The sequence below is a fragment of the Pseudochaenichthys georgianus genome, chromosome 3 (genome assembly GCF_902827115.2).
Source record: "Pseudochaenichthys georgianus chromosome 3, fPseGeo1.2, whole genome shotgun sequence".
Classification (NCBI taxonomy): Eukaryota; Metazoa; Chordata; class Actinopteri; order Perciformes; family Channichthyidae; genus Pseudochaenichthys; species Pseudochaenichthys georgianus.
Window position 1 is genome coordinate 52,217,460 of NC_047505.1, and position 72,089 is coordinate 52,289,548.

General features: G+C 42.2%; 1 protein-coding gene across 1 annotated transcript; it reads left to right on the forward strand.

Annotated features, from left to right (window-relative positions):
* Window positions 1-15,347: 15,347 nt before the first annotated feature.
* Window positions 15,348-57,131, forward strand: LOC117442864 (mucin-2-like). Its single transcript, XM_071202748.1, has 49 exons — window positions 15,348-15,525; window positions 15,679-15,738; window positions 15,867-16,128; window positions 16,845-16,959; window positions 17,243-17,327; window positions 17,407-17,513; window positions 18,659-18,887; window positions 21,949-22,074; window positions 23,384-23,501; window positions 23,915-24,053; window positions 24,287-24,397; window positions 24,672-24,741; window positions 27,747-27,884; window positions 28,290-28,454; window positions 28,537-28,631; window positions 28,731-28,857; window positions 29,750-30,005; window positions 30,956-31,008; window positions 31,867-31,967; window positions 32,083-32,234; window positions 32,341-32,479; window positions 33,455-33,565; window positions 33,652-33,831; window positions 33,931-34,170; window positions 34,471-34,627; window positions 35,275-35,403; window positions 35,624-35,774; window positions 35,889-35,932; window positions 36,022-36,142; window positions 37,165-40,365; window positions 40,744-43,115; window positions 43,153-44,771; window positions 46,708-46,879; window positions 47,050-47,297; window positions 47,833-48,016; window positions 48,200-48,383; window positions 49,618-49,796; window positions 49,897-49,966; window positions 50,057-50,187; window positions 50,828-50,862; window positions 50,956-51,124; window positions 52,141-52,239; window positions 52,348-52,391; window positions 53,438-53,560; window positions 54,359-54,454; window positions 54,666-54,794; window positions 54,973-55,012; window positions 55,338-55,461; window positions 56,912-57,131. The coding sequence occupies exons 1-49, from the start codon at window positions 15,348-15,350 to the stop codon at window positions 57,129-57,131; spliced, it is 13,398 nt and encodes a 4,465-aa protein (XP_071058849.1).
* Window positions 57,132-72,089: the final 14,958 nt, after the last annotated feature.

The window sequence follows — 72,089 nt, forward strand, 5'->3', positions numbered from 1 at the left end:
TGGCGCCGAAACTGAATACTTGACGTGGATCATAAATATATCAACAATTAAACAACATCTTCAATTTATCTTCACACAATACGTCTCCTTGCAGTATCAACACTAATTCGGCTGACTTTTACATTTGATCTAATTCACAGATAGGTTATATTTACACCATAACGGTGCACAGCTGATAAAAAAGGACTGTAGTTTTCAAAGATATTACTGATTTTCTTTGAATGTAAGAATGTAAATACTGAGTCTGAAATAGTATAGCAATATGCTGTAAAATGATGTGAAAGCATGCATAAAACTATACATCTTCAGATGTTGTACATACACACTAATAATACAAAGTTATTATGGCTGTGTGCACCTTGTGTGCACCTCCTAGTGGTTAAAGCACGTTATTGAATTATTGTTTGTATGTGTTATATTTGATTAAAAAAATATTAAGAGTACATACTTTCATAGGGGGAAAGTATAAATATAGAAATATAGAATATACAAAATCAAGAAGATACTATAAGTGATCTCTACAATAAAACAGTTTAGTGCAGGATGTACACAGATATTAATAGGAGGAGGTGCAAAACAGAAAAACGGATTAACCTTTATTTAAACATTAAATATTAAATATTAAGCCTGACAAAGTAATTAACGTCTAATATATTGCTTTCCTGCAATGTTAACTATGTTGAAGCACTTATTTTAACTGATATTATACACATTAATTATACTCTTATGTATGTAGATAGAATAAGAAATGTGCAGAATATGACAGTTTAATGGTGGAGGTACACACATATTGATAGATGTCTTGTAATGCACTGCTGAGGAACCTGTGACCCAAGTTTTTCATTCATTGCATAACTACACCGTAGTTGTGTATGATATGTCAATAAACCTAAGAAAATCTTGAAAGGGATGTGCAAAATAGCCATAATATACAGTCTTTAATTAACTATTAGTAGAGAATAACGAGTAATGAATATACTTTATTACTTGTTTCCATTCATGTCAATTGCAGATACATGTTTAGTCTTCTCAAGCACCAACTATCAAATATCTCTCCTGATTGTTGGTACTTGACACTCACCTTACCTGAATTTTACTCAGGTGTAACTAAAGTCTGATTTAAGGGTTGTTTATATATTTCACATAATTAATCAGAATCTGCAAAGTAACTCAAATAAATGCAGTGGAGTAAAAATACCAGGTTAACCTCTGAATTGTAGTGGAGTAGAATTACAAAGTAGCAATGAGCTGTCATGTGGGTATATATTAATGCTGCACATTATGGACACAAGTGATTTTCACCCATTTATTAATTATATGTTTTACATGTGATAACACCAATGTGTTTAATACTGGCAACTTCTAATTGTGGGAAAAACGAAAACGTTCAGTAGAGACGTCCCATAGAACATTTTGCAAAACACAATAGCCAGCATGTGTAGTTATGGGGGGGTGTTCGATTCTAGTTTTGGATAATCTGGCGTGGTTTCGTTCCATTTCACACAGCTGTTTGACGCTCTGCGTAACCTTACGGGAACTGTAGTCCTAAACGATAGCTGGGGATTATGGGTAGTGTAGTGTCTTCGGCCATCCTAAACTCAGAAATGTTGACAATCGCAATGATGCTCGAAATGTCCCTTATAGGCCTACGTCTGTTTCCGGTTATTTTTATTTTGAAATTCAGTTCCTGACGGACACCAAAAAAGCCAGAGGTTATGGAATTAAACCAATAAATAAAAGCAAGGATAATTGTGTGTTATTGGTGAGTAAATAAGAGTGTGTTATTTTGAAAAGAATAACAAATTAGAAGGAAAAAAATATTTAAAAATACAGATTTCAGTATCCTGAGGCTCTGAGCCCCGTTTATTTTCCTGACAGACGGCAACAAAAGTCCGAAATTATACGATTTAAAATAAAAGCAATAATTGTGGCTTGATATTGAGTAAGAACATGTTTTTATGAACCACACAGCTTCCGGTCTTCCACGACCCGACCGGAGAAAAAGACGTGCTGCAGCCTGCAGGCACGAAACACGTTACCAGTAGAAATACATTGCTTTTAAAATCGTGCTGTGCAACACGAAAAAAAGGGGCAAATCGTGATGGTGAACACGAATCAATAGATTAAAAATCGTGTTGGTGAACACGAAATGCCGTGAGACTGGGTTGGCATAGTATAGCATAGCATAGCATAGCATAACATAGCATGTCCCAGCATGTCCCGCAGCGACAGGAGAGCAGAGAACGGCAGATCGATCAGCGAAACAGCAGGATTTGTCTTCATTGTAACCTGGCAGCCAGAAAGAAGACTTCTTTTGTCCGTCGAGGAGGCACTGGACATCGTATTTCAGGACTCTCCGTCGGAAGATAGTGATCTCGTCACGCATACAGGGGACAGTAATGACTCTGATTATGAACCTCTTTCACCGGAAAGGTATGTAATCGCTCTGTTTGTATCTATTACTTATTTATTTGGTGTAAGAGTATTCATCTGTTTTTATCTTTTTGTTATTTTTTTGGAGTAAGAGTGTATTCATCTATAGTAATTTCGCACACGTGACAATAACACAACGGCATCCATCTTGTGATATAATGTTCTTTCACACACTCAACAACAAACACAGAAGATGGATGCCGTTTCTTGTTCTTGTTGTTGAAATAAACAAGACATATACATGTTGAATTTAACACAGTATTACATTTCATTTAGCTGACGCTTTTATCCAAAGCGACTTACAATTATTACGTATTATATATATATATATATATATATACACAAATGCATACATAATATGTATATAAATATATGACAGACGGAATATTATTAAATATTGAAAAGATTATATGAACCCCGTCTCACATAATTTACACGGTATACATTTTGAGTGATATAATGTTATTTCACACACTCAAAATGTATGTTCTGCTGTTGTTGTAGAGAAATTATTTCTGATTTGAGTTACATTTTTGAAAGTACAAGCCAGAGAATTAATCTATTTGTTGTTTACACATTTGTTTTCACAGTAAGGAAGGCGATGAGGATATGGCTTCTGGATTCCCGAGTATTATGGGGAAGATGCCACCAAGGTCAGGAGGTACTGCAGGAGGTGCTCTGATGCTGGCAACAGAAGGGTGAAGACACCTGTGTGCTGCAGCAAGTGTCAGGTCCCTCTGTGCTTCACTTCCAAAAAGAACTGTTATGACTTACTGGAGTAATACTGTAACATTCAGGGTTTGTATAAAGTTTTTTTTTTTACCCAAAAATAAATAAATAAATCTGCTCCAGTTGGAGTCAAATATTTCCTAAGTTTCCTAATTTGTATTGTGCAAGTAACATGCATCTCATGCAAAGAGGGAACTTCCCACACACACACACCGCACAGACACACCCACAGACACCACACACAGACACACACACATATACACACACTTACGGTAATTATTTATTTATTTTTACAATAATTATTATTATTTATTTTTTTATGGAATGAATACCTATAGTGATAATGAAATGTTATACAATAATTTTTACAGTCTGGTACCTGAAAAAGGTTAAATGGCACTGATGGAACCAAATGTACCCAAATGTGCCCAAAGCTTAGTCTGCTTGGACCTTTTTTTGCTAAACCTCTCTAAAAAGGTCAATTCTCACTTTTTTTTGCCTCAATCTTGATACAGGGTACTTATTATATGTTATACTTTGGATTCCTAAAGCTTTTAGGCTACTAACTAATCATTCAAGGGTGGTTTTCACTATAAGTAATGGGTTTTATTTGGGCGGAGACAAGAATTTACACTTTTTGACTATGTTCCATCTAGATTTAATAATAATAATAATAATAGATTTAATTTGTTAGCGCTTTTACAGGTGCTCAAAGACGCTTTACAGATATAGTGAAGGGAAAAGAAAAGGAAGGAACAACAAATAAATATATAGTTAAAGTCAAATAATACAAAAACAATCACACATTAAAAGCCAGATTGAAGAGGTGAGTTTTTGTGAGTGTTTTGAAGGTGGTGAGGTCAGTGCAGTCTCTGATGGGTTGGGGGAGTGAGTTCCAGAGGGAGGGGGCAGCGACGGAGAAGGCTCTGTCCCCCCAGGTCTGGTGATTGGTGCGGGTGGGGATGGATAGGAGGTTGGCTTCTGATGAGCGGAGGCAGCGGGAAGGGGTGTGGTGGTGCAGCAGGTCTGTGAGGTAGGGGGGGCCTGATTGTTGAGGGCTTTGTGAGTATTGAGGAGGACTTTGAAGTTGATTATTTGACGGACGGGGAGCCAGTGGAGGTTCTGGAGGACGGGAGTGATGTGGTCTCGGGAGCGGGTGTGTGTGAGGAGGTGGGCAGCAGAGTTCTGGATATGTTGGAGTTTATCGATTAGGTTGGATGGTATGCCGTAGAGCAGTGTTTCTCAAACTTTTTCATACCAAGGACCACTTAACCAATAAAAAAACACTCGTGGACCACCTAACTCCACAAATATCCAAAAACACATCGTTTTTTTCTGCAAATCGCCTGAAAATGGTACAAACAAGTGGCCACATGTGTGATGAAGGTGTTTATCTGGGCTATATCATGCAATCGAAAGTGAAACTTAAGCTCGCTCTATTGCGGAGATATTCCCGCGAGAGTGCGGAAAACTTAAATTAATTACTTAATTTCAAATGTGAAATGTTACCAATATACTCACGGACCACTAGGGGGCGCTCACGGACCACCAGTGGTCCGCGGACCACACTTTGAGAAGCACTGCCGTAGAGGATGCTATTGCAGTAGTCGAGTCGTGAAGTGATGAATGCATGAATCAGGGTTTCAGCAGCAGAGGAGGAGAGTGATGGGCGGAGACGGGCAATGTTTTTGAGGTGGAAATAGGCGGTCCTGGTGATGTGATTTATGTGCTGGTTGAATTTGAGCTGCCTGTCGAAGATGACTCCGAGGTTGCGGATGTGAGGGGGGGAGATAGAGTGTGGCTGTCAATGGTGAAGTTGAAATTCTGGATGTCTTTGATACGGGATGGGGGGCCGATGATGATGATGTCTGATTTGGCACTGTTCAGTTGGAGATAGTTTGTTTGCATCCATGCTTTTATTTCTGAGAGACAGTTGGTGAGAGTGGAGTGTGTTGTGGGGGTGATGGTTTTTGTTGAGATATAAAGTTGGATGTGATCGGCGTAGCAGTGAAATTGAAGGTTGTGGCGACGAATTATTTTGCCAAGGGGGAGCATGTAGAGGATGAAGAGGAGGGGGCCAAGCACTGAACCCTGGGGGACACCTTGGGACAGAGGAGCAGTGGAGGAGGTGCAGTTGTTGATGTTGATAAACTGATGTCTGTCGGTGAGGTAGGATTTCAGCCAGGAGAGTGCAGTGTCGGTGATGTTGAGTGATGATTCGAGGAGGGACAGCAGGATGGCGTGGTTGATGGTGTCGAATGCTGCGGTGAGGTCGAGGAGGATGAGGATGTTGATGTTGATTTACTCTGACACTGAAACATCTTTATTGATTCTGACACTTCTACATCCAACTCACAGATGTGACCTTGCTTTGATAAAATAAATTATTCATATAACCCTTTTAGAAGTTAAGTTATAGTCCTTTGTTTTGGGCATGTCATTTTCGAGCCTGAAACCTGAAAAACAGGCTTGGGGCATGTTATTGAATTAGTTGTGTATATGATATGTAAATAAACCTTAGAAAATCTTGAAATCTTGAAAGGGATGTGCAAAATAGCTGTAGGAGCCATTGTATGGGTGTTGTTGGTGTGTCAGTTTATTTAAGTTATATGTATAGTGCAATATTATTTTGAACACTTGGTGGCGGGGTTTAGCTGCATCGGGTGTATATAAGAGGTCATAGGTGACAGGAAGATGAGGACACAGAAGGAAGAGAGCATACCGATTCCACCAGCCCGGCAGATGCTCACCACAACAACTAAACTGTACAATTAAACCCTGGTATGTAAACCCTGAATAACCCTCATTATAAACTGCACCAAAGGACCGGAAAGTCATCTGTTTGTGTCTGCGTCTGGATCAGTCTTCAGCCCTTCTGTGAAGTAATGGCAAATATATATAGGACATAGAAACAGGAAATTGCCATTACAATAGCCATTATATACAGTCTTTAATTAACTATTAGTAGAGAATAACGAGTAATGAATATACTTTATAGGGATCTACAGATAAATGTTTAGTCAAATATCTCGCCTGATTGTTTGCATTTGACAAATCATTAATCCGAATCTGCAATGTAACTAACATAAATGTAGTGGAGTAAAAATACCAGGTTAACCTCTGAATTGTAGTGGAGTAGAATTACAAAGTAACAATGAGCTGTCATGTGGGTATATATTAATGCTGCCCATTATGGACACACGTGATTTTCACCCATTTATTAATTACATGTTTTAAATTGGTAAACACCAATTTGTTTCCTATCGCCTAGACCTCCAGGGGTGTACACAGTTTAATACTGTCAACTTCTAATTTTGGGAAAAACGAAAACGTCATTGTACCATGAACCTGTATAGACCTGTAACAGTCAACTGGTGAGGAGTTGGAAAGGTTCTGAAGATGTTACAAATAACACAAAGCATACAATGCCATAATCACTTTGTGTTATTAGTGTAGGACACTTACAGATGTAGCACTCCAGATAGGACTTCACCCAGCGGATTCCAACCAAAAACCCAGCGGATCCCAATGACTAGGGGTGTTGCCAAATTGCTAGAGGGCGTTGCCAAATTTCCCGATTTGTTCAATTACAGGATTTAACCATGAGATGGTGATTCATTCACAAACACACAAAGACAACTGGGTGTTGTAGGCCTTAGTTTGTTTGCAATGTTTGCAGCTCTGCAGTTGTGTTTGCTGAATACTGTAGCATTTAATCACTAATTTGTTATGGTTTTTAGAGGCTACTATAACGAAAACATTTCAATATTTTAGATCAAATAAAGTATATCTAATTTATTATATTAATTGTAATTCAATAATATATAGTCTTTATATATTAAATAATCATAATAATAATGTACATATTTACACTTTTTTATTTGTTAAGCTCATAATTTTACCTTTACAATAGTTTGCTTTAATATGCAGTACATTTTTTATTTTATTGTTGTGGTGTACACAGTACAGTAGATCAAAGTAAATCAACCCATATATTATCACATATTATACAGTAATGTGTTGTATTAGTAATATCATACATTAACCCCATTATAGCAGATGCCACATTGAATGGATGAACACATTTATGCATCAATAATTACAACGGAGTATTTCTAAATATAAGTTGTACAAATTATATGTATTTAATACTAATACCATAATGATTCATTTTACTGGACATTTGCTTCTAACACGTATTTTTACCTAGGTAAATAATCGGAATACTTCTTCCACCTCTGATTTTAACCTGTCAATGTTTTTAAAATTGTAATTAAATGTTGAATATTTCCAGAGACCCTTTCAGACCGGCAAGGCTGTGACAACAGTCAGAAGATTCCCATCCCCCTTGGGAGACTTTCTCCACACATTCCGATGGGCAATTAGTTTTAAACAAAGAGTCCGCAACATAGGCTATTATATCTTGTTAACAGAGGGAGGATGGTAGAGCTTTGTCACACCGTTTCAGGGTTAATGAATAGTGGATAGGAGAATTCAAAAGGATTTAGGAGAAGAGACTGCAGTGCCCTTACTATCGACGTATTTATGATGCGCCAGCGGACGTCATGAATGTGCCTCTGCTGCTGTGGGGAAACAGTTTTCTATACAACGGACTACATGATGTAGGCTATAATAAGAACAACCCAGCGCCTAGATATTTTGAACCGCGCTCCCACTTGTTGTACCTGGCAGAGCAAGAAACAATACAGCCTTTTATTTAGACTTGTTTAAAACATATCTAAATAAATATGTGTGTCCCGGGCCGGGCCGGGCCATAAATGTAAGTATGCTGTGCTGTTCCCGTATTCCGTATTCCCGTATTGCTTTCTTAATACACAAAGACAGCTAACATAAGCTTGTCACTCAGAAAGGGTGTGGGCCATGGCAGATGGGCCATTAGATGTGTAAACACACAGCTGATCACCTGAGAGCTGCCGTTTCATTCAGACTATTTAAAAAAAAGAACGGTCTGATTTTAACATTGCACAACAATGAAATCAATGTGTGATTGTTATAGCAGTAATATCAAACACTAATAATACAGTAAACTATTAACAATAGTATAATATTATAGCCCATTTGCTCATGGTGAGATAACGAGGCTTCATTCAAAATAAACCTCTTTTTAGTGAATTACTGAGTTTGGGCAAGTTAATAACATTTTAATGAAGTTGACTACAGTATTTTAACATTTGTCAGTGCTTTCATGTCAATTCAGCGACATAAACATAACTGATCGTGAAGATGACGATTACATTAGGATTACAAATCGGTAGTGAGAGCCGTGAGCACTGCATTTCCTCCCGTCGGATGTGATATAAAAACAAACCGATTATTTTTGTAGTTGTAAACTCACGTGGATTAAAACTTATTTATTCGTGCTTTCATGTCAATTCGGCGAAAATATGATGATTACAAATAGTTTGTTTGAGCCGGTCTGCATTTCCTGATGAAAAAACAAACCATAACACAGCTGGTAAAAACACCACAAACCTGACCAAATAATCTCTGCAAAGCTTCTTAATCATTCAACCTGTGTTATTCATCAAATAAAGACTAAAATGACAAATTATTGGTTTATTGGTTTTGGCTTGACTAGTTTGACTGAGATGTTCTATATAATCTGATGACTAAAATATACTCAACAGTTTTCATTGACAAAAAGTAGACTAAAATAATTAGTTTTCTTTGACTAAAATAAGACTAAAATGATCAGACTTTTAGTCGACTAAAACTTGACGAAATAAAAACAGGATGAAGGTGACTAAATATGACTAAAACTAAAAATGAAATTTAACACAGGAATAAGAAAAAAATAGCTGATGAAATTAACACTACTGCCCATGAATCGAAGACAAATCATATAGTGGCAGTATTTGTGATATGGGCGAATATTTGGACGATTGTTTCCAAATACATTTTATTAAGTAGATTAATTGTAAAAGTGATCAGGGTGTTTTGTTAAATGTGTTGCAGTTGCACCAGCCAGTTACATGCAGACAAAGACGTGTGTGTGTGTGTGTGTGTGTGTGTGTGTGTGTGTGTGTGTGTGTGTGTGTGTGTGTGTGTGTGTGTGTGTGTGTGTGTGTGTGTGTGTGTGTGTGTGTGTGTGTGTGTGTGTGTGTGTGTGTGTGTGTGTGTGTGTGTGTGTGTGTGTGTGTGTGTGTGTGTGTGTGTGTGTGTGTGTGTGTGTGTGTGTGTGTGTGTGTGTGTGTGTGTGTGTGTGTGTGTGTGTGTGTGTGTGTGTGTGTGTGTGTGTGTGTGTGTGTGTGTACCAAGGATTGACTCACTCTGCCTGCCTGGCTCAGCTCAACCCGTCTGCCCCCACCTTAACTATTTGTTAATAAACTCACATGCAACAGCTCTCAGTCTTACTTTGTTCTGCATTTGAGTTCAACCGGTTATCAAGCTTAACAGTAACATATACTTGTTGCTGGAAGCTGATCTAATCTTATCTCATGGGCTAATGTTGATTAGATGTTCAAATAGCATGACTAAAAACAATTGCTGATTGGTGTCTGGGCCACACCCAGGTTTCTGGGTTGAGTAACTGTTAGGGTTTGCTATTGTTTAGGATTAGTGCTGGTGATAGGAAACAAAATGCAAAAGCAATAATCACTCAAGATCTGAACACTCCTTGAAAAGGGCTTGAGCTGTTATCGCCTTCACAATATGATAACATCACATTACATTGCATTTAGCTGACGCTTTTATCAAAACTTAAAGAAAACAGAATCATATAAGTACGTCAGGCTTCATAGAGCAAAACCATTTCAAGTGCTACTCAACTGGCTTTAGATAAGCCAGTCCTTTATTGGTATACAAGTGCTCTGTTAGTAATTATATCGCTCGAGGTGGAGTCGAAAGAGATGAGTTTTCAGTCTGGAAGGTGTGTAAGCTTTCTGCCGTCCTGATTTCAATGGGGAGCTCATTCCACCATTTTGGAGCCAGGATAACAAACCCACGTGTTTCTGCTGATGGGAACTTGGGTCCCCCTCGCAGCGAGGGTGCAGCGAGTCGTTTGGCTGATGCAGAGCGGAGTGCACGTGCTGGGGTGTACGGTTTAACCATGTCCGTATGTAGGAAGGGCCAGATCCATTCGCAGCATGGTACGCAAGTACCATCGTCTTGAAGTGGATTCTAGCAGTTACCGGAAGCCAGTGGAGGGAGCAGAGGAGTGGCGTGGTGTGGGAGAATTTAGGAAGGTTGAAGACCAGACGAGCCGCTGCATTCTGGATGAGCTGCAGAGGTCGGAGGGCACATGCAGGTAGACCAGCCAGGAGGGAGTTGCAGTAGTCTAGGCGTGAGATGACGAGAGCCTGGACCAGAACCTGCGTGGCTTTCTGGGTCAGCTGGGGACGCATCCTCCTGATGCTGTAGAGCGTGTATCTGCAGCAGCGGGTTGTAGCAGCGATGTTTGCAGTGAAGGACAGGTTGTTATCTAGGATCACGCCCAGAATCCTTGCAGTCTGAGTCGGGGAAACAACAGAGGTGCCGATGTTGATTGTTAGGTCAAGAGTGGGACAATCTTTTCCCGGAAGCAAAAGCAGTTCAGTTTTGTCAAGGTTGAGCTTGAGGTGATGAGCAGACATCCACTGAGAGATGTCAGCTAGACAAGCAGAGATGCGTGCGACGACCTGGGATAAAACAAAGCAACGTCTTTAAATATCTACAGCATTATGTTGTCTCAATCCAAAATTGGAATTTTGACTGAGTTTAGTTCTAATGTTAATTTTAAGTTTACTTCAGCCCATAAGTAATTCTTTAAAGTAACTCTACATTTGTCATGATGATGGATTAGTGCTCCACATTTGTTCCACTAATTTGTTTTACAATTAGGCCAAAGGTAAAGAGAGACATTGATGACCTTGTGTCCCTTTTTGTTAGTACATGGTTCCATTTTGTCTATGGCCTTGGACGGCTTCACTAAAAGTCACCCAGTTCAGCCCTGCTTAAGTCCGGCTGAGTGCAGTCACAGAGATGCTATGGCTGCTCTACATGCAATGACATTAATGGTCTGGTCCGAAAATGGACACCATGTCCTGCTCCCAGAGAGAACGACACTCCTCAAACTGCCGCTCCTCCTCCTCCAAAGACTCTGGAGGCACATGAAAATTACAGCCGTTGATACTGTCTCACATGGGTCTGCTCCCCCCCACTGAGCGATGAACTGAAAGCATGACATCTGCTTTAAACACTTGGAAGCATCCCTGTCACACCAGCACCAACCCTGGGTCAGTCAGATGAGACACACGGTTTCACTCAGGGCATTTGGTTCAGATACATGACTCTCGTTACCGCAGAGTGGGTTGGGTTTTGTAAGGCTATTCATACTGCTATGCAGAGGTTGCCTGTCTGTTGGCAAGCTGTTAAAAACCCCTACTATTGTTAAAATAGGCCTTTGTCTCTTAATGTCTAGTTCTAGATCCACATTATATAGACAATGTTTCCACCTAGTAAAACTAAAGGCTGCACGAAACTCAGGCTACAATACAACCATCCTGTTCTGCTCTAACGATTCAATTTATAGATTATCATTCTATCAAAACAATTAGCTTTTATTGTTTCCAATGATAACATCATCTTGACTGGAGGAATGCAAACCTGTTTTGATTCACTTTGACATTTCAGAAGAGAAAAGATATTGCTGATAAACTACTATTTTATCAAATGGTAAATGGTGAATTCATATACATAGAATCATTGAGAAGGGGTTATATCCACAGGGACAAGCTCACCTTTAACTTACAATGTATCTGCTATGGACTGATGAGTATATGATGCTTGCATGTTAAATGACTAACACAAACCTTCAAAATGATAATGTGCATGTGTCAGGAAGGCTCCCAACGTAATCTGAGGGGCCTATCCTATTGTTGTAATTAAATGATAATGTGCTAATCCATTACATTGAGTTGTCATCTCTCAGAAAACCTCCCTATCAGGTGTTAACCCAATAACCAGGTCAGCTCTCAAGGCCAAGGGTCAGAGAGAAAGGGTGCGGGGTGCAGAGAGCACCCCCATCCACCTGCAAGGAAGCACGAGGTCGTTCGAGATGAGAGGATGCTTCTCTTCACCTTTCTGACGAGAGGGGGTTCTTCTCTTCACCTTTCTGACGAGAGGGGGTTCTTCTCTTCACCTTTCTGACGAGAGGGGGTTCTTCTCTTCACCTTTCTGATGAGAGGGGTTCTTCTCTTCACCTTTCTGACGAGAGGGGGTTCTTCTCTTCACCTTTCTGACGAGAGGGGGTTCTTCTCTTCACCTTTCTGATGAGAGGGGATGCTTCTCCTCACCAACCCTGCAGGATGAGCGAGGGCTTCAGAGGCTTCTATAATACAAGGTTCCATGTTTCTTGGAGCAGTTTGATGTCTTCCTCTCCTTTCACAGGGGGGGGGGCACTTGGATGCATCAATAGGAATACTCAGTTGAACTGCTCTGTGGGGGGGGTCAACTACGATGCTCAATGAAGCTCAGCGCAAGTTCTTTCAGGAAGACTGGGTATACATTCAGTCCGCAGCTGCTTATAATGAGCTCATCATGGGCGTCCTCTTTAACATATTACAGTCACCTCATTTCCCAGCAGCCAATCACTGAGCTGCAGCCAAACTTTAAAATGGTTCTCCTCTCTCCTGCAGTCAGCTGTGATTTCAGGTTGTCATGCTGCCCCCCACCTCCTCCCCATCCACCTCCTCCCCATCCACCTCCTCTCGAGCCGCCTCCTCCCCGTCCACCTCCTCCCCATCCACCTCCTTTCATCATATCCAGTGCCAGGAGAGTTAATCCAAATACCTCATCCCACCTCCTCTTCATCCCATCTCCTCATCAAACCCAGATCTTCAGCATCATCTCCAGTGTCTAGACCCCGGGGGGGTTCCCTATATGCTCACGGCTGCATTTCCCCCTTTAGATATACCATTTCAGGATCGGGGTCTAATCGCCAAAGACTTAACATTTATCATATGACATGTGTCAATAAATGTTCTTTAAACTAAATGTAGTCTCTCCTGATTGAACTGAATGGACCACACAAAAGCAGAGCAATATGAAGGGGTTAAAATATGGCGCTCTGATGAAGAAGAGTTTGAGTCAATCAGCACCTCAGTGCTAATCTACAGTATCAGGAGGCCTTACACCGAGTCAGGAAGACTGACGGACATGTTCTTCCAGCTCTCGTACAAAGATGAACTTGTAATTGAATGACCAGAGCTTTACAGATGTTTTTATATTTCCAATTAGTTAAATAGTGGTGATTAATATATTTTGTCAGATCAGATTACACTTGTGCACTACACAAACTAAATTAATTAATATTTTCAGATTATAAGGTATTTAATAATAAGGTATTTCTACTATTATCACAGATAATGTTAATATCCTTAATCATCCAGAAATACGACACTCCTCTGGCATTATACATGCACGGAAAGACCTAACATGTTGTTTCAAGAACTGGATTAATTTCTGTTTTGGCCCAAAACAAATATGTATAATAATTCATATAATAATTATATAGCATATTGGATCCTCTAATTAGAAAAGTATAATTTAAAGAAATTGATATTCTATATTCCACATTAGATAAACACTGAAGAACCCTTTCAAAGTACCATCAGTAGATGTTCAGGTAAGTATGTTTTATACCGTTTGCCAAGACTTGATAAGTCGCTCGTAAAACACAGGAGGTATGGAAACTAAGAACACCATATGTGGTAAATTGTACAGCTAATATAACACAACACATTAGCTGTATTTCCTTTAACTGGTGGATTATGGATATATAGTTGCTGATCGACAGCTGGAACACAAACCACCAACTACAAAAACATATCCAGTCGTCATGACTCCGCACTCCGGGGGGATTCCCGGGATTCTAACAGTTTCTCATCAAGGCGGTGTCTCCTGTCCCCGGTACACACACACTGCCTGAGGAAGGCTATGTGTATTTTTTTTGTCATGAACCTTTTTCGGGCCATTTATTTATTTATTTTGGTGACGATCCGACCTCCATGCTGCTGCTCTGGTTCAAACAGCATCCACCAAACAATGTGATTTATCTCGACCTCCCCAAAATAACCAAAATCTGACACGGTGTGAGACGTCTTTTTTAGCTGTTCTGTCGTCATGTCCTGCTCTTCTTCATGCAGTCAGTCAGAATGAATGAATGGGCGTTTCTTTGACTATTTATGGGCAAATATGGGCGTTACGTGAAGCCCGCAAAATCTGCACCGCATTTCGAGTTGATTGGGATTTGTAAAGGAAGTGCCGTACGCACTTTCCTCGCCGGTACGCAATGTTTGGTGAATCGGAAAATGTCGGAACATTTCTGTACCTATTTTTTTTATTTCTACTACGTAAGCAACCTTCCCACGTGAATCCTATGCACGGCGTTATACATGAGGCCCAAGGTGTTTAGCTTCTGAATCAGAATCCCTTTATCTGTACATAGTATTTTAAATGTAATAGGTTAATGAGTAAGATTTGAATTTACTACATTGATAATTGATAAATACTGTACGTGATAAAGTTTGTTAGGATACAATTATTTGTGTTATTATGTATCTGTGATTTTCATGTATGTTCATTATTATGCTTTTGATAAAAGATGCTCCAAACAAAGAGAGATAATTGTTGTGATTGACTGTTTCAATCTGAAATGTCTCGCTGATGAAGAATTTTGATTATTATACTCCAAACTAGTTAAAACCTGGAGCTGCAGAACTGTTCTTCAGAATTGATTTGGCATCTCTTCCGTGTGGTCAACTCGAGGCCCGTGATATGTCTTGTGAATTCTCCGGCCGAAGCTCCAAATAAACCATCAGTGTTCGCCATCAAAGCTCCAGCTCTCCACTGTGTCTCTTCGAGTCCTGAGTCTCAATTTCTTCAGAAGTTTCCCCCACACAATCATTAGCCTTTTTAATTAAGTTGTGAAGTGAAAAGTGTGAGAGGGTGACTTTTACTTCTCTGGATTCAGTTCAAGATCCCATCAGAAGCACCGAAAGCACCCACACTATGTGAGTCCGGCCGTCAGAGTGGCCATTATTCCATATAAGAACATGCTGTGGACATTGGTGCTGTGAGGTGAATAGCTGTTTGCATGCTCTGTAACCTCACCCTTCATATTAGTTGTTTGAAAGGGTGTGTACCAGGGACAATGGAAATCAATGGGACAGGTAAGATTAGCAATCATGAATCACCATGTCAAACTATGGGATTGCCACTCCCTCCCCTGCATCAGTGAAACCTTGCCCCCTGCTATAAAGCGCTGGAACGCTCTCTCATCTTCCTCAGAGTTCCCAAATAAGCAAATGGCTATGGCTAAAGAGTGGCTGCTATGGCTGTCGGTTGTAGCTGCCTGGTACAGCGGTAAATATATTATATTCCATTAGGAAGCATGACAATATAACAAAGGACTATTAACAGTTCAAATGTTTACCTGTGGGATGCAATCTTGTTTTAAATGTAGATTGAGATTTGTGATGGATTACTTGACAAAATAAAACGTACTTCTTTCAACAGATGCAACGTCTGCTGTGGACCCGTTCTCCTCCAGGTCCCAGATTCCTGAGAGAATAACAGGTGAGCTTTTTGGTTGTTGTAACTGTAAACAGCTTCCTTATGGAGGCAACATGTGAGAATCATGCATGGACCTAATGACACGTTTACACATCGGCCATGTGTGGCTTAATGTCCTGATCTCTCTGAAGGTGTAAGTCCCATCCACAATGGCCATGTTTGCAGTACGTGGGGCAAATTCCACTACAAGACCTTTGATGGAGATGTGTTCCAGTTGCACTCCACCTGCAACTACGTCCTGACCTCTTCGTGCAGCAGCTATTACAAGGACTTCAACATCCAGATAAGAAGGGGGGAAGATGGCGACCACCACACCATCAAACACATCATCATGAAGCTGGAGGGCTCAGTGGTGGAGCTCTCCGTGGGCTCAGTGGTCATCAATGGCGAATCGTAAGTTAACCTTCAAAGACCTTTCTGCTCTGCCTGCAGAACACAGTGCTGCCGACACGATGGTGCATTCAAATAGAAATCTCATAACTTTATTAGAAATACACTTGGACTGTAGTTGTGACTTCATAAACAGTAACATGGTTTCCATGGCAAATGTAGTATGTTACTATTTAAGTCTATGAGTGGGGAGGCTGTGGCTCAGTGGATAGTGTGCTGGACACCAAATCAGGGGATAGCAAGTTCGAGTCCCACTGCAGTCAGCATGTCGTTGTGTCGCTGGGCACGGTATTGAATATGTAAGTAATGTAATGTATTCCTATTAAAACTGTTGAATGAAGTGGTTAATGAGGTGAATTGAGTTGGGAAAAATGTGGTTCAATGTTTTATGATTTTGATCTGCAAAAAATCCCTGACAGAATGTCGGCAACTGTGAATCGATTTGGCTTGCTTACCAGAGGGTCGCTGGTCAAGAGTCCAAATGGACTGAGTAAGGGGACTGCCAAAGTGCCCTTGAGCAAAGCACCAGAACCCCACACTGCTCCCTGTATAGTAGCTGCCCACTGCTCCCAGGACTAGGACTGGTGTTGTGTACTTATGTAGGACGAGTAAATAAGAATATGATTAAAATCCTCTATTTCCATTTTCCTTTGTTGGATACGATTGGAAATCTCCCTTTGGCTCTAACCAGCATGACATTATGACTTTTCTTTTTGCAGAGTCATCTTACCATATAGTCAAGCAGGTGTACTCGTCGAGAGAAGTCCCACCTACATCAAAATCAAAGCAAAACTGGGATTATTTGCCATCTGGAATGAGGAAGACTCTTTTCTGGTAGGATTGTGTTGGCAGAGAAACATCTTTTATCGCCATTATTGTTTAATCACTTTTAAAGCTTTTAATCAAAGTGCGGCACGATGAGACTGCGCACTAAACAAATGATGTTTATAAGTTGTAATGGAATGCAACATTTCCATTTGTCAAGTAGAACCGCCATATTAATATTATTTAAAGCATAAGTACTTTGATTTCTAAAAGTCGTGTTGATTATCAGAATTAGCATTGTATCATCTGCAGGTTCCCGCTGTCCCTTAATGCGATGGTTTTGTTCTCACAGGTGGAAATAGACCCAAAGTACAAGAACCAAACGTGTGGTCTTTGTGGAGACTTTAATGGAGTCTACAATGAGTTCTTCAGCCATGGTACACTTTAAGCCACATACACAACTCCATCAGTGTAGGTTTGGCCAGAAAACTAAGATGTTTCTTTGATGTAACCCAGGTGTGAAAATATCCCCGGTGGATTTTGCTAACTTCTGGAAAATGAATGGTCCAACTGAAAGCTGCTCCGACTACACACTGGAATCAGCACAAAGCTGCAACAACATGGTGAGCTCCACCCACTCTATGGAAACCAACACATATTGTTTTACGCACTGGGAAACTGGTTAATTTGAGAATGAAAGGACTAATACCTATTTTTATTATTATTTTGTAATACTTATTATTATTCTTCTTCTTCTTCTTCTTCTTCTTCTTCTTCTTCTTCTTCTTCTTCTTCTTCTTCTTCTTCTTATTATTATTATTATTATTATTATTATTATTATTATTATTCTTTGTATTCTTCTTCTTATTATTATTGCAGCCTTATATCTACCCTACAAATCTGGTATCAAAGTTAATTCTGCACCAAAGCAAATAAGTATACTTCCTAAACAAATCTTCACAATACAATACCTTAGGCGCTTTAACACCGGAGTACTTTTCCCAGGAATAGTTCTGAAAGTTCTTGGGATTTTGCTTTCACACCAAAAAGATCTGGAACTAGAACCTAGCAAACCTTTTCTCCCCAGGAAAGTCCCTGCTAGAGAGCAGGGACTTTCCTGGGGAGAAAACGGTTCGTGGGTGTGTCGGCCACACTAACAATTTCTGAGTGGCCGGGCGAATTGCAAACCACACCCCGTAAAATTCCTAAAAGTTTTGTGAAGCTGCCATTTTATTTGCTCGCATTAGCATTATTAGCATTATTAGCATTAGCATTATTAGCATTAGCATTAGCCCAGCGCACTAATTTATGGCAACAAAAAATAAAACATGGGAGCGGTGGAGTGGTGAGGAGATGTCTGCGCTTCTGCCACCCGAAGTCCTGGAGTCCGGGGGACTTCGGGTGGCAGTATACGCCGTGAAGTATCAAAGCAAAAAAAGAAGAAGTGACGTCAGTGGCATCATTTGTGTAATCCTCCCTCAGGGACTTATTCTGGTGTGAACGCGATCTACTAGGACAGTTCCAGGGACTAAAAGTTTGGGGGAACTAAGTACAGGGAACTAAGTACCGGGAACTAAGTACTGGGTTTGTGTGTGTGGGTGTGTGTGTGTGTGTGTGTGTGTGTGTGTGTGTGTGTGTGTGTGTGTGTGTGTGTGTGTGTGTGTGTGTGTGTGTGTGTGTGTGTGTGTGTGTGTGTGTGTGTGTGTGTGTGTGTGTGTGTGTGTGTGTGTGTGTGTGTGTGTGTGTGTGTGTGTGTGTGTGTCTGCAGAGACCTCTGTGTGAGCAGATCCTCACTGGCCCGGCGTTCAGCAGCTGTCACAGTGGGCTGGATGTGGCCTCCTTTACCTCTGCCTGTGTAGCTGACCTCTGCCACTGTGGTGCTGGCGGCAGTGAACAGCTGGACCCCGCCTGTCTGTGCAACACTGTGTCCGAGTTCTCCAGGCAGTGCAGCCATGCTGGTGGACAACCCCGAAACTGGAGAACCAAAGAGCTCTGCTGTGAGTTCATTCAATACACACTGCTAATGGACAATTCCATGTGAAGGAGGTTTATTTCAGTTTTCAATTAAGGGTTTTAAAAACCAGATACACTACAGCGCATATGTTCAGCATCATGCAACTGTTTCATTTATTCAATGTTTATGTAGAACTAGAAAATCCAGAGACATTTTGACAGTGTGACTGAAACTCTGCATGCGCGTCCCGATGCTAACATTACCCCCGCTGAGTAAGTCTTAATAGCATTAGTTGTATTTTTAAGGTACAACAAAGAATAGGCTACCCATTAATTTTAGCTCACTTTTAGCTGGTGTTAATTTCGTTGACTAAAACTATGACGAAATATGTTCGTCAAAGACCTTTTTTTCCATGACGAAAACGAGACGATGACGAGTTTACGGCAGTAAACAATAACTGTAACGAAATCATCATGCAATATCGTTGACGAAAAGTGACGAGACGAAAATGTAGTTTACTAAATAAAAACTATGACAAAATCTCTCTTTACTTTCGTTGACGAAAAATGAGGAGACGAAATATTATCAAAGATAACGTTACATCTCTGATAGTCAGTTTTTCTCCCAGCAGTTCCATTTCCGGTGCTGCGGCAGGGCAGCAGCTGTGAGTCTGTGCTGCGCGCGGCGGTACATTTGAATTACACTGGGCAGCGGCACAATATGAACTGTCAGGAAGACTCGGGTCTACCTCATGGTCTAACTCGTGGTCTAACTCATGGTCTAACTCGTGGTCTAACTAACCTTATTTAACAGAAAATAAAATGGCAACAACAGGGCTTGGGAGCAGTGGTCGCACTCGCGTTAACCGAATACCCCCCCGTCAGCGCGAGTGAGTGATACAATGTGCACTCGACGGGTAATAATGGATTATGACGAAAATGTTACGATCCTGTCCGTCAAAAACAACGAAAAAGTCTAAAGCCACCACTGCTTGGGAGAAAGCAACGATGTGATATTTGGGCCCATTTTCGTTACAATGAGGCGGAGAAAAAAAGCGAATGCATTGTTTCATCAGAAGGGAAGCAATGTGGCCAAAAGACAGCTGGTACAACCACCACAAACCAGATGCAAAGCTGCTTTCTTAATCATTCAACCTACTTTTCATCAAATAAGGACAAGATATAATCTTATTGTGAAATACGTTTGACTAAAATGACAAATTATTGGTTTTGGCTAGACTAGTTTGACTGAAATGTTCTATATAATCTGATGACTAAAAACAGTTTTCATTGACAAAAAGTAGACAAAAATAATTAGTTTTCTTTGACTAAAATAAGACTAAAATGCTCAGCCTTTAGTCGACTAAAACTTGACTAAATAAAAACAGGATGAAGGTGACTAAATATGACTAAAACTAAAAAGAAAATTTAACACAGGACTAAGACTAAAACTAAATTTAAAAATACTTTAACGACTACTTTAACTGTTTATCTATTACATTTCTTGATTATTGTAGGCCTACCACATTCCTGCATCGTTTCTGAACATAGATTACCACTGGATTTAGTTAACGACCGACAGGTGTGTTCAAAGAACAAAGCGTTTCCACGGCAATGCCCTGCCAGTGAACGAGAGACAGCCTGTCAGACAATGTATTGACAATATTGTGCTGCATTATTGCTTCTAAGTAAAAAACTGTAACTCCAATCAGCTAACTATCCTACCCAGATGAACACCTGATGGCTCTCGTGTTTGCTATGTGATATATATGTGTCTGTTTGATTAAATGAGGATCGGTGCAGCCGTGACAAATGTCCCTACATTATGATCACCAAATGATGTATGAAGAGTGAAAATTGTGGCCAGCCGAGCAATAGTTAGAAAAAGGATTTATCATTAATTAAAAAATAAGTGAAAATACGTCTGAACAACAAAACCGACCACATACAACTTTCTTCCTTTTATATAATTATTTTATTCTTATTTATGTTCATTTTCATTCAGGCTGACAATTTTGACGCGTTGGATTTGACAGGCTACTGTAACAAGTTATTGTAATTCTTCCTGAAAAAATGAAGCATTGTCAGTGTTCAAAAAAGAAATAAATGTAGACGTTTATAACTAAATGAATAATTAAAAGGCATTCTGCGGGTAGAACAGGTCAGCTCAGCAGCACACAGAATAACTACAGAGAGCAGGGGTTATTCATGTGCAGGTGTGTGTGGAACAGGAACACACTGCTGCTGCTGAGATAACTGTTGGCCTTTTATTAGTAGCAGATCAGCGAACATGTCTGCAAACCCAAACTCCATCATAACTCTCTGCAGCGACTGGCAGCCGGCCCAGCAGCGATCAGAAAGCTCCCTTGCTTCCTCTCTCTTCACGTGGTTTTGCGAAGTAAAGACGCAAGTGAGGGAAACATGGAATCAAATTAAGAGAAATTAGATGGACCTACGGACGGTCTTGTTTTTTTGAAGTCTTTTTAAATGACTTGATCACTTGATGACACGTTCCTCTCGTGTTGGTTTCAAGGACTCTGACAGTGGCCAGGTAAAACTGTTTGTTGCCCGGTGTGTTTTATTGCTGTTTAGATTTCAAAAATCTAAATGTCGAGTTTATTTTGTATTTTTTGCGTGTGTTTATGAATTACCTCGAGGGCCAGATCAAATGGTCTGTGGCCCGTATACAGTCCGGAGGCCAGAGGTTCCCCACCCCTGCTTTAGACCCTTCAACTACAGCACTGATGACTCTACTGTTTCTCTAACCAAAATCAAGCAAGAAAAGGTCTCCATCTGCCGGGCCTGTGAATATGTCAGGACTAAAATGATGGGCGTTAATTGAAGCTGTCAGACTCAAAACACAGTATTTATTGACTTTGATTTCATGTTCAGGTACAAAGGCAAGTCCCTAAGCAATCATTCACCATATATTCAGGTTAGATAGCAGAAGCTGGTTCCTAGAACCTGATGCCATTCATTCAACCCCACCCCTTATCAAAGCTGAAAGAGGACACATGTTGGCGTGCGATTGAGGGTCTGGATCCAGGCTACAGAAGTGAAGTTATGAAAAGTGAATGTTAGTAAAAAATAAAATGTATTTTACAGGGAAGTCATGTCCGGACAAAATGGAGTACAAGGAGTGTGGTAGTCCCTGTGCTGATACCTGCTCCAACCCGGAGGCCAGCCACACCTGCGACAACCACTGTCTCGATGGATGCTTCTGCCCTGCAGGTACAGTTCACACATTTCACATTTGTATTCGCACCGGAAAGCCGCTCCGGCACTTCAAATATTGCAGTAGCCTACCCATAAGGAGCCGTACACATGCCACCGTTTGTTGCGTGGCTGTGTTTTGAGTTGAAAGCCCAGTGGCATCTGTTCATCTGTCATACTAATCATTCAATAAAGCCATCTAAAAGAATAGGATACAGTATTCAAATTACTTCTGGGTCTCTGTGTGTCATTCAAGCTCAGCTGTGTGTGTGTGTGTGTGTGTGTGGCACAAGCGCATTTTGTGTGAGCGAGCGAGAGAGAGAGAGCACACAGGTGCCGGGGATTGTTGTTAGCATCTGGTTAGCTAGCTATGCTAACGTACGTAAGGAGTTGTTTCTACAACAAGGTGGACGAGAGTCCTCTCCTGTCAGACTGAGAGGATCTCATACCTACAGCTCAGTGAGGTAAAGCACTCTCTGAGGGTTTAGATAGTTCACTTTAGTCTCTCAGTGGGTCTCAAACGGTTTGGTCACCATTTATGATGTAAACAAGTGTTTCCAAGGCACACCTTTTTATATGATCATTATAATTATAAAAAATAAGAGAATAAATGAAAAACAGGTATGAAATCATTCCAACTCATACTATAGGACAGTAAAACAAAAATACAGTTTAAAAGTGGAGTGATTAGTAAGATATGCATAAAGAAAAGTACTTCTGTACAGTACTGTTTTACATAGGTGTTATTGAGAGATGTATCCATAGATTTAGTCCCTAATCTTTCTCTCAAAGTGCAAGAGTTGATGCATTAACTTCAACATTAAAAATAATCTTCCCGGGGGAACATGCCCCCGGACCTCCCTAGAGGATGTTAGGTCCACCACCCACTAAAAAAGGGTCACATGGATAGCGTTCTAAATACATTTGCACACTTTTGATATAGTAACCCCTGTCCATATGTTTCTGTTTTGGTGGTCGTGCCACAACCGTGCGCGTGCATGCATGTGCGAGTCATAGGTGCGCTACTGCACTGATTCCAAAACCAACTTGGTTGAAGATTTTTGGATGAGTACAATCTGATGCATAAATATAATCTAGGGATACCCTTTCAATTCCTATGGCGTTCATATTTCACCGGTTGAATAAACCAATCAAAATTCAATGAAAGTGGTGATCAGCAATGTTATGTGTTCAGACTGTGGAGGATATCATCAGTCCTTGAAGAAATTGTAAAACACAATATTTATGATTCGTGAAAGTAGTGAATTGGTCAGATGTAACCCGAAAGCCACAGGAGGGTTAATGCAGTGGTTCTCCGGTCCTGCAGGCACGGTGCTGGATGATCTGAATAGACGCGGCTGTGTCCCGCTGAAGGAGTGCTCATGCAGCTACAACAGCCAGACGTACAGATCTGGGGAGTCCTACTCCAGCAACTGCAAAAAATGGTATGGCATCCAGTATTTCAGTGTTGTTAAAGGAACACGACACACACATGGAACATGTGTTGTGAGCGAAAATGTGCTATGTTTATTATTGAGATGAAGCAACTTATTTTCAAGGAAAACATTTCAACAAAAATACATCAATATATAATAAATAAATACAAATATTGATACTCAATCAAACTACGACAACAAATAAACAAGAACACACACAAGGGCTATTTTACAACTGCTTTCATAACAAAAGTAATGACAAAATAAAAGCTATATATGTGTGTGTGTGTGTGTGTGTGTGTGTGTGTGTGTGTGTGTGTGTGTGTGTGTGTGTGTGTGTGTGTGTGTGTGTGTGTGTGTGTGTGTGTGTGTGTGTGTGTGTGTGTGTGTGTGTGTGTGTGTGTGTGTGTGTGTGCTGACAGTGTGTGTGAGAGTGGACAGTGGAGTTGTACAGAGGAGAACTGCCCAGGAACCTGCTCTCTGGAGGGGGGGGCTCACATCAACACCTTTGATGGCAAAGCCTACACCTTTCATGGGGACTGTTCCTACGTCCTGGCTAAGGTAGTACACACACACACACACATCCCCTTCCGTGCTGTTATACCAAACACACACCCATGCCATGGTAACACTTGCACAGCAGCGCTACCCAAGCCTGAAGCAACTGACGGTACTATTAAGGTTCTGATTAGTGTTGCTCTTCTGCTGGGGTTCTACACACTGCTCGGTGCAGCCATGTTGTTTCACTGCAGCCATGTGAGAGATGTGTGAGAGTGTGGTCTGTCTGTGTTTAGGACTGCAGTGGAGCCCAGTTCGTGGTGCAGGCGCAGCTGCTGCAGTGTGGAGTGACCGAGAGTGAAACCTGCCTTAAGTCTGTGACCTTGGGTTTGTCTGGAGGGGCTAACGTGAGTCTACTAAACACACACACACACACACACACACACACACACACACACACACACACACACACACACACACACACACACACAATTTGTCACCATTTTCGAAAACCTAATCGTTTATCACCAGCCTCCCGTTGCTTCCTATATGTATTTGAGTATAAAATTACAATAATATGAAAGTATTGTTGCAAGGTAAGGGAGTACACACAAGATGTATTGCTTTTATCATGACCACACGCCACAGAGATGATAACAGCAGGTCTCTTTTCATATGAAGGTGATCACCATCCATCCCAGTGGCAAGGTGTTTGTGAATGGCATCTACGCTCAGCTACCCTTCTCTGCTGGTGAGACACTTTCCATATCTAATCCTATCCTTACGTTTCTTCCACAGTAGCACCGTAACTTACATGATCTGCGTTTGTCAGTCACGATCAGTTGTTTTTCCTGAACGTCTGAATGGAGAGACTGCAAGGACAGCGTCATCTCCTTAAACGGTGGACCGGTGAATCCTAAGCTAAAGGAGATAACAAAGGAAGCACAGAATCTTCTTTCCTTAACATTAAAGAATTCAAATAGCTCCTCTTATGGCAGGAAGTTAGCACTTCTTGGACATTTCATCTGTTAGGATGTTAGGAACCTTCCCGACCGCACTGACAGTAAAGCTGTGGCTTTCAAATTAATAAGAAAAGCGGTTAATGCGCGATACAATAATTGTTGGCGTTAATTCATTAACGTGTTAACGCTATAATAATGCATTAACTTGCCCAGTCCTAATATATATATATATGTATTACATGGCTTAGTTCAGGGGTGTCAAACTCAAGGCCCGGGGGCCAAATCCGGCCCGCGACTTCATTTCATGCGGCCCCTCAAGAGATTGCAAAGAATATAATGTTTATTATACGGTTACATGCCGATTTACAGAAGCACGTTGCCTATAAACTACATATCCCACAATGCATCTGAAAGTTGACTTTTTTCTCAGAATTTGACTTTTTTTTCTCAGAACAAGTTTTTTTGCTTAGAATTTGACTTATTTTCTTCAAAATGTGAATTTTTTCTTAGAATTTGTCTTTTTCTCAGAATTAGATTTTTTTTAAATCATTTTGTGACATTCTCAGTGAAGAGACTTGCAATGATTTGCCCTAGACTTCTGCTTTCAGACGTAGTTAATTATGAAGTTATTACCCTATCCGATAATAGTCCAATGCAGAGGCAATCATGTAATATAATACATTATTTTATATATATTAAATATTTATATATGTATTTTGATATATAGTCTTAAAGTTACAACCGGCCCTTTGAGTGCAACCATAATGCTGATGTGGCCCGCAAAGAAATTGAGTTTGACAACCCTGGCTTAGTTGAATACTCGATTCTGATTGGTCAATTCAGAACACGTGACACGTTGTTAATCCAGAACAGACAGACCGCTGTCAAGGATTTATTGACCGTTGTTAAGGACGCTCACATCTGCACAAAGAAGTTTGGTCGATTTAACTGTATACAGTTTGGCTGAAACCGACAAGACAAGAGGGACAAACAGCGGAGAAGTAACGGGGCAGAAACCCTCCTTTTTACGCAACGGTCCAGACATAGGCATCAGACGGCAAAGCATGTCAGGACCTCGACACAAACCGATGAACCCAAACGCACGACCCAGAGACAAAGTCTTGAATGTAAAAAAAGGTATATTTATTTTCACAGAGCAGGTAATCCCTCTTAACAGAGAAGGTGCTGGAAATACCAAAAGGCGCTCACAAGGAGGAACAAACTAGCATAACAAAAAGAGGACTTAATAAAAACTTAAGCCAACAAAAAATAAACAAAATACCAAAACCTGACATGAGAGAAAGCGATCCTTTCAGAGCCGAGGCTTGGCACGACCATTCGGGGAAACACACAAGACGAACTGACACAGGACAGGGGAGAGACAGGACTGTTTAAACATGAGGTGAGTGGGGACAGGTGGAGACAATCAGGGGCGGGGTAGACGCTGATGATGGCGGGAAAACACACAGGGAGAGGAAGAAAACAGGGCCTGAAATCAAAGACAAGAGGTAAGTACAACATATAACAGGAAATGACGGACAAAATACATAAACATAACTAACACATTTGACGAGACACAACAAAACATATTCAGTGTGCAGTTCCTTTGGCATTAGGGCAGGATATCTAGATACCTTCCAAAGTTTGACTTAATGAATTGTGCTACTTTTAAAGCAAGCGGCGATGTTTTCAAATCTGTAATCAAAAAGCTCCTCGAAAACGCTATCGAAGCAGTTCCTGCCGTTGCTACGTAGTTCAAACGGTAACAACGGACTATTTTTCTTAGCGGATGCATGACATTTTAAATAAATGATAGCCTACTATTTTTTAAATCAATAAAAACATTTTCTACATCTATAAAAGCATTTAAATTAATATTGGGAGTCATATCGTCACTTTGCTGAGAATGTGCCCGTGTGATAAGCGGGATAATGTGCAGCGACTTGGTCATTGTGGGGAAAAGAACACCGTCATGCTGATCAAGAAACATAATTTTGAGTTATTTAGACACAATTAACACTTATAGTTTCATGTCTTGTTACATAAGAATAGACCATAATATTTGTTAAGTGTTATTATGTGAAAATTACTATTCTTGTGGTACTGCTGCCTTCTTAGGCCCATATTGAGCAGCGCATAGTAAGACCAAAACCCATAATAATAATAATAATAATAACTGATATTTCTATAGCGCCTTTCAAGGGACCCAAGGTCGCTTTACAGGAATAGGGCAAGCACAAACAAAATGAAACAAAGGTCAGACAGACAAAACAACAGATCGATTTAAGGGCCGAAAGCCTTGATAAACAGATGGGACTTGAGGTCCCTTTGAAGGCGTCCAGTGTGGGGATGAACAACTTCCTTACTTGCAATAAATCAGCACTAATTAGAGGGTCATTGAGGAAAAACTCTCAACTAATGGCCTATTACTTGTAGAATATCGTCATGTAGAATAAGGGATTAATAAGTGTTTCATAATGACTAATAAAGAGCCAATAAACTGCTAATATGCATGTTAATTAACAACTAGTGGATGGTTAATTTGTGTACCTTAATATAAAGTGTTACTCATTTTTTTTATAGAATTAAATTGTTTTATCTGAGTGTCTCAGGGTATTCCCTGAATACCTTGAATGCCCAGACGGTTCGCCACTGATATACAGTATACGTATAACCAAACAACATGACCGTCTGTACTGCAGATCCAGAGCCATTCCACTTGCCTCTGAGCTGGATCGGATGACAGCTTGCAGACAGTGATGACTTTTTTAACAAACTCTCGTCCCCCCTGCAGCTGGGATCTCGGCCTTCAGAGCGTCCTCCTTCTATCTGCTGGTGCAGACGTCCGTGGGGGTGCTGCTGGAGGTGCAGCTCCACCCGGTGATGCAGCTCCACCTCACAGTGACCAGCGAGTACCAGGCCAGCACCTGTGGTATGTGTCCTGAAGTCATCTGTATCATTGTTCTGCATTGTTTTGAGACAGGATGATTTTAGCAAGGGTACCCAGATGGAAGAAGGCCATCCTTGAGATGTATTTCATGTGGGCGTTAAAGAACAAATCCTGATCAAATATAATGCTGAGATTCCTTAAGGTTTTGTTGGAGGCCATCCCGAGTGAGTCCTGTCTGTCTTTAGGTCATTTGTTTTGGAGTTGTTTGGGGCTGAGTAAAATAATAACTAAAAAGGTGTTCAACCTTAAAAACGTTAGAGGTCGTCAAAGTGTGTATGTCCTTTAAGGCTAGTGTGGGACATGGCATTTGTATGTCTCACGCATCAGTCTGGAGAGACAGAGTAAAGTGCCCTGTGGGGGTCCTGATCATGATGTTCCTGCCTGCAGGTCTGTGTGGCAACTTCAACAGCAACCAGGCGGATGACTTCCTGAAGCTCAGTGGGGTTCCAGATGCCACAGCAGCTGGTTTCGTCAACAGTTGGAAGACACATGCTGGTTGCCGCGACGTTAAGAGCAGCTTTGAGAACCCTTGCAGTCTCAGTCTGGAGAATGGTTCGTCTGACTCTTTCCACTCTTTGCTGACACTGTGGGTTCTTCAGAATGTCTGATGTTGGTCCTGTTTTGTCTCCGACAGAGAGATACGCCCAGCACTGGTGCTCAATGCTGAGTGCGCCCGAGGGAGTGTTTGCCCCCTGCCACTCAGAGATCAGCCCTGACTCTTACAAAGAGGTGAGTCTCACTGTTTCCTGTGGACTGTTCCCAGACCAGTGTCCAGGCCTGTCACATGACCTCACACTGCGCTTCCTTTTCCGTTCCGTCTCCTCCCAGAACTGCATGTATGACAGCTGTAACTCGGAGAACAGTGAGGACTGCATGTGTGCTGCCGTCTCCGCCTATGTCCATGCCTGTGCAGCCGCAGGGATCCACCTCAGCGGCTGGAGGAACACCATCTGCGGTGAGCACTGAGTAACTGTGGAGTCAAACCCAACATGTTGCATCAGTATGGAAGCATTGCATCTGACGGCATGATGACAATACAAGTGATCTTACTGCTTTTCATATTGTATTGTAGAGCTCTTGTTTGATAACAGATTATTGCGAGGGATGCTTTGATCAAGAGGACATTTGCATTTATATTAATCAGCAGAAAAAAGTCTGGTCAATTTAACCTCAGCTGTGGCCAATAAAAACATTAGTTTTTCTCCATCAGAAAACAGAGTAATATTTTATATATTTGTGGAGAACAAGAAACTTGAAGGTATGGCGTTGAAAAACATAGTGCTGGACGAGAGAGAAACCAGCAGAAGAACAAGACAGGAACACAGAATGGACTCTATCAGTGTTTAAAGACTGGTCACTGGGAAATAAAATGTGAACAGTTCCCGAGAAATCTCCATAAAAACCTCTTTCAGTTCTGCCATCATGTAGGTAGCGTCGCAGTAGACGCTGTTCCAGTCATTGCTGCACAGTAGAATGGACTATGGTGTCTTACCGAAAGCAAGCCTCCTTCCAGAGGAGCACAGCGGCAGAACCGTGTACTGCTGATGGTGTGAGGACAGCTTCAGCAGAATGATAATGGGACACAGCACTTTGTTTTTGGCCATTAGTTTTTTTTTTTAAATAATACTAATAGTAATGTTAATAATCCACTAATAACCAGAACAAGGGGGTTGTAACTCTGTTGTTGCTTGGACCCTTAACCAAAAGCATTAGCAGGAAAACACATCCAACAACCGAAAGCCCTGCAGCAAATCTGCAAAGAGATCTTGCTGTGACATTGCAGCACAACGGGCTAAAGAACACTGGCCTTCATGTGGCCGGCACTGACTCTGCTGTGTCCTCCTCAGGGAAGTATGCCAGCTCGTGCCCCAGCAGCATGGTGTACTCGGACAGCATCACGACCAGCAGCCACACCTGCCGCTGCCTCGGCTCCACGGACCTCAGCTGCCACGCTTCCTTCCCCACCATTGACGGCTGTGTCTGTGCACCGGGAACCTACCTGGATGACACCGGGAAGTGTGTTCCATCTACGGCTTGTCCCTGTTATGACGAAGGCTCAGAGGTGTCTCCTGGACAGGTCGTTAACAAGCAAGGGCTCATGTGGTACGTAAAGCTTTTTTTGGATATTTTTATTCCAGGCATGTGTATGGGATTTGGTCGGATGAAATGATTCCCCATATTATCCCTTAATCATTAAGGGATAATATGGGGAATCATCAGGGGTGTCAAACTCAATTTCTTTGCGGGCCACATCAGCATTATGGTTGCACTCAAAGGGCCGGTTGTAACTTTAAGACTATATATCAAAATACATATATAAATATTTAATATATATAAAATAATGTATTATATTACATTATTGCCTCTGCATTGGACTATTATCGGATAGGGTAATAACTTCATAATTAACTACGTCTGAAAGCAGAAGTCTAGGGCAAATAATTACAAGTCTCTTCAGTGAGAATGTCACAAAATGATTTAAAAAAAAAAATCTAATTCTGAGAAAAAGACAAATTCTAAGAAAAAATTAATATTTGGAAGAAAATAAGTCAAATTCTGAGCAAAAAAACTTGTTCTGAGAAAAAAAAGTCAAATTCGGAGAAAAAAGTCAACTTTCAGATGCATTGTGGGATATGTAGTTTATAGGCAACGTGCTTCTGTAAATCGGCATGTAACCGTATAATAAACATTATATTCTTTGCAATCTCTTGAGGGGCCGCATGAAAGGAAGTCGCGGGCCGGATTTGGCCCCCGGGCCTTGAGTTTGACACCCCTGCCTTAATGCATCTGCAAACAAACTGACGTATATGTGTGGACTTAAAATAATTCTGCGGGAACAGTCATTGTATGCCTGTTGATCCTAAACATTATGGCTGTAGTTCCTTTGTGCCAGCTTTCGATCTGCCCTCCTTTCTTTCGGGCTTGAGAGGAACAACTTAATGTGTATCTCTGACATATTTGTAAAAAGTGAGAATTTCACAAATGTTTAAAGTGTGCGCTGCTGTGTTATATACCTGTATGTATATTCATGAGTTTTTATATTCCTCCTCTAGCTCCTGTAAGGACGGTAAACTGGGCTGCATTGGGGAGTTGATGGTACAGCCATGTAAGTAACACAATAGAAACACCGGAAAGGGAGTGTTGCCCTACTTCCTCATGGTAGCTTTCAAAGTGAAATGGCAGTGCAGTTGTTGTTTAGCCTCTCAGAGAGAATAGGACTTCATCCAGCTGTGACAGGTTTCAAATATCGTATATCCCTTTCAGATTTAGATCCTTGGAAAGTTGCTGTCTGCCAACATAGATCCGGTTGTAACTTTAAGACTATATAAAAATACATATATAAATATTTTATATATTTAAAATAATGTATTATAGTACTTTATTGTCTCTGCATTGGATTATTATCAGATAGGGTAAAAGCTTCATAGATAACTACGTCTGAAAGAAGAAGTCTAGGGCAAATAAGTGCAAGTCTCTTCAGTGAGAATGTCACACAATTATTTTAAAAGAAAAGCCAAATTCTGAAAAAAAGTTACAGTTAAAAAAAAAAAATCTAATGTGAGATGCATTGTGGGACATGTAGTTTATGGACATCGTGCATCTGTAAATCGGCCTGTAACCGTATAATAAACATATTACATTCTCTCAGAGCTCTTGCGGGCCACATGAAATGAAGTCGCGGGCCGGATTTGGCCCCCGGGCCTTGAGTTTGACACCCCTACCCTAAAGGGACATGCAATACTCTGGCTGTGTGTTAGAGTGATGGGGCTTGTTTACATATAACAAAAACATGTTATATTATATCAAAAATACTCCATCAGCAAGGCACCATCTTTGTTGTCAGAAAAACAAGTTTATTTTTGATGTTGCATAAAATCAGGGCAACAGTAGGAACATACAGAAAGAAACCAAGATTCATTTTAGAATGAAGTGTAGTAATTGCAGACATGTCTTTTCTTAGCAGCCTGTGCTCTTCCTATGGAGTTGTTCAACTGCTCTACCCACGGTCCAGCTGCTAAAGGAACTGAGTGTGAGAAGAGCTGCAACACGTTAGACATGGCCTGTGTGAGTCACCTTTTTCCCAACATAGAGGAACATGTATCTGCAAATACATTACTAGTTCATATGGATCAAATATTTGGATAATCAAATACAACTGTATGTTTGATAACTTCTGCAGGTGTCCACTGGGTGCGTGTCCGGGTGTATGTGTCCGTCTGGGATGGTGTCTGATGCTAAAGGAGGCTGCATCAAGCCAGACGCCTGCGCCTGTGTTCACAACGGCATCTCCTACCAGCCTGGAGAGAGCACCAAGGTGGACTGCAACACCTGGTAGGTGAATCCCAAGTGGAGGGAAAGGCCTTTACTTCAGTGTTTTGGTTACACCTCCATCTTTGAGTGACACGTACAATGAGACGTCCAATCTCTCTGTTTGCAGCACTTGTAAAGACAGGAAGTGGCAGTGCACTACAGAGGCGTGTGATGGGACCTGCTCTGTCTACGGAGCAGGACACTACATGACCTTTGATCAGAAACGCTTCACCTTTGATGGCAGCTGTGAATACATTCTCACTCAGGTATACATTCACTCACAAACAGAGAGACAGGACAGATGATTGTGGTACATATGTTATAACTAACCCTATCCCTCAAAAGGTTTTGGTAATCTGCAGAAAACCAAAGAGATATGCCTTACTATTGAATGGGCTTGCTTCATTGCACGAGACAAGACCAACAGATAAACATTCCAACATCTTACATTCACATTAAATTATTATTAGGATGGGCCAGTGATCTGAATCAGGAGTGCTTTTTGAGGAACCACCATTCTTTGAACATGTTGCTCTAGTCCAGGGGTGTCAAACTCAAGGCCCGGGGGCCAAATCCGGCCCGCGACTTCATTTCATGCGGCCCCTCAAAAGATTGCAAAGAATATTATACGGTTACATGCCGATTTACAGAAGCACGTTGCCCATAAACTACATATCCCACAATGCATCTCAAATTTGACATCAAATCACTTTTTTTCTCAGAACAAGTTTTTTTCTCAGAATTTGACTTATTTTCTTCAAAATATTAATTTTTTCTTAGAATTTGCCTTTTTCTCATAATTAGATTTTTTTAAATCATTTTGTGACATTCTCAGTGAAGAGACTTGCAATGATTTGCCCTAGACTTCTGCTTTCAGACGTAGTTAATTATGAAGTTATTACCCTATCAGATAATAATCCAATACAGAGGCAATGATGTAATATAATACATTATTTTATATATATTAAATATTTATATATATATTTTGATATATAGTCTTAAAGTTACAATCGGCCCTTTGAGTGCAACCATAATGCTGATGTGGCCCTCGAAGAAATTGAGTTTGACACCCCTGCTCTAGTCCTTTGGCTTGGAGAGTTATTTCAAACCACTGGGACCTCCCTGCTTCCTTCACTGTCCCTGTCAGTTCGTTCAAACAACATATCCCTGACAAAGCAGAGAACGGGAGTCGAGCAGGGCCACTAATATTGATGTATTTTTTCTGCGTGTGCCTTCCTCAGGACTACTGTGGCAGTGCACAGAGCAATGGAACCTTTCGAGTTATCTCTGAGAATCTTCCTTGTGGAACCACGGGAACCACCTGCTCCAAGACAATCAGGATCTTCCTGGGGGTAAACAGTCAAATGTCCATCCACCTGCGTGTCTGTCTCTCTGTAATGTATCGATATCAACAATACACATATGTCCTTTTCTATAGAATGCAGAAGTGATTCTAACAGAGGGACGCTACCAGCTGCTTTCAAGTGGAGATGAACATTCGGTTCCGTTCCGTTACAGCACTATGGGCATCTACCTGGTAGTTGAAGCCAACAATGGACTCATTCTCATGTGGGACAGAAAGACCAGCTTGTTCATCCAGCTAAGCCCAAAATATAAGGTACCGCCGGATACATTATTTTGGTTTTATTGTCACAAAAATTGATGAATTTGGACATTCAAGCCGACAGCCATGACATACGGACCTCTACCTTTTCAGGGTCGCGTGTGTGGCCTGTGTGGCAATTATGACGGCAATGCAAATAACGACTTCAAAACAAGGGGCAATGCTGTGGTGGTCAAACCACTGGTGTTTGGAAACAGCTGGAAGGATTTACCCAGTTGCCCCGACGCTCAGAGCATGAGCAGCCCCTGCACAACCAACCCATACCGACAGGCCTGGTCGCAGAAACAGTGCAGCCGTATACAGAGTGACATCTTCTCCGCCTGTCACTCCACTGTAGGTTGTTGATGAGACCATGTTCGACTATTCATGAGCTTTCTTTTTCAGCCTGCTGGCCCGAAGGTTGTCCCCGTTGGGAAGACAGCACTTAACCTACTGATTATGCTATATAAAGTGTCTTCAAACATGGACAATGACTGACTGGTGGAAGATGTATCCAGATCCTTTACTCATGTTAAAGTGCCACACTGTAGAAATCCCATTTAAAAAAAGGAGTGCAGAAATATACTTGGAAAAGAAAAGGAAAATAATAGCGTTTTTCTTCCATTATTGTGTAATAATATATATTTTTTGTAGGTGGATCCAACTCCATACTATGATGCATGTGTGTTTGACTCCTGTGCTTGTGACACGGGTGGAGACTGTGAGTGTTTTTGCACTGCTGTCGCTGCTTATGCTGAATCCTGTAATCAAGCTGGAATCTGTATACCATGGAGAACCCCAAATATCTGTCGTGAGTATCTGAGATGAACAATCATTTAAGGCAGTAGACACAATTAATCAGGGTTACATAAGGTAACAAGCAAAGTTATTTTAGATAAATACGTACCTATCAAGATCACTCAGGTAAAAAAGGATGTGCTGGATATTATAACCTTTGTCAGTGAGGGCTACATGCTTTATATCATTTGTATTGCTCCCTGGGGCAGATACAGTCACTGTGGGGTGTTGGGAGGGCAACTGCTTTAGTAGAAACAGAGAGAAAAACTTCAACTCTTGATTTAAACTGTAGTTGGTTAAGAATACAGTTGTCTAATCAACTTAATTCTAGATCCATAGTGGGATATATGGCTTCTTTCCTAATCAGACAAGGCGTTTCCTAGGTAACCAGATAATCAGCTGGATACCACATCGGCAGCCAGCATGGGACCAATGACATTAGGCTGAACTTCTGATCACTGGTTGGACTTGTCAAGGATGAGAGAAAACTTCGGAGACCAATATTATCTTTGGATATTTATACAACGACTCAGCATTAACTCAATAAGTTGGCGTATTGGTCATGCTATGTGTCTACCTATTTGTAGCCAGTATTTAAATAGTATAGCCACACTTTTAAAATCATCAGTACTTTCTCTGAGAGTATCATTTATTTTCCAGCTCTCTTCTGTGATTACTACAATGCCCCTGGAGAATGTGAATGGCACTACATGCCATGCGGATCTCCTTGTATGAAAACCTGCAGGAATCCATCAGGCAGCTGCGCTCCACAGATTCCTCCTCTTGAAGGTAAGTTAAGCTTTTTTATAACTGGAACTAACCCCAAAAACACATTGAAGATTTCTGATTGAACGCATTGTCTCTTTAAATTGGCTGGATTTAAAGTTCTTTATTTTAAAGTTGTCGTTCCACCACAATGCCAGGTTAAAGTACAACAAAAACATTTAATCTGGTTGTACCCATGAATCGGCAAATATTGCAACATGACCATTTGTTTGTTTTTAATTAGGTTGCTATCCAAAATGTCCTCCTGCTCAGCCATACTTTGATGAAGATACTATGACATGTGTTTCGAAAGAACTATGTGGCTGTCGCGATAAAGAGGGGAGATACTATAATAATACTGACAAAGTGCCAACAACCGAAAACTGTCATACATGGTACGTCTTGCATATAATACATGTCCCAGTCAAGGATGTATGGGTTCGTTGCAGGTTCAAATTAAATGAAAACAATATTATTGTCAGTAATATGTTCTGTTTTTCTTCTTGCAGTAACTGCAGTTCAACGAGCATCCAATGCTTTTATGATGCCCAAGGTATGCTAAAAGTTTGGAGAGATTAAGGGTTGTAAAAATATATACATATTTCAATTAACTATGTTAACAAACATATTATCTTTTTACAGCCTGTACTTGCACATATTTGAATACAACATATTACCCTGGCAAAACCATCTACAACACAACAGATGGGCTTGGTAACTGCTTCATAGCAGTATGTGGGACAAATGGTACCATTGCCAAGGGGTCATATGTATGCCCAGTACCAACACCATCAACACCTATGCCCACTGTAAGCATATTTACAGCAAGCCAGTCTTCAGCCACCTTTGTTTTTACAACCACACCAGGTACGCGCAACATCGTTTTTTAAAAAATTAAAGTCATATTCAGCTGTATCGTGTAAGATATACTAAATAACCAGCCCACTTTGATGTATGCCCATACAGTTCCAGTCCCATGCAATCCCTGTGAATGGTCCATATGGTATGATACTAGCTTCCCAACTCTTGGAACTCCAGGAGGAGACAGTGAAACGTATGACACGATTAGAGAGGCAGGGCACAAGATATGTGCCGAGCCAAGCGAGATCCAATGCAGAGCTGAGAAATTCCCAAATGTCTCCATTGACAGTGTTGGACAAGTGGTGCAATGTTATCTGTCTAAGGGGCTCAGATGCAGAAATGAAGATCAGTCAGGACCACTGGCTTTGTGCTTCAACTACCAAGTCAGAGTTCTGTGTTGTGACTATAGTGCATGCCCAATAAAGCCTAGTCCTTCTATGACACCTTCAATCTCAACCACAATGCCCCCAATAACACTTACAACCAAACATTTTACAGAAACACCTTGTCAGGAAACGTTATGCCAATGGTCAAAATGGATAAATGCTGACTACCCTGAATATGGCAATGGGGGTGGGGACAATGAAACCATCAAACACATCATTCAGAAAGGATTTAAAATCTGCAAGGATCCGGTGGCAGTGGAATGTCGTGCTGAGCCATATCCAAAAGTTCCCCTTAACCTATTGTGGCAACAAGTGGCATGTAATAAACAAGGACTTGTGTGTAAGAACAATTTACAGTTTCCTCCCATATGTCTCGATTATGAAATAAGAGTAGAATGTTGCAGAACAGTTCAATGCAGCACAACACCACAAACTACTATTACTTTCACAACGACATCACAGAAAACGCATACCACTCCAACAACAAAGCCTTCTACCACAACTGAAACAACAACACCCTCAACTCCCTCCACCACAGTAACAACTGCAACACCCTCAACGCCTTCCACCACAGTAACAACTGCAACACCCTCAACTACTTCCACCACAGTAACGACTGCAACACCCTCAACTCCTTCCACCACAGTAACAACTGCAACACCCTCAACTCCTTCCACCACAGTAACAACTGCAACACCCTCAACGCCTTCCACCACAGTAACAACTACAACACCCTCAACTACTTCCACCACAGTAACAACTGCAACACCCTCAACTCCTTCCACCACAGTAACGACTGCAACACCCTCAACGCCTTCCACAACAGTAACGACTGCAACACCCTCAACTCCTTCCACCACAGTAACGACTGCAACACCCTCAACGCCTTCCACAACAGTAACGACTGCAACACCCTCAACTCCTTCCACCACAGTAACGACTGCAACACCCTCAACGCCTTCCACAACAGTTACAACTGCAACACCCTCAACTCCTTCCACCACAGTAACGACTGCAACACCCTCAACGCCTTCCACAACAGTTACAACTGCAACACCCTCAACTCCTTCCACCACAGTAACAACTGCAACACCCTCAACGCCTTCCACCACAGTACCGACTGCAACACCCTCAACTCCTTCCACCACAGTAACGACTGCAACACCCTCAACGCCTTCCACCACAGTAACGACTACAACACCCTCAACGCCTTCCACCACAGTAACAACTGCAACACCCTCAACGCCTTCCACCACAGTACCAACTACAACACCCTCAACTACTTCCACCACAGTAACATCTGCAACACCCTCAACGCCTTCCACCACAGTAACAACTACAACACCCTCAACTACTTCCACCACAGTAACATCTGCAACACCCTCAACTCCTTCCACCACAGTAACAACTGCAACACCCTCAACTCCTTCCACCACAGTAACGACTACAACACCCTCAACGCCTTCCACCACAGTAACAACTGCAACACCCTCAACGCCTTCCACCACAGTACCAACTACAACACCCTCAACTACTTCCACCACAGTAACATCTGCAACACCCTCAACGCCTTCCACCACAGTTACAACTGCAACACCCTCAACTCCTTCCACCACAGTAACAACTGCAACACCCTCAACTACTTCCACCACAGTAACATCTGCAACACCCTCAACGCCTTCCACCACAGTTACAACTGCAACACCCTCAACTCCTTCCACCACAGTAACAACTGCAACACCCTCAACGCCTTCCACCACAGTAACAACTGCAACACCCTCAACTACTTCCACCACAGTTACAACTGCAACACCCTCAACGCCTTCCACCACAGTACCAACTACAACACCCTCAACTACTTCCACCACAGTTACAACTGCAACACCCTCAACGCCTTCCACCACAGTACCAACTACAACACCCTCAACTACTTCCACCACAGTAACATCTGCAACACCCTCAACGCCTTCCACCACAGTTACAACTGCAACACCCTCAACTCCTTCCACCACAGTAACAACTGCAACACCCTCAACTCCTTCCACCACAGTAACGACTACAACACCCTCAACGCCTTCCACCACAGTAACAACTGCAACACCCTCAACGCCTTCCACCACAGTAACAACTGCAACACCCTCAACGCCTTCCACCACAGTACCAACTACAACACCCTCAACTACTTCCACCACAGTAACATCTGCAACACCCTCAACGCCTTCCACCACAGTACCAACTACAACACCCTCAACTACTTCCACCACAGTAACATCTGCAACACCCTCAACGCCTTCCACCACAGTACCAACTACAACACCCTCAACTCCTTCCACCACAGTAACGACTACAACACCCTCAACGCCTTCCACCACAGTAACAACTGCAACACCCTCAACTACTTCCACCACAGTTACAACTGCAACACCCTCAACGCCTTCCACCACAGTTACAACTACAACACCCTCAACTACTTCCACCACAGTTACAACTGCAACACCCTCAACTACTTCCACCACAGTTACAACTGCAACACCCTCAACGCCTTCCACCACAGTACCAACTACAACACTCACAACTACTTCCACCACAGTAACATCTGCAACACCCTCAACGCCTTCCACCACAGTTACAACTGCAACACCCTCAACTCCTTCCACCACAGTAACAACTGCAACACCCTCAACTCCTTCCACCACAGTAACGACTACAACACCCTCAACGCCTTCCACCACAGTAACAACTGCAACACCCTCAACGCCTTCCACCACAGTAACAACTGCAACACCCTCAACGCCTTCCACCACAGTACCAACTACAACACCCTCAACTACTTCCACCACAGTAACAACTGCAACACCCTCAACGCCTTCCACCACAGTAACAACTGCAACACCCTCAACGCCTTCCACCACAGTACCAACTACAACACCCTCAACGCCTTCCACCACAGTTACAACTGCAACACCCTCAACTACTTCCACCACAGTAACAACTGCAACACCCTCAACTCCTTCCACCACAGTAACGACTACAACACCCTCAACGCCTTCCACCACAGTAACGACTACAACACCCTCAACGCCTTCCACCACAGTACCAACTGCAACACCCTCAACGCCTTCCACCACAGTACCAACTGCAACACCCTCAACTCCTTCCACCACAGTAACAACTACAACACCCTCAACGCCTTCCACCACAGTACCAACTACAACACCCTCAACGCCTTCCACCACAGTACCAACTGCAACACCCTCAACTCCTTCCACCACAGTAACAACTACAACACCCTCAACGCCTTCCACCACAGTACCAACTGCAACACCCTCAACGCCTTCCACCACAGTAACGACTACAACACCCTCAACGCCTTCCACCACAGTAACAACTACAACACCCTCAACTCCTTCCACCACAGTACCAACTACAACACCCTCAACGCCTTCCACCACAGTAACAACTGCAACACCCTCAACTCCTTCCACCACAGTAACAACTACAACACCCTCAACGCCTTCCACCACAGTAACGACTACAACACCCTCAACGCCTTCCACCACAGTACCAACTACAACACCCTCAACGCCTTCCACCACAGTAACAACTACAACACCCTCAACGCCTTCCACCACAGTACCAACTACAACACCCTCAACTCCTTCCACCACAGTAACATCTGCAACACCGTTAACTCCATCAACAACAGTTACAGCCTTAACACCTTTGAGTACAACAACTAGTACACCTTCTACCACAACCGAAACAACAACACCTCAGACAATGACAACTGCACTTTGTCCTGGTGGACATGATATGACATGTGGCTGGTCAGAATGGATCAACCTTGGCAAACCCACATCAGGCCCCAATGGTGGAGATGATGAATCAATCCATAATATAATCTCTGCTGGTTATCATATATGCTTAGCTCCTGAAGAAGTCCAGTGTAGATCCGTTCTTCACCCTGGTCATCCCCTGTCAGAGATAGGACAAACTGTGACTTGCAACAAAGATGTTGGTTTCATCTGCAACAACACACAACAAGGGCTTATGCACCATTGTTTTGATTATGAGATTAGATTGAAATGCTGTGACTGTCAAACACCTTCCACTACAGTACCAATTACACCGTCAACGCCTTCCACCACAGTAACATCTGCAACACCCTCAACTCCTTCCACCACAGTTACAACTACAACACCCTCAACTCCTTCCACCACAGTAACAACTGCAACACCCTCAACTCCTTCTACCACAGTAACAACTGCAACACCCTCAACTCCTTCCACCACAGTAACAACTGCAACACCCTCAACGCCTTCCACCACAGTAACAACTACAACACCCTCAACGCCTTCCACCACAGTAACAACTACAACACCCTCAACGCCTTCCACCACAGTAACAACTACAACACCCTCAACGCCTTCCACCACAGTAACAACTGCAACACCCTCAACGCCTTCCACCACAGTAACAACTACAACACCCTCAACGCCTTCCACCACAGTACCAACTGCAACACCCTCAACGCCTTCCACCACAGTAACATCTGCAACACCCTCAACGCCTTCCACCACAGTAACAACTACAACACCCTCAACTCCTTCCACCACAGTACCAACTACAACACCCTCAACGCCTTCCACCACAGTAACAACTGCAACACCCTCAACTACTTCCACCACAGTTACAACTGCAACACCCACAACGCCTTCCACCACAGTAACGACTACAACACCCTCAACGCCTTCCACCACAGTAACGACTACAACACCCTCAACGCCTTCCACCACAGTACCAACTACAACACCCTCAACTCCTTCCACCACAGTACCAACTGCAACACCCTCAACGCCTTCCACCACAGTAACAACTACAACACCCTCAACGCCTTCCACCACAGTAACAACTACAACACCCTCAACGCCTTCCACCACAGTACCAACTGCAACACCCTCAACGCCTTCCACCACAGTAACATCTGCAACACCCTCAACTCCTTCCACCACAGTAACATCTGCAACACCGTTAACGCCTTCCACCACAGTAACAACTACAACACCCTCAACGCCTTCCACCACAGTACCAACTGCAACACCCTCAACGCCTTCCACCACAGTAACATCTGCAACACCCTCAACTCCTTCCACCACAGTAACATCTGCAACACCGTTAACGCCTTCCACCACAGTAACAACTACAACACCCTCAACGCCTTCCACCACAGTACCAACTGCAACACCCTCAACGCCTTCCACCACAGTAACAACTACAACACCCTCAACTCCTTCCACCACAGTACCAACTGCAACACCCTCAACGCCTTCCACCACAGTAACATCTGCAACACCCTCAACGCCTTCCACCACAGTACCAACTGCAACACCCTCAACGCCTTCCACCACAGTAACAACTACAACACCCTCAACGCCTTCCACCACAGTAACAACTACAACACCCTCAACGCCTTCCACCACAGTAACAACTACAACACCCTCAACGCCTTCCACCACAGTAACAACTGCAACACCCTCAACTCCTTCCACCACAGTACCAACTGCAACACCCTCAACGCCTTCCACCACAGTAACATCTGCAACACCCTCAACGCCTTCCATCACAGTACCAACTGCAACACCCTCAACGCCTTCCACCACAGTAACAACTACAACACCCTCAACGCCTTCCACCACAGTAACAACTACAACACCCTCAACGCCTTCCACCACAGTAACAACTACAACACCCTCAACGCCTTCCACCACAGTACCAACTGCAACACCCTCAACGCCTTCCACCACAGTAACAACTACAACACCCTCAACGCCTTCCACCACAGTAACAACTACAACACCCTCAACGCCTTCCACCACAGTAACAACTACAACACCCTCAACGCCTTCCACCACAGTACCAACTGCAACACCCTCAACGCCTTCCACCACAGTAACATCTGCAACACCCTCAACGCCTTCCACCACAGTAACAACTACAACACCCTCAACTCCTTCCACCACAGTACCAACTACAACACCCTCAACGCCTTCCACCACAGTAACAACTGCAACACCCTCAACTACTTCCACCACAGTTACAACTGCAACACCCTCAACGCCTTCCACCACAGTAACGACTACAACACCCTCAACGCCTTCCACCACAGTAACGACTACAACACCCTCAACGCCTTCCACCACAGTACCAACTACAACACCCTCAATTCCTTCCACCACAGTACCAACTGCAACACCCTCAACGCCTTCCACCACAGTAACAACTACAACACCCTCAACGCCTTCCACCACAGTAACAACTACAACACCCTCAACGCCTTCCACCACAGTACCAACTGCAACACCCTCAACGCCTTCCACCACAGTAACATCTGCAACACCCTCAACTCCTTCCACCACAGTACCAACTGCAACACCCTCAACGCCTTCCACCACAGTAACATCTGCAACACCCTCAACGCCTTCCACCACAGTACCAACTGCAACACCCTCAACGCCTTCCACCACAGTAACAACTACAACACCCTCAACGCCTTCCACCACAGTAACAACTACAACACCCTCAACGCCTTCCACCACAGTAACAACTACAACACCCTCAACGCCTTCCACCACAGTAACAACTGCAACACCCTCAACTCCTTCCACCACAGTACCAACTGCAACACCCTCAACGCCTTCCACCACAGTAACATCTGCAACACCCTCAACGCCTTCCACCACAGTACCAACTGCAACACCCTCAACGCCTTCCACCACAGTAACAACTACAACACCCTCAACGCCTTCCACCACAGTAACAACTACAACACCCTCAACGCCTTCCACCACAGTAACAACTACAACACCCTCAACGCCTTCCACCACAGTACCAACTGCAACACCCTCAACGCCTTCCACCACAGTAACAACTACAACACCCTCAACGCCTTCCACCACAGTAACAACTACAACACCCTCAACGCCTTCCACCACAGTAACAACTACAACACCCTCAACGCCTTCCACCACAGTACCAACTGCAACACCCTCAACGCCTTCCACCACAGTAACATCTGCAACACCCTCAACGCCTTCCACCACAGTAACAACTACAACACCCTCAACTCCTTCCACCACAGTACCAACTACAACACCCTCAACGCCTTCCACCACAGTAACAACTGCAACACCCTCAACTACTTCCACCACAGTTACAACTGCAACACCCTCAACGCCTTCCACCACAGTAACGACTACAACACCCTCAACGCCTTCCACCACAGTAACGACTACAACACCCTCAACGCCTTCCACCACAGTACCAACTACAACACCCTCAACTCCTTCCACCACAGTACCAACTGCAACACCCTCAACGCCTTCCACCACAGTAACAACTACAACACCCTCAACGCCTTCCACCACAGTAACAACTACAACACCCTCAACGCCTTCCACCACAGTACCAACTGCAACACCCTCAACGCCTTCCACCACAGTAACATCTGCAACACCCTCAACTCCTTCCACCACAGTAACATCTGCAACACCGTTAACGCCTTCCACCACAGTAACGACTACAACACCCTCAACGCCTTCCACCACAGTAACAACTGCAACACCCTCAACGCCTTCCACCACAGTAACGACTACAACACCCTCAACGCCTTCCACCACAGTAACAACTACAACACCCTCAACGCCTTCCACAACAGTAATAACTACAACACCCTCAACGCCTTCCACCACAGTAACAACTGCAACACCCTCAACGCCTTCCACCACAGTAACAACTACAACACCCTCAATGCCTTCCACCACAGTAACAACTGCAAAACCCTCAACGCCTTCCACCACAGTAACGACTACAACACCCTCAACGCCTTCCACCACAGTAACAACTACAACACCCTCAATGCCTTCCACCACAGTAACAACTGCAAAACCCTCAACGCCTTCCACCACAGTAACAACTACAACACCCTCAACGCCTTCCACCACAGTACCAACTGCAACACCCTCAACTCCTTCCACCACAGTAACAACTGCAAAACCCTCAACGCCTTCCACCACAGTAACAACTACAACACCCTCAACGCCTTCCACCACAGTACCAACTACAACACCCTCAACGCCTTCCACCACTGTAACAACTGCAACACCCTCAACTACTTCCACCACTGTAACGACTACAACACCCTCAACTCCTTCCACCACAGTACCAACTACAACGCCATCAACTCCTTCCACTACGATAATTGTACATACACAAGGAACCAATCAACCAATTACTCCGTTACCACAGTGCCAATGTTTTCATAATGGTACAAAGTTTCCTGCTGGTAAGTACTGTTCATAATAACGGATTTATCTTGAAAACGGGTCATATCAATAGAAGACACCAGTGTGATATCACAAAAAAACACAAATATAAAATAAAGGCCTATACTACATATGATATTTGTTCGAAACCCATTTCTCCACTTAAATGGTACACTTAGCATGTACCAAACAATCCTATACTACATTTGTATAGAACAATAAACCAAACATGCAGGTTCATTGTTGTTGCTCAAACAAACTCCAGTGACATTGGTACAACAAAATTAGGGAAAACAGAACGTCTTAAAAACGATAATAAATATGGATCATATGTATGTTAGCATGCTAGCTAGTTGTGCGTCCGCTCAAAGGCACAGTTGCATTTTGATAAATGTTGTCAGAGCTGGGCATTTACAATCCTATTTTCCAAATGTCTTAGACAGACTGTATAGCAGTTTGTTTATTACATGAAAGACTTGAATAGAGGATAAAAAAAAGTAACTGTATTCAATTATATTTACATAAAAATAATGGAGATTACTAGCAGGATTGCAATGTAACAATACATTTGAAAATAAGATAATTAGATCATAGGAAGACTGAATCTTATTTTATCTTTTCATTTAGTCTCTCTTTTCGAAATCTCTTTTTATTCTTTTTTAAATGCGGTGGGTTGAAATCTGATTTATTAAACAACAATACCGTGTTTGATTTGAATTAAACTATAGTATTCTGTAGGATCTGTAGTATATTTTATATACGGAATCATTTGGTTTCTTCTTTTCTAAGTTGATATTGTTTTGTTTGTCTACATAATACGCTAAAGTAAAAGCCATCTTAGTGTTTCCATGGTGATGGCATTGCATTTCATATTGAGGTAATCCAAAAGTAACTGAAAGTAATCAGGTACATCACTTTTATATTGTGATACTTAAATAAGTGTATTAATTAAACTTGTTTAACATTTAACTAATCATTTTAAGAGAATATAGATTGAGGGTAACCCTCTGAACTCTGGATATAACATTATGTGATACGTGATAGACGCCTTTTCACAAACCTGCTGTGTCTCATTTTCAGGCTCCATAGTATACAATGAGACAGACAATGATGGCTACTGCTACACAGGGTACTGCGATAAGAGCTGTCATGTAGCAACCACAGGACAGCCATGTCATATACATCCTCCACCTCCACATCCTGTGGTTTGTTTAACAGTAGACGGTCCAAAACAGGTAATTCTTGATTTATATTCCATACAAATGTTTTTTTCTGTATACGCAATTGTTCAACCCACAAACTGTTGTCAGATAATGAAATGTGCATTATTAATTGTTATACCTACTTTACTGACACATTATTTAGGTTTAGTCAGCACAACTACTTGGTTAAGTTTAGGAAGAAAATGTGATTTTAGTTTAAATAACAAAGTCAACATCCTTTGTGTTGTGTCCCATCCCTCCCGTATGGAGTTTTCTAGCTGATATACTATGCAACTGACTGTAGCCTCTGCTCCTGGCATAACTGCTACTGTTGCTATACGTGTTATTTTATTCAATCCTTTGGTGAAAACACGTGCTGAAACATGACCTTCTAGTTGGTTTAGCAGGCCCCTTCTGACCTGCGTTTATAAAGCTGAAGACCACTGATGGCAGTCATTTAATCGGCTGAGGAATGGAACCAGGTGTTAAATCCTTTGATTGTTATGAATGCATTAAAACCACTCATCTCTATTTTTCAATCTTTAATTATCCTCACAGAATGGTGAAAGTTGGTTCGTGAGTAACTGTACTCAGAAAACGTGTCTAAATGGCAACGTTTCCCTGGACCACAGGCCGTGCCCTGCTCAAAAGCCTGTCGTCTGTGCAAATAACTTTGCTGCAATTAAAGTGCTGGATGATGATGGATGCTGCTCCCACTATGAATGTCAATGTAAGTCTGACCTGCTAAAATGTTGCTTGTTGAAAAATCCTAAGGTTGAACATGTAAAAGCATTTTACCTAAAACAATCTTTTATCTTCTTTTCTTTCTCTATATTCTATTGTTTCAACAGTTGCGTGAAATGTCATAAAAAAACTGAAATATATATTTTGTGTGTGAAGGTATCTGCTACGGGTGGGGAGATCCCCACTATGTCACGTTCGATGGCACCTACTATGGTTTGCAAGGCAACTGTTCCTACTGGCTGGTGAAAGAGATCTCACCCACGTATAACTTCAGTGTTATGATTGACGACGACTTCTGTGGAGCAGCTGACAGCTTGTCCTGTCCTCAGTCCATCACAGTCTTCTACCAAAGCTACAAGATCTTTATAACACAAAAGGAAATAAATAGCACATTTAAAAATCAGGTAATTCAAAGCAACTATTAAAGGTGGGGTATGTCATTTATTTTATATTTGATGGAATGCTCTTAACATCCCGATAGCAATGGATATATTAAATGCTTTGACAAAAAATACATGACATAATTTCATCTGTGGAAAAAGCCCGACCAATCATCCGGCCCGGCTAAAATGACTGGATGGCCTACCTGCCTGTCAGCCTTCCATCTGTGCACAAACTTATCTCGTGCCCTCATTGGTCATGTGAGCCGGAGGGGAGGGGCTCTGTGAGGAAGTCTGAAGGAAGAGGCAGATTTTTTCCGGTTGTGTACTTTCAAATTATAGCGCACTCGAGCTGGTTTCTCCAAAATTACATTCCCCACCTTTAACTTTCTTCATTTAAATGTAAACTAGTGATTATCTTAGCTTCAACCCTTTTGTGTTCCCTTTATCGCAACTGCAACCCACTGTGTGAACCTTACAGAACTGATTTGATCCTTATTTGTATAATTATCAAAATGCATTGACCCTTACAAATTGTAATTTCTGCTTTTTGTTTTAGATTTCCGTCAACGACTGGCATGTAAGTCCTGCGTACCAGAACGGGGACTTCCGTATAACCACCACTGGTATTGATACAGTGCTTGTAATCCCTAAAATCAGTGCCAAGATCACCTTCTCAGGGCTCATATTCAGCATCACCCTGCCCTATAGTAAATTTGGCAACAACACCTGGGGGCAGTGTGGTAAGTCCTGCAGTTTAACTAAAACGCATCTCAATGTATGTAGACTTTGGAAAGCAGTCGATGATGCTTCATATCTACAGAGGTTGAATATTTTGTGAAGTTAATACTTACAATCTACATCTATCGTACCTATTCGACACATTCTGCCATCAGTGTGATTGCTAATGATGAGGGTTTCTCCAGGCACATGTGACAACAACCGGACAGATGACTGCATGTTGCCCAGTGGCAAAATAGATGCTTCATGTCCTAATATGGCACACGAGTGGCATACTGACAGCAGCTGTAAACAACCTCCTCCCACACCAACCACGACTCCTACGCCCGATACCTGCAACACAAGCATCTGTGAGATCATCGAGAGCAGGTAGGCGGAACATAGGAAAACATGTCATCTATAACTCCAATCGACAGTAACATCAGGTTTAACAATGCTTAGTTTTAATAATACATTTCAGCTGATGATTTTGAGAATTTACAAATTCTTTCACTTATTGTAGGTAATTATAATCTTTATATATATTTTACACAGGGATTTTAGCCTTTGCAGACCACAAGCACTAAAACCTATAGCACACACTACCGGAAAGGGAGCACTGAAAGAACACTGATATAACTGACAGAGATGGGGTCGTTACTAAAAAAAAGTAATATATTACATATTACTTTAAAAAAAGTAATATATTACACTACTTCGTTACTCTCTACATAAAGTAATTCGTTACTTTACTCGTTACTTTAGTCGCAGGGCCGGCCCGCCCCTCCCTGCAGGCAGATCACGCAGACTGCTAAAGTTTCAAATGTTCTCTTTAGTTCAGTTTCCATTGAAGACTGATCCAGATCCTGAATGTTTTCCTATCTGACCGTGGCTGTCCTCTGTCTCCTGCTATCTGACCGTGGCTGTCCTCTGTCTCCTGCTATCTGACCGTGGCTGTCCTCTGTCTCCTGCTATCTGTATATTTTGCGCAGTCTATCTCTGCTCACGCTGTTGCGTCAGCGTGTTCTCCTGCGTGTTGGCCATGTGTTGCACTGGAGCCAGACTGGAGCACACCGCAAAGACTTCAGCCGAGCACGTACGAACTGTGCATGCGTTAGTGGCAATAACTCTCCTTACCAGCAGGCGGCGGTAGTGTGTATTCGTCATTCAAAACAGGCAACAACCGGAAAACAGAGAAGAAGAACTACGTGTGTGTGTGTGTGTGTGTGTGTGTGATATAAATAAACAACAGCTATGTGCGTTAGCTTCACCTTAGCATGTGTTCTTTGCAGGTGTTTGTTGAGGTTTGATTATGACTGATTTTAGAAAGTAACGAAGTAACGCGTGTCGGGGCGATGTTAGTAACTGAAGTGTGATTACTGAATTATAAAAGTAGCGTGTTACACTACTCCGTTACCGACAAAGTAATATTATTACAGTAACGCGTTACTCTGATAACGGACTCTTCTGTCTTAATGACAAAAAGCCAGCAATAGTTCATGTGTCCTCTCTTTAAAAGCTCTTATGAGACAACACACATACTGGTTTATTGATTTGCATGTCTTGATGTGTAACGATGTATTCAGCTTGTGTCCATTCTGACAATACATCTCATACTCCCCAGTGTATTTGAAGCTTGCCACAAGGTCGTTGACTACCGTCCTTTTGTTGCGGCCTGTGAGTTTGACGTGTGTCACATCCACATTAATCACGTGGGCTGCATCAGCTTAAAAGCCTACGCTGAAGTCTGTGCTTTCGCTGGAGTATGCATCGACTGGAGGAATTCCACCGAAGGACTCTGTGGTATGCAACCAGATGATGTTACACAGGCACTATAACAATATCACAGCAATGACCTCAACTTACAAAAGCATGATGTTTATTCTGTCTTTGTCTCTTATAGTATATACATGTCCACGTCCCAAAACGTATCAGCCCTGTGGCCCTCCGGTGGAGTCTACCTGTGATTCCTGGTACACCAACTCTCATAGTCAATCCATCAACATTCATTTATGCTTTGACTCACATACTGGCTCTCACACAATATGTTGTTGTTTCTGTAGGTACAACCAGAAGTTCATCAGTACTGTCAATGAGTTCAGGGCGATGGATAATGTTGAGATGGAGGGTTGCTTCTGCCCCAGTGGCACCATCCTCCTCTCCTCCGCCTCTGATGAATGTGTTCCTACCTGTGGTAAGATGGCACTTCTCCATGGCAACAGCAGTAAAGGCAATCTCGCATTCATTAATGGACTGTTTTTGTAACAGTTTGTGTGCTGTAGAACAATTAGGATGTAAGGGAACTTTAAGGCCCTTCTGCCAGGTTTGTTCCTGATCTGACACCACCTGAATGTATTATCCTTATCTTTCACCTTAAAGTATTTTACCATTACTTTGCCGTACGGTCGCTGACATTCTAAAGGTATTCTGAAATGTATTAAAAATGTCTTTCATTCTCCACTGTATCACAGAACTGCCAACTTTTCCCTATAATTAATAACCTGCACACATATACAGGTTTTTGCTTAACCGCTTTTGGTTTATGCAAACCACCATATTCGACTTAAAGTGAAGGTAGACGAGCAGTAAAGCTGTGATATTAGATCTTAGCCAATTTAAATACGGAGCATGCCAACTGAAAGCAACCTGCGTAGGCAAAGGGTTACGTTTGAATGGTTAATCATCATTTGGAATATGAAGTTTGAACATAAGGTTCGGAAATATAGGAGGATTTTTAACACACTCAGTTTTTACTATCCTTATCTCCTGAGGCTGCCTGGCCAAACCACACATTATTGTAAATGACTTTATTCATTCTACTTCCCTCCTAACAGAAAAATGCCGACTGGCAAATGGAAAATGGAAAGAGGTAAATGTGTTTTCAACAATGCCAGACCCTTTATCTTAACCCTTTGATACTACTATGCCTCCTGCCACACTTACCTTAACATTGTGTCCTCAGGCCAATTCCACGTGGACAGAAGGCTGTAAGGCGTGTATCTGTGAAGAGGACACACTGCAGGTCACGTGCCGTAACGTGTCCTGTCCAGCACCGCCACCCGTCAGCTGCGAGGAGCCGGGTCAGGTTAAAGTCACTAATACTGTTGGCTGCTGTCGAGAGGATAAGTGTGGTACGTGAGCAGCAAGACGTTTATTCACGTTGTGTGTGTCCCTTTTGAGTTGAACCCAAGGATGGCCTATCAGGTGAGTGAGGGAGGCAGCCAGGGCTCTGTGCAGGAACCACGTCAGACAGATCCAACATATGGTGGTTGTAAGAAGTCATTGGTGAATAAAACAAAACATCTGATGCTTCCAGAATGTATGCAGTGGTTGTTCCAAAGGAGCTGGAGTCAGGATGAACTAAGGTTTCACGAGATCATGTATGTTTGCAGGAAGCCATGTTCAAAGTGAGATAACAACTCATGGTCAAAGGACCGGTTGTAACTTTCAATCTCAATCTTTATTTATTCATATTGCACATTTAAAACCACCTCAGTTGACCAAAGTGCTGTACAGGGAACACATATAAAATAACACAATGGGAGTAAAATAATAAAACGATAATTAAAAACAAGATAAAAAGCACAATAACTAGAAATATATAGAAACACATACAAATATCAAAATGTTATGGTCAACTAGTATTAAAAGCCAGTGCAAAACTTTAAGACAATATATAAATATATATACATAAATATTTAATATATATAAAATAATGTATTATATTACATTATTGCCTCTGCATTGGATTATTATGGGATAGGGTAATAACTTCATAATTAACTACGTCTGAAAACAGAAGTCTGGGGCAAGTCTCTTCAGTGTGCAGTCATAGAATGAGATGCATTGTGGGACATGTAGTTTATGTGCAATGTGCTTCTGTAAAGCGGCATTCAACCATGTAATAAACATATGATATTCTTTGCAAGCTCTTGCGGGCCACATAACATGAAGTCGAGGGCCGGATGTGGCCCCCGGGCCTTGAGTTTGACACCCCTGACCTAGAGAATTGTACGTTTGTTAATTGTAATGGAGGACCAACAATGACCAAACCATGGTGTTTTCGTGCCTGTTCTGATTAGGATAAGGATGGTTTTAATGTATAGCGTAAAGATGGATCTTATGTTCTTGTCTTGTGTGTAAACAGAGTGTGATGTGAAGCAGTGCTCTGGGGCCGTGCCGTCCTGTCCTGTGGGTTACACTCTCCACACCACTGTGGGAGTCTGCTACTCGAACCACTCCTGCGGTGAGTGTGCCATGCCGGTCCATCCTTTCACTAAATAACCAGGTTGATTTTCTCTAGGATTTTTACATCAGACTAAATCTGAATTGAATTGGTATGTTTCCTTCACAGAGCCCATTCCGGGTGTGTGTGTTTTCAACCACCTTCAATATCAGGTGAGATCCCACATCCAATCCAATCCACTTTATTTATATAGCACAGTTTAAAAACAGAGGGTTTGCCAAAGCGCTTCACAATGAACATAACATTATAATAAAATATAATATTACACGAATAGATAAAAAAAGCACACATAAGAATAAATACAAGGCACATAAAGGCCATGGACAGACAGTGAAAGCATACAAACAGGTATGACACAGCTCAGACTGACTGGTAAGCGAGGGAAAAGAGGTACTATACTACTATACACATGTTAGTATAATCTGATTGGAATATAATACATCATCATCAAGGATTACAAGACGGCTTCGTTTAAAACATAGTGACTGTGTCATCTTGCTATAGCCATATGTCATCAAGAACATGTTTAGACCTACTAAGTAGTAGTAGTGTGGGACACGTATGGTGGTTGTTGCTGTACTGCCTGATGTTTAGCTTTAAACAATTGCAAAAATAATAAAAGTATGCAGCATTCAGACACATCTAGGTGGGACTGGCTGTGTCTCAGGATCAGCCAATGAATCCAGGAACATGTTTATTTGCATGTTCCAGTATTTACAGTATATTACATAACAAAATTGTGCATTATTTCTAAACACATGTGCACTCGATCTGTTGAAACCAAATACATAGAAAGCCACTGGACATTTGGATAATCTATTAATCTTGCATCTGTAGCATTTAAAGTAAATTCAGATTGAACACAGTGACATTTAAATTATTGTGTCCGTCCAAAAAAGAAAAAAATTAGATAGGTAGACTAAAGGCTTTAGGACATTTGTAGCATTTGTATTCAACATTGAATACATAAGCCATAACATATCAACGAGGGGCTGGTTCATGTTTGAGTCCTCTATCCATCGATACAGAGGTCAATTGTGAACATATGTTTGTTGCCACTTTTCCAGTTACATGTATAAAACACAAACACAGTAATGAACTCGGAGGTATGAACGTATAACTATACTGTATGTGTATTACTGAGGACTGCATACGAGAGGACATGTCTTCTTGCTGACGGCTCCCGCTGTCTACCCAGGTTGGAGACTCAGTGCCCATGAAGTCATGTGAGAAGTGCCTGTGCAGTCCCCGGATAAATGCCAGCAGCCTCCAGAACATCATAGAATGTCAGCCATTACAATGTGACACACACTGCCCTGTGGTAAGATTTTCAACATCCAATCAATTGTTGACATGTTTTTAGCCATGCACAGTGTTTGCTGGTAGGCTGTGTACTTGCCAGACCATACAGTTATGTGTTTCCTTAACTAACGTATAGTTTTGGTAAACGTTATGTTGGGGTGATGGAATCCGGTGCCCTCTTGGATCAGCAGCCGTCCATCCGAACCAGAAGTCCTTTATTTGTCCCACATTGCTCCCTCATACATATTTGTTTTTAAGTGCATGCTACCTAGGTTCTTTGTGACATTAATTATGATAATTAATCACATTCTATCCAAGAAACATTCATCTTCTTTTGTCAAAGGGAAAGGCAAGCAAGCAAGTCATTTTTGAATCCACTTTAATGCCCATAAAAACTGAGCTCTCAGTGGACTTTTCTGTTCTGCTTTGATTGTAGGTTCAATCATAACATATGGGACAAGCAAAAGAAAACAGAACACTTCCACATTTAATTTAAAACCATCTATTTAGTACACAGTGAATCCAGTTATCGGCCATTTGCATTACTTCTGCTGGGACACACGTTTGTCTTCACACCAGCCACACGTAGACAAGAGGTGAAGTGTTCTGTGTTCGCCCATCTGTATTTAGTTGTTATCTTTACTGCCACTGTAAATATTTAATACAACTTATTAAAAATTAAATAATACTGTAAACCAAACAGACTACTAATGTCAAGCCAAATTGCACATGTTCAGATGTTAATATCAGATCTCCAGCAGCTTTTATTAAGTTAATTGTTGTACTGTGCTAAATGAGTCTGTGTGTTTCCGTGCAGGGCTATGAGTACCAGGTCAGCCATACTCTGTGCTGCGGACAGTGTGTCCAGGTCGGCTGCGTTGTCGCGTTGCCCAACTCCACACACGCATTAAAGGTTCGTATATGTGTGTGTGTGCATGCACTGTTGGTTTGGAGAGAGAGAGTGACAGAGGTTAGATGTGATGATTATGTGACGTCATCAACATTCAGTTTTTGTTTGCTTTGGTTGATGCCACATCCCACATATTAAGATCAGATGACTCTGATGAAGCACTCTTTGAGAGACTGTGTTACAAAACATGCAATTCTTTGATTTGATTCTTCAGCCTGGAACCGTTTGGAGTCTTGCTTGGAACCCCTGTGTGAAGTTTGAGTGTGTGAAGATTGCTAATCACTTCATTACTGTTGAGGCCAAGACCGTGTGTCCTGCCTACGACCCAGCGGAATGCATACCGGTAACTTCCACACACACACACACACACGCACGCACGCACGCACGCACGCACGCACGCACGCACGCACGCACGCACGCACGCACACACACACACACACACACACACACACACACACACACACACACACATACACTATGAGAAGCAGCAGTATACTGATCTGATTGTGTGTCTCCTGCAGGGAACTGAGACCGTCGCTCCAGACGGATGCTGCCACACCTGTATGTATTGCTTTCATGAACCTGCACACTACGGAGCCGGCTCTCCTCTCTCTCTGCTTCACATTGATGTCAACTTATTAATTAACCATCCAGAAGCATTGTGATCAGCAGGCCGTTCAACAACTAGTGTTGGTATTGATCCAGGGCAGTTACATGACAGCTAGGAGCTCACATAAGTACTCATGTTCTTACTAAAAGAAAATACTTTCCAACCATGACCTGCTGCCATCAAAGCAGGAGAAGTAGCCTCCAGGGTGTACAGCTGCTATGAATGTGTAAACGAGGTCAGGTAGAAATATCTCATCCCTCCTCTGTCCTGCCTCAGGTATTCACAGAGGTCAGCCCTGCAGTGTGGGCAGCACTGCTAGGACCGTGGAGAGCCAAGGCTGCCACTCCAAAGAGGTCGTTAATGTCACGTCCTGCGCCGGAGCATGTGGAACCTTCACCTTGTAAGTCCCCCTCGTGCCATTGTCCCAGGATGGGTGCACATAATAATACTTTTTTTTCAATTGCTGAAACTCATTTTTTGGAAACTTAGTTTCTCAGAACACGAAACACAATTCAGAAAACCACACTCCCAAAGTGAAAAACACGTCATATATCTTGCAAAAGGACCCGCTGCACTGCACTCAAAACTACGCGAACGCTTGCCAAAACCAAACTTTGGTAAACACTTGTTTTATAGTTCAAGACTCTTTTTCCCACCAACTACACGCCGTGGTGCTCAATCTAAAGCACACTCATCTTTGATGGAGCCTATAAAGATTGTTCGGGTCAACAGAAATATGTGCAGAAACACCATCATTTGTTTTTTTGGTGCAACATTCAAGCACACCACAGAGATACGGTTGTGTAAACAAAAATGATGACTCAAATCAAAGTAAAGTAAAAGGAAACTTTGAGGAAATAGGGAAAAAAAATGCAAACAAAGAATTTGTCAGATTTTTTTTCTCAGAGAACCGTGTCATTTCATTTAATTTCAAACCTTTATTTATACAGATAAAATCCCATTGAGATCATTGATCTCTTTTCCAAGGGAGACCTGTTCAAGTAGTTCCACATGAAACATAAAAGCATAAACAGAACAACAAAAGGACATCATCCAGCATCATTTACAAAATTATCCACATGAGCAGGTACCAATAGCTTCCGATTGAGTAGCATCCAACCGAGCTTTAAAAACATTTAGTGGCACCAGATTGTTCAGTTTCCATTTAATTTGCAGACTATTCCAAGACAGAGGAGCAGTGTTTTGCAAACTTATTCCAGCGCTGAACATGTGTTTAGAGTTTTGGAGATTTGAGCCGAGGTTTTACTCTTTGAGTGTGACATTAAATAATTGTGCTTTATGTGTTAGCAACTGAAAAAAACTGTAGTAAAAATAATCTCAGGCTTTGTACTTTCGCTATGACATCATCATTGTTATTGCCTTTGATGAAGCTGAGAGTAGTACACTGATCATTACATATGTTACATGTACGTATTAGGGTTGCCAGAAACTGACCAAAATCGATTATTCGGCAGCCCTGGCGAATAATAATCGATTATTCGACCAGCAGTCTGCTCTGCACGCAGGCTTCCTCCAAGTTTACAGTAAAAAAAACTGGTGGTGTGACCAATGACCATTTACAATTATTAATACTATTACTATTATTAGCATATATGTATATATTTTGGTTGAAACTAAGCCAGAAGAAAAAAAAAAAAAACATAAATAATAATAAAAAATATATATAAATAAAATCGATTTTTAAAAATAATATTCGATTATGGAGACTGTAGCGAATATTCGAATAATCGAATAATCGCTGGCATCCCTAGTACGTATATACTATTGTATTTTTTTCTTTTTTTCCTGTGTCACCTTTATCTTCACACATGGTTCCACTCTCTCCTCAGTTATTCCAACAAAATGCGAGCTCTGCAGCACACCTGCTCCTGCTGCCAGGAGGTGGCTACGTCTGAGAGGCAGATCCAGCTCTCCTGCTCCGACAGCACAGAGATCAGCTACAGCTACACCCACATCGAGGCCTGTGCCTGCCTGGACACCGACTGCTCTGTGGTGCGCCACGGGCAGAACTCTTCCCCAGTTACCAAATCTCGTCGACGCAGGAGATAAGACCAACACCAGGCATCATCTGCATACATTTTCCTCTATGTATGTCTCATGTATTAGGGCAGATACAATTATAAACCCACATATATCTCTTTAATAAAGATCATACAGTATTGCAAGCGGAGTATGTCTTGTTTTCTATGCACAGTGTGTGAGTGTGAAGATTTGTCAATGTGAGAAGTGGACCCTTTGAAATTAAATCTAAGTCAAATGTCTACAATAAACCCAGTTTTAATAGATTCAAAATAAATTATTACATACTTAGTTTAATATTCAATTCTGATTGGTCAATGTGTTTGAGGTGTTTACTCTACAGCTCTGTAGTAGCTGAAGGTTCATCAGAGAGCAGAAGTACATAAAATGGAGGACATTTTTAGTGCTGAGTCTGGGACAACTGGACTTGCTTTAGATGTATATATCATGTAATAACAGATAAGCAGCATACATATTAAATGTAATGCTGAATGCACTGTTAACCTGTTAAGCCCCAAGGTCCCCCTCGGCGGGTACCTTTTTTTTTTTTTCATGACACTGTGTCTCAGGTCATCTTAATATTTAAGAACCTATTAATGTGTCATACCAGATTAACGGGAATACTCTCAGCTAACTGACGATACAAACCATTTATACCAAAACAAAACACAAGTCTCATAAGAAGCATCTAAATGACCCCTGAGCGAAAAATGCTAACGCACGTTGGCACAGAATTCAAGATAAAGATACCCTTATTACTTATCATAGCTGCACATACAAGATATCCAATTAAAGCTGAGGTTCCACAGATTATTTAGGTATATATATCATCACTGAGTGATCCGAACTCGCGACAGGGGAAACAAACACAGACATCACAACACGTACCTACTGTGATTTTTATTAAATTAGTTAGGGGACATGATCAAATCGGAATATAATGCTCTTTTAAAAAACGTTAACTAAAGGGAACAATCTATTTGACACAGCTGAAGCTCTGGCCTTCCTTAAAAACTAATTTAATAAAAATCACAGTTGTATTACACACAATGCACAGTTTTTTGAGAAAAAAAAATCGTAACTAATGCACCATAATACATTCTGAGGAAAAATAAAAATTATTATGAATACAAATAAAATAAAAGAAGCCTCCCGTGAGTTACTACAAGCTATAAAGTAGATTTTAAAAATGCTTTATAGAATAAAAGCTCACTGCTGGACGTTGTAGAAATGCGTGTGTGCACCACGACAAAGCAGCCTCATTCACTTTACATTGGCGTTGTTTGCGTGGTGCAGACACGTAAATGTAGCAAAGTTCGTGACTCCACCACACAATGCGGTGTTAAGGAGTCGTGGTGAGATCAAGTTGGGCCAGAGATAGGTCAAATCCACCCAAATGACCCCAGAAGTGTTTTTTTTTTGTTAAATCTCTCTACAAAGGTCAAATGTCACTTGTTTTGCATTAATCTTGATACATGGTAGTGCATGACACAATCATTTAAATTTCACTGTGTTTAATCTGAATTTACTTTAAAATACAACTTCTACATCCAACTCACAGGTGTAACCTTGCTTTGAGAAAAAAGATTATTAATGTAACCCCTTTAGAAGGGAAGATATGGTCATTTGTTCTGGGAATGTCATTTTTGAGCCTGAGACCTTAAAAACAGGCTCGGCTTAACAGGTTAATTTAACCTTGGATTCTGAATCATCGTTTTGATCCTGGTTGATATTAAGAGTTCTCTAAACTGCACTTACACCAAACATCATAAAAGTACTTTTATTGAAAGTAATTATCGTATAATAACAATAAGAGCTTTGAGCCATTTTATTTCTCAAACCAACTTCCTTCCTCACCCTTGGTAAGTATTCTCCTTACTGACGATTGATTTCACAGTGATATCTGCACTGCTCATCAACTCAAACGCACCAGATTATCCTTGTTAATTACACAACATTGATTGGTTTAAATTGTGTACAATGCTTTTGTATTTTTCCCCTTCGATTCGTATTTTTTCGGAGTTTAGGATTGCAGAAGACACACTACCCAGAATCCTCAGCTATCATTCCGCTTTGCTCGATAAACCCCGTGATTAGTCCTCAAGCTCTGTGATTGGTTGACCTCCAATTGCATATAAAAAAAAACGTTTCGTAAAAGAGAAAATCAGATGTTATGCTTATACTTTATACTTTACTCTTTAACCTGTTTAGCCCTGAGACTGTTTTTCAGGTCTCAGGCTCGAAAAAATCCAAAGTACAACATATAATAAGTACCCTGTATCAAGATTGATGCAAAACAAGTGACATTTGACCTTTTTAGAGAGGTTTAGCAAATAAAAACTCCACCTCTGAGGTGATTTGGGTGGAAATGGGGGTTTTCCCGTTTCTCTGGAACCCATTGGTCGATTTTGGTGATTGACATCTCTTTCTGACCATTAGAGCCAATATAATCGAAGGGGAATCTCCCCACTCACACACGTGCTAAAGGTAATCCTTCTGACATTGGATGAATGTAATTAACTTTAGCTCTCTAGCTAGTTTATTCATGCAATTTAAACCAAAGTATAGCCTATAGCTGCAATATAAGTTAGCATGTTGTCGGACGTCCACTGACTAACTTAGAGCATTCACACAGGATCTGCTGGTCATATGATATCCGGTGAGTAGCAGAAACACAAGCAGCCCACTGGACTCAGATCTCCAGATACCTCATCACTCCTTCGCTGCTCCGGTACAAGTCCGGGCTGCGGTGGTTTGTTGATGCATGTCGTCTTCTTCTGTTAGCTTTAACCGAGGCTATGTAGCTCTGCAGCGCCCCCATCGTCAGTAAATGGAAGTACTACAAAGAACCCCGTTTAGTGCCGTTATGTCACAAGTGTAGTTATACACAGCTCAGAAAAAAATTACCGAGGTCTGGACCTCGGTGACCTCAATGGTGGATACGGCCCTGCTTTTGACCAGACTACGACACAGGTGAGCCATGTTAGCGTTTTTAGCTACCTAGCGCCTCATGTTTTGATGTCTGTTCTTGTTATTATCTCCGCAAGTTCGTATCATTGAGTGATAATGTCTGAACCCATCGATTCTGTGTCATCTCACGATTTGAAACAATGTGTTGGATGTGAAGCAAAGATAAATAATAAGGTTTTGTGAGTGAATTTCGGTGCAGTCATCTGTTAGCATTTTCCGCTCGTTGCTAATTCAGAGGGTAAGAGTTAGCATTGTGTTTTTTTTTTCTGAAAATAAAAATGATCAGTTGGATGAGTTTCTTCCTGTTACATTGATATAAAACATTCATAGTTTATTAAATGAACATGCCCTCAGACACTGTTTCCTGCAAGATGTTGCGGGAGGGCCCCGGTACCGGGGTCTGTCAGGCTTAACTGTCACGATCTGTCTTTATGGTGTTTTGTCTTGTCTAGATCTGTCTTTGGGTTTCTGTCTGCGTTGTGTTTTGTCTTTAGATCTGTCTGTGGTTTCCCTGGTGTGTCTGATTACCCGATTGTGTTCACCTGTGGCCCCTGTGTTTTCTCCTCCCTCCTCACCTGTGTCTTGTTTGTGTGATTAGTCTTGTGTGTATTTAAGTTCTGGTTTTTCTGTCTGTCTTTGTCGGTTCGTCTTGTGTCATGACTAGTTCGTCGGTTAGTGTTCTGTTTTGTCTTTGTTTATATCCTAGCTTTGACATAAAAGAGTTTTTTCAGTTTATATCTGCATTTGGGTCCTGCTTCCAACACACACCGTAACATTACGAACCGACCAGAAAAATTGACCCAGCAGATGATCCTTTTGAAAGGGAGCTGCTTTCATTCACCTACTTGCTGGCTTGCAGCTATGGTGAATGGAGGGGAGCGTCCGGAGTTCAGCAGCGAGAGGCTGTTTTGGCAGAGGCGCGCCAGATTGCAGCAGATAAACTATGTTACGTTGAGTTCTTACCTGACTGGATTTTGGACTTCCTTGAAACATGTGATTCCCGGCCTGCTAGCCCCAGGCATGCTAGCTCGATGTCTCCCAATTCCCAACCTGGCACCATACGCCTTGGTGGGTTCCGCCTGAAGTCAACCCGTGCTTCTGCCCCAGTTTCTGCTCCTGTCCAGGAGTTGTATTCCGGAACTCGTCTGGCTTATGGAGGTCCACGGAGTATTCAGGCGGCTGCTAAGAGGAGTCGTCGCAAGGCCAGGCTAGCAGCCCGAGCCCCAGCAGCCATGGTTCCGGCTACAGAACCGGCCCACACAGCCATGGTTCCGGTCCCAGTTCTGGCCCTAAGCAGCCATGGTTCCAGCCCCAGTTCTGGTCCCAGCAGCCATGGTTCCGGCCCCAGTACAGGCCCCAGCAGCCATGGCTCCATGCACCAGTACCGGCCCACGCAGCCATGCTTCCATACTCCATTACCTGGCTTACACAGCCAGAGTCCAGGCTTCCGCTCCGCGCCCAGCAGCCATGGTTTCGGCTCCAGTGCTGGCCCCAGCAGCCATGGTCCCAGCTTCAGCTCCAGACCTTACAGCCATGGTTCCGGCTACAGAACCGGCCCACACAGCCATGGTTCCAGCCCCAGTCCTGGTCCCAGCAACCATGGTTCGGGCCCCAGTACCGGCCCCAGCAGCCATGGTTCCGGCTTCAGTACCGGCCCCAGTAGCCATGGTCCCGACTCCAGGACAGGCTTACCGACCGACGCCAGCTTCCTGAGTCCTGTCGGCGTACCGGCCGACTCCAGCACCTTGTCTCCTGTTGGCTCTACAGCCAACACCAGCTCCCCCAGTCCTGTCGGCGTACCGGCCGACTCGAGCACCTCGTCTCCTGTTGGCTCTCCAGCCGACGCCAGCTCCCCGAGTCCTGTCAGCATACCGGCCGACTCCAGCCCCCCGTGTTTTGTTGGCGAACCAACTCTCTCAAGTCTCCTCTCCAGTTCCCTCTCGAGTTACCTCTCGAGTCCCCTCTCGAGTCCCCGTTCAAGACACTTCTCAAGTCCCCTCTCGAGTTCCCTCTCGAGTCTCTTCTCAAGTTCCTTCTCGAGTCTCCTCTCCTGGGCCTTCTCAGGTCTCCTCTCGAGCTACCTCTCGAGGCACTTCTCAAGTCACCTCTCAAGCCTCCTCTCGAGTTACCTCTCAAGTCTCCTTCCAAGTCACCTCTCGAGTCACCTCTCAAGTCACCTCTCGAGTCCCCTCTCGAGTCATCTCTCAAGTTTCCTCTCCAGTTCCCTCTCAAGTGTCCTCTCGAGTTCCCTCTCGAGTCCCCTTTCAAGTCACCCCTCCAGTTCCCTCTTGAGTCCCCTCTCGAGTCCACTCTCCAGTCCCCTCTCGAGTTCCCTCTCAAGTTCCTTCTCGAGTTCCCTTTCAAGTCATCTCTCAAGTCTCCTCTCGAGTTACCTCTCGAGTCCCTGTTCAAGACACTTCTCAAGTCCCCTCTCGAGTTCCCTCTCGAGTCTCATCTCGAGTCCCCTCTCAAGTCTCCTCTCGAGTCCCCTCTCGAGTCTCCTCTCGAGTCTCCTCTCGAGTTCCCTCTCGAGTCCCCTCTCCAGTCACCTCTCGAGTTCTCTCTCAAATCACCTCTCGAGTTACCTCTCAAGTTTCCTCTCGAGTTCCCTCTCAAGCCCTCTCTCGAGTTCCCACTCAAGTCTCCACTCAAGTACCATTGGAGGTTCCGCTGGGGGTCCTGCCAACCCTATGTCCTGTCCCGTTGTAGGTCCCGCCGTCTAGTCTCCTGCCGGGGGTCCTGCCAGCTCCTTGTCCTGTCTCGTTGGAGGCTCCGCTGACTACTCTTCTGCCGGGGGTCCTGCCAACCCTGTGTCCTGTCCCGTTGGAGGCCCCGCCGACTACTCTTCTGCCGGGGGTCCTGCCAACCCTGTGTCCTGTCCCGTTGGAGGCCCCGCCGACTACTCTTCTGCCGGGGGTCCTGCCAACCCCATGTCCTGCTTCGTTGGAGGCCTCGACATCACATGTCTCGCCGGGGGTCCTGCCAACTCCTTGTCCTCTTCCGTGGGGAATCTTGCTGACACCTGTTCCACCGGCTCTGGTTACTGTCCGGTCAACACCGGCTCCTGCCCGGTCCCCTGAGAGCTGTGGTCTTCGCCCCTCCTTGAACTCTGCCTTGCCCCCGGGCCGTCCGCCCGAGTCCCCCTTTTTGAACTCTGCCTTGCCCCCGGGCCGTCCGCCCGAGTCCCCCTTTTTGAACTCTGCCTTGCCCCCGGGCCGTCCGCCCGAATACTCCTTTTTGAACTCTGCCTTGCCCCCGGGCTGTCTGCCCGAGATTCCTTCCTGGTCCTCTGCTGTGCTCCTGGGCGGTCAGCTCGGTCCCGTCCTCCTGACCCCCTCCACCCACCCTGGTGGCCTAGTGATACGTAAGTCATTTTACAATAAAGTTAGGAGTAATAATTTGTTTTTATATTATTGTTTTTTATTAACTAGACCGCTGGGTCATGTTAATACCATCTTTTCTGTGTTGCCGTTGGTTTTTTCCATCGCTTTTGTGTTACAAATATCAAAACAATGACAAAACATATCCGTCGTAAACTAAATCGGAAACAGCAGTATATTTTATTGTGTTAGTTAATGCTGTAAACTTGACAGTTTTTTTTAGCCCAAACCACCTACTGGTTAAAACACGTTATTACACGTTTAGAGTAATTGCAATGCAGGTAGATTGTGTTGCTTTTTAATGACTGTTTTAAAATACTTTTTTCTTAATGTCTTTCATTTTTGTAAAGCACTTTGATTTGCCTTGTGTTGAAAGTTGCTGTATACATACACTTGCCTTGCCTAAGGTCTGTTGCATGTTTTGTTGAATGTGTTATATTTTATGAAAGCCCCGAGCCTGTTGTTCAGGTCTCAGGCTCGAAAATGACATTCCCAGAACAAATGACCATATCTTCCCTTCTAAAAGGGTTACATTAATAATATTTTTTCTCAAATCAAGGTTACATCTGTGAGTCGGATGTAGACGTGTCAGAATCAATATCCACATATTGGGGATCGGCGTAAACACCTGGAGACAAAGGAGATCACAGAGAACATCTGTGTTGCTTAGAAGCCAGCATTCTCACAGTCGTAAAACCCCCCCTGTGCCCGCTAGGTCAGGCCATAAAACCTGGTAGTATCAACATATGACTGCATTATCACATTCCTTACGGGAGTCCCAATGTTTAAAAAAGTTGGGACAGCAGTGAGAATGTTATGAGAAACAATTGGTTGCTTAGACTGAACTCGAAGGAAACCAGGCTGGACATTTTTTTTTTTTTTTTAATCAAAACACTTGTACATTAATTAAATACATTTGACATTTAGCTTGAGCTGGGTTAATACTCTCTCTATGGTATTTCAATTGGGCCAAGTAGAACCCCTTCATGGATTTGGCTTGCAACACAAAGTGATACTGATCTCTGTCTGCTAGGATTTGGAAGTCTCATGATTTATTGTGTGGGCCTGTGAAGGAGAGGCCCCGGGAAAACAACATCTCTCTTGGAACTGCAATTACTTATCTTAAAGAGATTGCAACATTATACTCCTTAAAAAAATTGCTCAATTCATTTAACACATTTATTATGCACAAAATAAAAACTTCGGAAAATCCACCCCCCTTTTAGGGTTACCAGGGGCATGAGGTTCTGTAGGGTGTGATCATCTGGGTTTAGTCCGTGGAGGAGTGCTTAAGTCCGGGGGCCCGGGGTCTCACGGTGTGCGAGGTTATGGAAGTATGCATGTCAGGGAGAGATGCTGGAGCTGCTTAGTCCGTCATTTGGGGCTCTGTGTGGGGCTATACATAGGTGATTTTCCCGGTCTATTTCATGGAAGTCTGACATAGCCTGTTTGCACATGTCAGGGAGAGATGCTGGAGCTGCTTAGTCCGTCCTTTGGGGCTCTGTGTGGGGCTACAAATAGGTGATTTTCCCGGTCTATTTCATGGAAGTCTGACATAGCCTGTTTGCACATGTCAGGGAGAGATACTGGAGCTGCTTAGTCCGTCCTTTGGGGCTCTGTGAGGGGCTACAAATAGGTGATTTTGTCGGTCTATTTCATGGAAGTCTGACATGGCCTGTTTGCACATGTCAGGGAGAGATACTGGAGCTGCTTAGTCCATACTTTGGGGCTCTGTGAGGGGCCAGCAATAGGTTGGCTGATGCGCCCTCCTGTTGGGACACATGAGAACTGCACTCAAATAACTTTGTGCTTTTTCAACGGTTTAAAATAGTTTTTTCACTTTTAAAAACAGCTTTCTGCCCTGGAAATGATTTCTAATCATTATTACCATTATGGGGGGGCTGCAGGAACACTTTCCCTGCCTTTCAAACACTTATTCCTGGGTAGGAAAGCCATGTGCATCACCCTGGATCTCTGCCTGTGTGACTGTAAGTGTGACACCCTGCTAACAGCAGTGACTCTGCTGTACTTATCTTCTTGTACATTTCATGAGCCAAATGTGGACGAAATGGACAGACTCCTGTCCATATGACCGGCTGTTTATGCAGTCAATGCACATTTGAATTAAACCAGTTTAAGGTACTTTTAACACTGACATACCCACGATTCAAGCTGCTTTCCTTGGTTACATAGGGTTGTGAAACAGCCTGTCCTCTGGGTGCGCTATGTGGCTCTCACAGGCCGCTAACTCTGGCTGCTCTCTCCCTCTGTTCACATCACTTTTACCCGCCTTTCACTCACTTATTCCTGGGTAAGAAAGCCATATGCATCACCCTGGATCTCTGCCTATGTGCCTGTGAAATGCACATTGGAATTAAAACAATTTAAGGCACTTTTAACACTGACGTACCCACGATTCAAGCTGCTTTCCTGAGTTACATAGTGCTGTGAAACAGCCTGTCCTCTGGGTGTGCTCTGTGGCTCTCACAGGCAGGCATCTAACTCTCTGGCTGCCACCATCACAAAACATATTGATCAGGCGTTTTAACACTTTTTTCCATGAAAATGATTTTTATTCACTACCATGGGGCTATATAAATCAAATTCCGGGTAATTAGGAGCACAATTGTACCTTTTACTATTTAAATGTATTTGTATTATATATTGTTGGGCTATTAAAGTGACATTTCTGGGTGACTTTGTCAGTTTATGGATCTTAGCCCACAATTCCCGGAGGTTCCAGGCCGAATTTCGGAGCTCATAGGCGGCCTGCCATGCACCCCCACCCGTGGAAAGCCGAAATAAGTAAAGAAAACGGTCAATTATATCTTAAAATAATCAAAAATGAAGTTTTAAAAAATTCTCGAAAAAAGTGCCAACAGAGAAGGGGCTCCAAAAAACTCAAGTCTTTGGCGTGTTGGGCCCACATCGCCCCCGTGTTCACAGAGGCGATGGGGGAATATCTCGGGCTGCTTATTTTTAACTGCTAGTGTTGGCCGCTGAAACCCCCAGAATTCGGTGATTTGTCCAATACAAATCTTTACATTGCTTTCATACAGAAGCTCCACTGTATTTCTTTAAGGTTTCTCTAAACATGAGCTGTGCATGCTTGTATGGTACTTCCGTCCTGAGCAGCATACACAGAGAAAATCAGTCAAATGTTCATCAGTATTTAAAGTCTAATATATGTTTTGTTTTGGGACTTGACAATCAACTTTCCTGCAATGTTAACTATGTTGAAGCACTTATTTTAACCAATATCATACGTATTATACTCAAGATGTATGTAGATAGAATAAGAAATGTGCAAAATATGACAGTTTAATGGTGGAGGTACAGACATATTGATAGATGTCTTTGATGACGATGCACTGTTGAGGAACCTGTGACCCTACACCATAGTTGTGTATGATAGGTACTAATGTCATGGTTTGGTAACCTGACTTTAAAGAGCAGAAACTCTCTGAGTCCGATCATAAAGTGGTCCAGCAGACTGATTGGTGAGCCACAGCTAAACCTGGAGACCCTGTACCTCAGGCAGTTACAGCGGTTATCCAGCTCCATATTAGACGATGACTCCCACCCTCTGCACTCAGAATTCAAGCTTTTTCCTTTGGCCGGAGGTTACTTGTCCCAAGGAGTAGAAGGAAGCGGTATAAAAAAAGTTTTATCCCAGCAGCTATTGCACAAATTAACACATCATAGGAGCGTCACACATGCCTATTTGTATTTATTTATTTAATTCTGAATTTTGAATGTCCATGTTTGTACTAGTGTTTTCCTTCTTAAAATGTTTTTTTAAATATTTTGAGATTTGGTTGAGCAGGGTATACTTGTACTTTTACTAGTCCTTTATTAGAGATGTGTCTGTTTTTTGTGTTTGTTTTTAGTTTAAGGATGGAACCCTTGTATTTTTCTCTGCAAACAGAATCTACCTACGGGTACACATAAATAACCTGAACCTGAACCTGATGTCAATAAACCTTTGAAAATCTTGAAATCTTGAAAGGGATGTGCAAAATAACCATTCAATACAGTCTTTAATGAACGATTAGAAAATAACGAGTAATGAATATTCTTTATAGGGATCTACAGATACATGTTTAAAACATATCAAGAATATACTGTATTGATCTCTACCATAAAACAGTTTAGTGCAGGATGTCCTAAGATATTAATAGGAGGACGTGCAAAACAGACAAACTAATAAGGCTTTATTTAAACATTAAAGAATACTTTAGGTTAAGGTCTTCTTTTGAATAAGAAAAAAACGTTGGGGGTATCCACAGATAAATAATAAGTCTGACAAAGTACAATCACCTTCCCTGAATTTGACTCAGGTGTAACTAAAGTCTGATTGAATATATAAAAGACCCCCATCACCCCAACTGTTCTGTCTGCTGCTGTCTGGCAGGCGGTACTGCAGCATCCGGACTAAAACCACCAGACTCAGGGACAGTTTCATCCCACAGGAAATAAGACTATTAAACACCTGAACTTTGAAACAACATCCATAACATTCATCTGGCCGCTACATAGAAATGATGTATCTAATAAATCATATTCCAATCACTTGGATATAGACTCTTATTGCACAATTTCACAATTTAGTATTTTTATTTTTGTATTTACTTGCATTATTTTTTCTGTGTACCCAAGGGGGGGGGGGGGGTACGACACGTTCGAGTCCTGTTTTGGATAGTGTGCCGTCGATGGGTTTCATTCCATTTCAAAGTGCTGTTTGACGCTCGGCGTAAACTTTGCGCACTGCCACTCTAACATCCAATCTCAGAGCCTGTTTTTCAGGTCTCAGGCTCGAAAAATGACATTCACAGAACAAATGACCATATATTCCCTTCTAAAAGGGTTAAATTAATAATCTTTTATCTCAAAGTAATGATAAACCTGTGAGTTGGATGTAGAAAAGTTAGAATCAATATAGATTTTTTTCATTTTAAAGTAAATTCAGATTGAACATAGTAAAAAACTGTAAATTGTAGTGTCTGTCCAAAAAAGTGAACTTTGACCTTTTTAGAGAGATTTAGCAAAAAAAAAACACTTCTGGGGACATTTGGGTGGATTTTCCATATCCCCTTGGTCAATTTTGATGATTGACATCTCTTTCTAACCGTCAGAGCCAATTAAATCGAGGGGAACTCCCACATACACACACACACACATGACCAAATAAGGAGTGAGAGTGACGCATAGCCAAAACCGGAAGCTGCGATAACTCTCGTGGCTACCATTAGCAGCTAACTTGTACTCTCGATTTTTACATACAAATTTAATTATGGATTATAAATAAAAAGCCACAGACACATTATCAACCTATGGATTAACCGATTCAGCTGCGTTTTTTCTCGTTTTAATGCCATTGAACATGTCTTTTGATCAGATTGACAGCTACGTTGAGACGATCTCCCGTAAAAGCTACGTAAAGGTACGTGTTGTGATGTCTGTGCTTGCTTCCCCTCAGTGATGATACTATACCTATATAATCTGTGGAACCTCAGCTTTAATCGGATATCTTGTATGTGCAGCTATGATAAGTAATAAGGGTATCTTTATCTTGAGTTCTGTGCCAAAGTGCGTTAGCATATTTAGCTCAGGGGTCATTTAGATGCTTCTTAAGAGACTTGTGTTTTGTTTTGGTAAAAATGGTTTGTATCGTAAAATGAGATTATTCCCGTTAATCTGGTATAACACATTAATAGGTTCTTAAATATTAAGATCCCCTGAGACACAGTGTAGTGAAAAAAAGGACTCGTCCAAGTCCAGTATTGGATAGTCTGGCGTGGTTCCATTCCATTTCAAAGATCTGTTTGACGCTCGGCGTAACCTTGTCGCACTGCCACTCCAACATCCAATCACAGAGCTTGAGGACTAATCACAGGGTTTGTAAAGCAAGGCAGATTCTGGGTAGTGTAGTGTCTTCGGAAACTCTGTAGTGTCTAAACTACGAAAACAACAATTTGTTTCTCTAAATCGAAGTTTAAAAACACAAAAGCATTGCACACAATTTAGACCAATCAATATTGTGTAATTAACAAGGATAAACTGATTTTTTTTAGTGGATGAGTAATGCAGATATCACTGTGTAATCATTTGACAGTGAGGGGAATACTTCCGGTTTTATTATGAAAACTTTGAGACCGTAAATACTGTTTTTACCCCGTGAGGGTTGACGCTAACTTTACATGGAAGCTGCCGCATAAACACGTTCTCCTGGAGAAACCTCAAATCATCTCCGTAATATCTATCAAACTATAGATCCTACATATCGACTGGACGTATATTCTAAAAGTACAATTTACACTTCTCGCTAGAAATCTAATCAAAAAGCGTTTTAATGGCCAAACTATCCTATAATTTAGGATTTTACAGAGAGGGTTATTTGTGAATAAACGACCCTCTGTAAAGTTTGCAATCAACGGGAGCACTAGAGGGCGAAAACTTTAAAACGTAATTATAGGACGTATAAAGCGCCTGAACAAACAACCTATTTGGTCGTAATAAGGGCTTGAACAATCGACCTATTTGGTCATATGAGTCGCAGGACGTGTTGCTCCTTCTTCCCGGACAATGTAAAATATGGAGGCCCTCATCGTAGAATGGGAACTAATTTCTTTTGAATTATACGTAATATTTTACGCTTTATAGAAGACATTTCAGGCTCTTTGTTATTATGTGTAAGAGGCTAAAGAGAGAACATTTTAGAACGTTTAAAAATGCAATGAATTATGAATAATGACCAACGCTGTTGAGTGGAATTGGCATGTAAAATGAACTGCTGCATAAACGCTAAAGTGCTTTAATTCTCTAAAGACAAACATTCATCCTAGATAAGATATGATAATACATTATCGTAATCCTCTGTGTATTTATCCTTCCAAGCCGGCAGTAGATAGTTTTCTAAAAATAATATGCATTGATTTTTGCAAAAGCATAAACAATGGTTAATCTTTTAATTGTTACTTTACCACATCAATGCAGCACACATACCCTTTTCTTGAAATGTTAATGAAAGTGAAAAATATTTTGAGTATCTATGATTCAGATCGGCTACACATTTTATTAGGATGAGCATGTGAATCCTTTCCCAGTGCGATCCAATTTTTTAAATTATTCAGAAAGCATGAATATTTCTCAAAAATAAATGACATGAAACATTTTATGTACCCGCCATGTGATTATAGATAGATAGATAGATAGATAGATAGATAGATAGATAGATAGATAGATAGATAGATAGACAGACAGACAGACAGACAGACAGACAGACAGACAGACAGACAGACAGACAGACAGACAGACAGACAGACAGACAGACAGACAGACAGACAGACAGACAGACAGACTGACTGACTGACAGACAGACAGACAGACAGATATACCTATAGATCAGGGGTCTTCAACTAAAATTCAACGAGGTCCAGTTAGAGAAAATCTCCCCATGCAAAGGTCCGGAACATCAAAATGTCTAACTTGCTTCATGAATTAGTCTGATATATATATATTGAAGTGACCTGTAGCTTTATCAACGTCTGCATGTAATCAACAACTGACTGCCAATCAAATAAAGAAAGTACAATTCAAAAATAACAATTTATTGTCAATTAACATTGAACTATACAGATATACAGTAAACACTGTGGATATGTGTAATGTTCCTCTCGGGCTGCATTTACAAATAAAATAGAGAAAATAAATAAAATAGCTTTTGAAAATATGTGCATCTTAAAAGTGCTTAATTTTAGATAAATAAAATAAAGTGGAGCAGCAGCTTGAGAGTCCCTTTTTCTTTGTTAACCGTTTCACATCATGACTAAACGGTTTCAGAAGATTATAGAACAATATCAGTCTTTACACATCATAACAATTGAACAGTTTCAAAGTTTCTCTTTCTTTCCCTCTTATATTGCAGTCCCTCACTCACTTTTTTTAAATTCAGTGTAAGAATTGAGCTCGAGCTTGTCCTGCCAGGAGTTTGTAAATCTGGGCCGACATGGTGTCAGAGCCATTCTCATACACATGCAGGTGCTCATTGGTTACAGTGATGCAAACACAGGTATGGTGAAAAAAGAGAGAACTATTCGAAGCAGGAAAAAAGCAGCGTAATATACCATCTGACAAAGGCCTGTGCTATAATGCTTCAATTAACTGGCTGTTCTTTATAATATACTCAGATCAATAGGAGACAGAGATGTTAAGTTAAAAATCAAGGGTTTTTATTATTATTTACAGCAGGGGTGGGGAACCTTTTTCCTTTCAATTTTTACAACATCCTCCGAGGGTCGTACAAATTATTGAACTCAACCTCTGCTTAAAAAAACTAAAATCACAGCCCATTCATTTGGCCTTTCTTTCATGCTGTGCAAAGAAAAAGCAACCTCTTAATCCAGATATCTCACCATGACTCACGTATGTTCCGGTGCTCTCTGTCAGCACTCCTTTCAGACAAGACATACCACGTGAAGACACGTTACGCTCGTGTTGTGTTCAAGGAACCTGTCCTTGGCCAGGAAAAACAGGTACTCACTTGTTTAATTATTTTTGCGGTCTAGATTTCTTCTTCTTTTTTGAAGAGAGAAGTTGTCCGTCAGTCAGACTGACGGACGGACGACTCCCCCCCCCC

Bases quoted from the DNA above. Each gene is read 5' to 3' on its own strand.
- LOC117442864 (XM_071202748.1), top strand. From the start codon at position 15,348: ATGAATCACCATGTCAAACTATGGGATTGCCACTCCCTCCCCTGCATC. The intron at 15,739-15,866 runs GTGAGCTTTTTG...ATCTCTCTGAAG, and splicing joins GATTCCTGAGAGAATAACAG to GTGTAAGTCCCATCCACAAT. The intron at 27,885-28,289 runs GTATGTGTCCTG...TCCTGCCTGCAG, and splicing joins GTACCAGGCCAGCACCTGTG to GTCTGTGTGGCAACTTCAAC.